The 50,629-nt window shown below is 46.1% G+C and overlaps 16 protein-coding genes across 16 annotated transcripts; 7 read left to right on the forward strand and 9 right to left on the reverse strand.

The window, feature by feature from the left end:
• Positions 1-12,359: 12,359 nt before the first annotated feature.
• N7458_000176 (uncharacterized protein) lies at positions 12,360-12,770 on the forward strand (the record flags this gene model as incomplete). Its single annotated transcript, XM_056903570.1, has 1 exon — positions 12,360-12,770. The coding sequence occupies one exon, from the start codon at positions 12,360-12,362 to the stop codon at positions 12,768-12,770; it is 411 nt and encodes a 136-aa protein (XP_056771337.1).
• A 603-nt stretch (positions 12,771-13,373) lies between these two features.
• Positions 13,374-14,359, forward strand: N7458_000177 (uncharacterized protein; the record flags this gene model as incomplete). Its single annotated transcript, XM_056903571.1, has 3 exons — positions 13,374-13,390; positions 13,700-14,102; positions 14,147-14,359. 3 exons carry the CDS (start codon positions 13,374-13,376, stop codon positions 14,357-14,359), a joined length of 633 nt encoding a protein of 210 aa, XP_056771338.1.
• Positions 14,360-15,395: 1,036 nt separating this feature from the next.
• On the reverse strand, positions 15,396-16,319 carry N7458_000178 (phytanoyl-CoA dioxygenase family protein; the record flags this gene model as incomplete). Its single annotated transcript, XM_056903572.1, has 2 exons — positions 15,396-15,621; positions 15,670-16,319. The coding sequence occupies 2 exons, from the start codon at positions 16,317-16,319 to the stop codon at positions 15,396-15,398; spliced, it is 876 nt and encodes a 291-aa protein (XP_056771339.1).
• A 2,312-nt stretch (positions 16,320-18,631) lies between these two features.
• N7458_000179 (uncharacterized protein) lies at positions 18,632-20,626 on the reverse strand (the record flags this gene model as incomplete). The annotated part of the gene is made up of 7 exons (XM_056903573.1): positions 18,632-19,123; positions 19,190-19,519; positions 19,579-20,059; positions 20,128-20,217; positions 20,271-20,294; positions 20,361-20,431; positions 20,501-20,626. 7 exons carry the CDS (start codon positions 20,624-20,626, stop codon positions 18,632-18,634), a joined length of 1,614 nt encoding a protein of 537 aa, XP_056771340.1.
• A 1,495-nt stretch (positions 20,627-22,121) lies between these two features.
• On the forward strand, positions 22,122-23,372 carry N7458_000180 (uncharacterized protein; the record flags this gene model as incomplete). Its single annotated transcript, XM_056903574.1, has 5 exons — positions 22,122-22,283; positions 22,348-22,452; positions 22,515-22,739; positions 22,799-22,941; positions 23,012-23,372. The coding sequence occupies 5 exons, from the start codon at positions 22,122-22,124 to the stop codon at positions 23,370-23,372; spliced, it is 996 nt and encodes a 331-aa protein (XP_056771341.1).
• Positions 23,373-23,609: 237 nt separating this feature from the next.
• N7458_000181 (uncharacterized protein) lies at positions 23,610-23,998 on the reverse strand (the record flags this gene model as incomplete). Its single annotated transcript, XM_056903575.1, has 2 exons — positions 23,610-23,668; positions 23,863-23,998. Coding segments are annotated over 2 exons (195 nt in total), but the record flags the coding sequence as incomplete, so codon positions are not given.
• An 859-nt stretch (positions 23,999-24,857) lies between these two features.
• N7458_000182 (uncharacterized protein) lies at positions 24,858-25,590 on the forward strand. Its single transcript, XM_056903576.1, has 2 exons — positions 24,858-25,304; positions 25,366-25,590. The coding sequence occupies exons 1-2, from the start codon at positions 24,908-24,910 to the stop codon at positions 25,581-25,583; spliced, it is 615 nt and encodes a 204-aa protein (XP_056771343.1). The 5' UTR covers positions 24,858-24,907; the 3' UTR covers positions 25,584-25,590.
• A 4,006-nt stretch (positions 25,591-29,596) lies between these two features.
• N7458_000183 (fungal specific transcription factor domain-containing protein) lies at positions 29,597-30,869 on the forward strand (the record flags this gene model as incomplete). Its single annotated transcript, XM_056903577.1, has 2 exons — positions 29,597-30,043; positions 30,204-30,869. The coding sequence occupies 2 exons, from the start codon at positions 29,597-29,599 to the stop codon at positions 30,867-30,869; spliced, it is 1,113 nt and encodes a 370-aa protein (XP_056771344.1).
• A 381-nt stretch (positions 30,870-31,250) lies between these two features.
• Positions 31,251-33,062, forward strand: N7458_000184 (uncharacterized protein; the record flags this gene model as incomplete). Its single annotated transcript, XM_056903578.1, has 2 exons — positions 31,251-31,499; positions 31,587-33,062. The coding sequence occupies 2 exons, from the start codon at positions 31,251-31,253 to the stop codon at positions 33,060-33,062; spliced, it is 1,725 nt and encodes a 574-aa protein (XP_056771345.1).
• A 408-nt stretch (positions 33,063-33,470) lies between these two features.
• Positions 33,471-34,711, reverse strand: N7458_000185 (uncharacterized protein; the record flags this gene model as incomplete). The annotated part of the gene is made up of 4 exons (XM_056903579.1): positions 33,471-33,885; positions 33,983-34,057; positions 34,166-34,399; positions 34,500-34,711. The coding sequence occupies 4 exons, from the start codon at positions 34,709-34,711 to the stop codon at positions 33,471-33,473; spliced, it is 936 nt and encodes a 311-aa protein (XP_056771346.1).
• Positions 34,712-35,264: 553 nt separating this feature from the next.
• On the reverse strand, positions 35,265-35,837 carry N7458_000186 (copper transporter family protein; the record flags this gene model as incomplete). The annotated part of the gene is made up of 2 exons (XM_056903580.1): positions 35,265-35,382; positions 35,455-35,837. 2 exons carry the CDS (start codon positions 35,835-35,837, stop codon positions 35,265-35,267), a joined length of 501 nt encoding a protein of 166 aa, XP_056771347.1.
• Positions 35,838-37,138: 1,301 nt separating this feature from the next.
• Positions 37,139-39,239, forward strand: N7458_000187 (uncharacterized protein; the record flags this gene model as incomplete). Its single annotated transcript, XM_056903581.1, has 5 exons — positions 37,139-37,511; positions 37,581-37,701; positions 37,769-38,020; positions 38,091-39,118; positions 39,196-39,239. The coding sequence occupies 5 exons, from the start codon at positions 37,139-37,141 to the stop codon at positions 39,237-39,239; spliced, it is 1,818 nt and encodes a 605-aa protein (XP_056771348.1).
• Positions 39,240-40,536: 1,297 nt separating this feature from the next.
• On the reverse strand, positions 40,537-41,748 carry N7458_000188 (uncharacterized protein; the record flags this gene model as incomplete). Its single annotated transcript, XM_056903582.1, has 3 exons — positions 40,537-40,713; positions 41,115-41,456; positions 41,515-41,748. 3 exons carry the CDS (start codon positions 41,746-41,748, stop codon positions 40,537-40,539), a joined length of 753 nt encoding a protein of 250 aa, XP_056771349.1.
• A 1,207-nt stretch (positions 41,749-42,955) lies between these two features.
• Positions 42,956-43,376, reverse strand: N7458_000189 (uncharacterized protein; the record flags this gene model as incomplete). Its single annotated transcript, XM_056903583.1, has 3 exons — positions 42,956-43,119; positions 43,223-43,288; positions 43,343-43,376. The coding sequence occupies 3 exons, from the start codon at positions 43,374-43,376 to the stop codon at positions 42,956-42,958; spliced, it is 264 nt and encodes an 87-aa protein (XP_056771350.1).
• A 1,721-nt stretch (positions 43,377-45,097) lies between these two features.
• N7458_000190 (GNAT family N-acetyltransferase) lies at positions 45,098-45,643 on the reverse strand (the record flags this gene model as incomplete). The annotated part of the gene is made up of 1 exon (XM_056903584.1): positions 45,098-45,643. One exon carries the CDS (start codon positions 45,641-45,643, stop codon positions 45,098-45,100), a length of 546 nt encoding a protein of 181 aa, XP_056771351.1.
• Positions 45,644-48,596: 2,953 nt separating this feature from the next.
• Positions 48,597-50,303, reverse strand: N7458_000191 (uncharacterized protein; the record flags this gene model as incomplete). Its single annotated transcript, XM_056903585.1, has 2 exons — positions 48,597-50,158; positions 50,219-50,303. 2 exons carry the CDS (start codon positions 50,301-50,303, stop codon positions 48,597-48,599), a joined length of 1,647 nt encoding a protein of 548 aa, XP_056771352.1.
• Positions 50,304-50,629: the final 326 nt, after the last annotated feature.

The raw sequence follows: 50,629 nt of genomic DNA on the forward strand, positions 1-50,629 counted from the left end.
CTAGCGTACGAGCTTATAATATAGGGTAGGCCGCGAACAAAGCAATAGTCACAAGGAGACGAAGTTAGAGAACCGGATTGCTCAATCCTAGAAGCCAAACGTTTATTATCAGCGTATTTATCGCGCTTGGGTTTTGAGACAGCGCTACGAGGCATATTAGGCTATAAGGAAAGACGGAGGAGGAAATCAGACACTATACTTACCTAAGGGGGGGTGTGAGATATAGGGCAAGATGCCTAAAGGGCAAGATGCCTAAACCGTTGATGGATTTTAAATAGTGATCATAAAATCCGATTGCACACAAAAGGATATGTGTGTCATAAGCAGGTGAAGAAAGACTATCATGAGAGAAATAGAGGTCGGCTAATTAGACCAAAAGAAGAGTATGATCAGGTATGCTAAAGAAATCTACTCATGAATCAAAAGAGATGTCAAACTTGTTCTATTTAGATAGGAAAACAGGCAGAATTTATAACATGAGGTACATAGTAAATATCACGTGAAGGAATCAAGAATATCCGAGGTTATCTTGGAGTGTTGAGCAGTCTCCGGCCAATATAGGCAGTTCAATGCGAGATCGTTGAGGATCAATATAAATCAATGTGGTGGATATGGAGGTGTTTCTTCCGGGGAAAAGATGGCGGCGGCTTAGTCATCTGCGGGAAGATCCCACATAAGTTGACAACCGTCATGCAGCATATCAAGCCAGATTCATAAGGCCTATACAAGATGGCTGAATCTCTATAAGCTTTATGCTATACCATCATCACTACGGTTTATGACATCAAGTAAGACGTATACAACAGTATACGATCTACATCATCACTACGGTCAATGACATCGTACAATCAAGCAAGACGCATACAATAGTATACGATCTACATCATCACTACGGTCAATGACATCGTACAATCAAGCAACCACCGATCAATCAGCTACTGCATGAGATCACTATGCATCTAGATCTATCTGCATGAGATCATCATGCATCATCTAGAACGATCACATGCAAGAGACAAGTTGATTATAAATATGCCCTGCTTTCTCTACCAAGATAATAATGTTTAAAAAAAAAAAAGCAAGATTCAATACAATCAACCAAGCTTCAGTCCTACCTTACTTTTCTATTACCTTTATAATCCTAAGCCGAATTGAACTTATCCTTCCTATTCAATCAAGAGGAAGAAAGATCAATCGATCTTATTTAATGTGAGATATAGGGCAAGATGCCTAAACCGTCATGCAGTATATCAAGCCAGATTCATAAGGCCTATACAAGATGGCTGAATCTCTATAAGCTTTATGCTATACCATCATCACTACGGTCAATGACATCAAGTAAGACGTATACAACAGTATACGATCTACATCATCACTACGGTCAATGACACGATCTACATCATCACTACAGTCAATGACATCGTATAATCAAGCAACCACCGATCAAACAGCTACTGCATGAGATCACTATGCATCTAGATCTATCTGCATGAGATCATCATGCATCATCTAGAATGATTATATATAAGAGACAAGTTGATTATAAATATGCCCTGCTTTCTCTACCAAGATAATAATAATGTTTAATACATACAAGCAATATTCAATACAATCAACCAAGCTTCAGTCCTACTTTACTTTTCTCTTATCTTATAATTCTAAGCCGAATTGATTTTATCCTTCCTATTCAATTAAAGGAAGAAGATCAATTAATCTTACTTCCTCTTTACTAACCTGCATAGTATCGCTTGCTCATAGGTTATGAGCCCGAATTGATCCTACTTTAATTCGGCTTATACCACTTCTTTAATCTTCTATCTTTAACGAAGAATCCCTTACTTTTAAGAGAAACTTCTCTCTCTTAAAGAGAAACAAAAAGCTCCTCCGACTTCTTGTTTTCAAAAATTTATACTCGATTTTTACCGGTCGCGTCTACTTCTCTATACGAAACACTAAGAAATCTCGACTTTCTTGACAAAAACAATCATTTTTCAAATATTCAATCAAGTTTTTTGAACTTAAAATGATTAACAAACACAATATCGATCCTCTCAAAGGAGAAGGAAATTATGTTGCCTGGTCTATCCGAATCAAGGCAATTCTTGATTAAGAGAGACTAATCGATGCGATTCTATATAATTATACAAAGCTACCTACTATCTAACAAGATCAGATTCCTAATTAATACTGGTCTTATGAAAAGGCGATCGCCCTACTACCGAATCAACGATTACCTGATTATAGAAATACTGTAATTTGGTTAGAAAGAATAAGATCTCGTAGACCTGTAAGATCTACTAGCCCTACTATCTCTAAGATAGGTCAAAATGAGCTAGTTATCCTATCTGATAAATTTAAAACTATTAATCAGATCAATCGAGACGCTTTATCATCAATCAAACTATTATGCAAGGATAGCCTACTCTTTTGGCTAGGAGATACCATATCGGCCTACTAAGCATAGGTTACCTTGGCTACCTAATATCGACCTAAAGGCTTCACCACCGAATTCCTTGTGTTGAAAAGCCTATTCAATAGTCAATTAGGCGATTTCGATAGCATATATGATTATCTCACTAAGATAAGACGCCTGCTAATCGAACTGGCAAGCCTAGGAATCGATTTCCTAAAGCAAATCGTATTCGTATAGGTTCTCAACAATCTCGACTAATCGTACGCACCGATTGTTTAAAATATTATCTAATCTCTTCGTAGAGATTCTGATTCTTATTCAATTGAATCGCTATTCGCCAATCTAATTGACGAATCGCGCGGTTATATTCAATCGAGCGAGCAAATCTTTATAGCTACTAGCCAAAGCAATCGTCAAAGCAATCGTTAAAGCAATCGTCAAAGCAATCGTCAAAACAATCGTCAAAGCAATTACCAGGCTAATCATAAGCCTAACTATCAGGTAAATCACCAATCAAATCGTCAGGCTAATCAAAATCGTCGAATTAGCAAAAAACCATGGAGAAAACTGTCAAATTCTAGCAAATACTGTACGTATTATAATATGCGAAGCTATATAGTAGCTGATTGCTGGTATCTGTATCCTTCTAGCAGACCAGCTAATTAGATACCTAGGGCAAATTGGCCTAGATCCAATCAAATCGATCATCAAAAGATTGATAAACAGAAGAAGATGATCACTACAATGCTTAATGAGCAATCTAACGAGGAAGAAATCCACGTCACTAGTTATGTGACAGATTACCCCGTAGAAGCTGAACATCAAGAAATTTCGGCTAGCAACCTACTGCCTACTAGCCTATTGGCTAATAATCTAATTGATCTTGATAGTGATATTTGCTATACACTAATCAGTCCAATTGACTATCAATTAGATTATCAGATAAGATCTGATACACCTATGACAGAGGCACAGCTAATCAGGCATAGCCTACCAGTTTATGATCAAAACCTGATAAGAGACTACTCAAATCTAAGTAATAAATCTATAGTGAATACACCAAGAAGTCTCTCACTCTGCGATGAGTTCTCGCATGAAACCGATCAGGTAATTTATCTACCTATTAAAACAAACCAAGAAACCAATTCTGATATCACTATAGAAAGTGCATATAATCTAATAAATTCAGATCTTTCTACTACAAAAGTGATTTTTATTATTGATATAGCTGCCACTATTTATGTAGTATCTAAATTGGATTTGTTTAATAGTGTATATAAAACTAATAAAACTGTTATGTGGGGAAATGCACAAAGATTATCTATCGATCTTGCTGGAGATATTATCTTCTAGACAAATACTAATCTAGTCTATAAATTGACTAATGTGCTCTATATCCCACAATTAGGAATTAATATATTAAGCATATATGTACTGAAAAATTCAGTATCTCTATTTAATAGAGAAAAGGCTACTATTTTCGATTAATATCGAAATATTATGCTGATTAGGTATAAGCAAGATAATCTATATCGAACTACCCTATATATGATGCATACAAAGCTATATAAGGAAGATTCTGGCCAATCAAAATCAAAAGATCTATCTAATATGATTTATCAAGATTAATCTATCTAAAGTACTAGTAATATTACTAGTTTAAAACTTTGGCATGATAGATTAGGCCATATAGGCCTAATGCCACTTTAAAGGCTATTAAGCTAGGCAAATATATCTCTATCTAATTCAGAGATAAGAGATTATATGCAAAATATATACGAAATATATATATAGTCAAAATATAACAGGAAGATCAATAAATCTTCTACTTCTGCTGCCGAATACGGTATTAGCGAAAGAATACATAGCGATATTAGAGGGCCTATTAGCCCTAAGACCTATAATAGCTATCGCTACTACATCACGTTTCTTGATAAAGCATCAAGATATCTATATATATCTCTACTTCGATCGAAAGACGAAGCTATTAAGAAATTTACCTTATATAAGTAATTAGTTGAAAACCAGCTTAATAAGAAGATCAAAGAGATATTTACCGATAACGGTACTAAATACGTGAATGATAACTTCTATATATTATTAGGAAGATACGGTATTATACACCGAACTACGCCTATCTATATAAAAGAGCTAAATAGCCTAATTAAGCGCATAAACCTGACACTTCTGAATAAGGTTAGATGTTTATTAATCCAATTAGGATTAAAAGATGATATATAGGGAGAAGCCTTATTAGCTGCTACCTATCTATATAATATAACCCTATATAGTGCTCTAGGGTTCAAATCACCCTACGAGATATATCACAAGCGCCTACCTGCTATTAGGTATATAAAGACCTAGGGATCTATTGCCTACTATTATACAAACAAAAACCTGCCTAGCAAGCTATCGCCAAGAAAATCTATAGCTATTATTATTAGCTATAGTGAATAGAAGCACTATAAGCTATATAACCTGAAGTAGAAGAAGATAGTTTGGTCAAGAGACCCTACTATCTTAGAAGGTAGATTCCTGATGAATCAATCTGATCTAGCTAATCAGGAACCAGGAACTAAGAAAAGATCTACTAAATAAGCAGTAAACCCTATTAAAAAGAAGATTACTAGTAAATCTACTAGTAAATCTACTAGCCTATCTACTAGCAAATCAGCTAGTAAAGAAACTAGCGAATCAGCTAGTAAAGAAACTAGCGAATCAGCTAGTAAAGAAACTAGCAAATTAGCTAGTAAGCCTACTAAGCGAAAAGCTAGTAAGGAAGCTGCTATTACAGCGGATCCGTCTCATAAGATAGAGATCCAAATCCCATCATTAAAATCTACTAAAGATAGCGAAGATATATATACTATATCAGATACGCTACTAAGAGATTTTATAAAGACTATTATCAACAATCAGCCTACCGATTATATATTATCGGCAGTAACTGATAAAGAACCCTCTACCTTTAACCAAGCTATGCAATTAGCTAAAAGGAATAAGTAGTATAGGGCCTGTCAGGACGAAAATCAAAGCCTGATAGATCAGGCAACCTATAAAATCGTTGATATACCCCCTAGTGTAACACCTATTAGGGGTAGATAGGTGTTCAAAAAGAAGCCTATAAAAAATACCACAGGCATCCAGGCTAATTATATTACAAATACGAACAAAACGATTCGCTATAAGGCTAGATAGGTTATACAAGGATTTAATCAACGATTAGGTGTTGATTTCCTAGAAACCTTCTCTACTACTGCCAGAACAGAAACCTGGCATATATTACTAATAATCGCGATAAACAAAAAATGGTATATCAGGCAATACGACGTTAAAAACGCATTCGTACACGCCGATATTAATAGTGATATATATACTATCTTGCTAACTAGCCTATATAGGCTAAAAGACCCTGCCTATCAAAATAAGTGCTGCTATCTAAAGAAGGCCCTATATGGCCTAAAGCAAGCACTAAGGCTTTAGTCTGAATTCTTTACAAAGGCTATCGCGAACCTCGGATTCGATAGAGTTCCTATCGACGAGGGAATATACATAAATAGCAAAACCCAGGCTATTATCATCACACATATTGATGATATAATTATTATACACAAAGATCTAGCTTATATAAATAAGCTAGCTACTACGGCTAGGTAGTATATCTAATTAGAAGAGATAGGCGAACTAGTCACCTTCCTAGGTAATAATATCAGCCTAAACTATCAAGATTAATCGATAACTATCGATCAAAATGATTATATATTAAAGATCTTATTAAATTTCGCTACTACTAGTAGCAAACGGCCAAAGAAAACGCCGGGTGAAGCAGGGATCTACCTAAGAAAAAATCAATCAAAAGCTTTAGAGCAAACTATTAATCTCTATCAAAAAGAGATTAGCTTATTACTATATACCAGCCTAAAGACTAGGCCTGATATAGCCTATCTAGTTGCCTATTACTTAAGATATATAAGCAATCCTGACTAATCACATATCTCTGAATTGAAGAAGATATAGCAATATCTATAATATCAGCTAAATCTAGGCCTATACTACGATTGTATAGGGAAAGACCTATATATAAAAGGCTACTCTAATACTAATTAGTCAGGTGATATCGATAGTAGAAAATCCACTACTAGCTATATATTTAGCCTATCTAGAGATCTAGCCACTAATAATATAGTGAGCTGGAATTCGATGCTACAAAAATCAGTAGCCCTATCTACCTACGAGGTAGAATATATAGCTATAAAAGAAGCTATACGGGAAGCTATCTATTTAGCTAACCTGTTTAACTATCTAAACGATAGATTAGGCCTAGGCTATACGCCTAGTAAGCCTACTATATTAGTGGATAATAAGGCAGCTATTAAGCTAGCCGAAAACCCTGAATTTCACAAAAGGACGAAGCATATTGATATACAATATCACTATATTAGAGATCAGGTCAAACAAGAAAGGGTCGATGTTCAATACGTCCCTACTAAACTGCAATTAGCAGATTTCCTGACAAAAAACGTTAGAAGAGAAATATTTGAAGACCTGAAGAATCTAGCTAATCTCTATGAGATCTAGCTATATATATATCCAATTTGATATATAATATCATAGATACCTTCGGGTATAGTTTTCACCTAAATAGGTTTTTCCATACTCTATACGCGAATACGGAAGGAACCACTTAACCCTGTGAGATTGAGATTTAGGAAGATATATATCTAGCTATTTGATAGCAGTATATATATATATCGATCCTATCTACTCTATACTAATCTCTATACTCTACTACTATTTGCACTATAGTATAAAGATTACGGGGGGGTATGAGATATAGGGCAGGATGTTATCAAGCCAGACCGCTATACAGCATATCAAGCCAGATTCATAAGGCCTATACAAGATGGCTGAATCTCTATAAGCTTTATGCTATACCATCATCACTACGGTTAATGACATCAAGTAAGACGTATACAACAGTATACGATCTACATTATCACTACAGTCAATGATATCGTACAATCAAGCAACCACCGATCAAACAGCTACTGCATGAGATCACTATGCATCTAGATCTATCTGTATGAGATCATCATGCATTATCTAGAATGATCATATACAAGAGACAAGTTGATTATAAATATGCCCTGCTTTCTCTACCAAGATAATAATAATGTTTAATACATACAAGCAATATTCAATACAATCAACCAAGCTTCAGTCCTACTTTACTTTTCTCTCATCTTATGATTCTATGCCGAATTGATTTTATCCTTCCTATTCAATTAAAGGAAGAAGATCAATTAATCTTACTTCCTCTTTACCAACCTGCGCAGCATCGCTTGCTCACATTTAATCATCTTTAATTTATCTTCCTCTTTACCAACCTGCGCAGCATCGCTTGCTCACAGGGGGACATAGTTATAAGGAAATCCTTTAAGGATAAAGGACTAGAGGAGGGGGGATAATATTACGAACCTCGAGGCGCGGGAGGGCCGTAGCTAGTTGAGGGACAACCGAGACCCAATCGATCCCCGGACGCTTTGCATTAGCGCCGTCACGTACAACTCCTAATACCCAGGCACGCCCCCGGAGGCTATAGGTAAAACAGTTAGGCAGGGAGCCATAACTAGCCTGTACCTAACCGTGCTATCATATACCCGCTTATACGATTAGACGGTTAGCACGACTCAGGAACAGGCTGCTACCGAACACGTAATACCAGGGTATACAGTTAGGTATACCGCTAGGACTATAGGAACAGGTAGTCCAGTATACTACACCCCACACCTAACTATAGACCACACCACGAAGGACTAGATATATAAGGACACTTATTTAGTATCATATATTTAGTTCTTCGCGATCAATCACACATTGTTACTTGGTTACTACCTTTAGTACTTTGCACTTCATAGTTTACCTTTAAAGACAACCCAACCTATAAGTAGGGGAGCTCACTTAGTAGCACTACTTAGTGACTGACTTACTTAGCGCGCACTTCTAGCACGTTCTACAAGATACTCAACAGGACCCGAGCCCGTGTAAGGCTTAGCATAGCAACGGTACGGTTGCGAGATACTCTTAGAATGCGCAGTAGGATTAGGCAAGTATACCCTTTAAAGTTCTACTCACAGTGACCAGTCGGCTACGCGTAACACTTTCCTGTCTGAGATGTCGCCGCTTTTACGAGGGCGCTCAGAGTCAGACTCTCTGAGTAAATCTCAGACCGGACTCAGACTCAGAGAGCTAATCAGAGTGTTCACGTGACTGCTCAGAGCGCGCTCAGTGAGTGTGATCAGTCAGCTCACTGATTACTCAGAGACCGATCAGAGGTAACTATCTATTAAGCACCCAGTCCGCCGCGCTCAGGCTAACTCCGAAGCATAGCGCCCTATAATATCGTTTATTTCGTAATCACTTTTGTGTAGCCCTCTTTTTCTGTTATAAAGCTATTTCTTGAGTTATTGTATCCTTTTAAGGAAAAAAAGGGGGGGCCATTGTTGGCACCCCCTGAGAATTTGGCCCGCACCCCCTGAGGCCTGATTTCGGCCTGAATTCTGCCAAGGCTTTCAGAACGGTTAATATATCTTATTCGCACGTACAATCTATTTACCTTAGTAATTAGGTTAAATCTTTAGATAATTTAATCGGGTTTTTTGAATATATTATAGAAACTATCTAATCTATCTTCCTATTAAATTAGATTCTAAGATATCTAGATAGAAGGGTACTAGGCTAGAGGGCCTAGATTCGCTAAATTATTATTTTTGATGGGGGACGCCAAGGATAGGCCCGCGGGTAGTCTATACCCTTTTCGGAGGCCCTCTTAGCTAGGAATTGCTACGGACACAGCAGCTTTTGCTAGCCGCACAGCAATTATGTAATATCCTCCATCACATAATCAATTTTGCCAAGAATCCTTACCATACATTACCGTAGCAACTACATTACTTACGACTATAGCAACTACATTCAATTAACTACTACTATAAGAAGCCCTCTCTCTTTCAATTTATCTTCCTTCATTTCATATTATTTATATACACTATTATACCCTGCAGGAACGGATTGTTTGGCCAATTTCTCCGCAATTGGAGCACTTCGAGGGCGCTTTCTTCTTGGTGATCTTTTGGTCTGATGATTTGTTGTTATCTTTGTTTGATTTCCTTGGTGGCGGCGGTGGTAATGGCATATCCATGAGCAAGCGCATGCTGTTGGATAGAAGCAAGAAGCTGCTCCTTACTTTCAAAGACCTGCTCAGCTGGTGGGTTCATGATTAGATGAAGGAAGATCAATTGAAAGAGAGAGGGCTTCTTATAGTAGTAGTTAATAGAATGTAGTTGCTATAGTTAGTCGTAAGTAATGTAGTTGCTGCGGTAATGTATGGTAAGGATTCTTGGCAAAATTGATTATGTGATGGAGGATACTACATAATTGCTGTGCGGCTAGCAAAAGCTGCTGTGTCCGTAGCAATTCCCTCTTAGCTAGGGTTCCTTAGGTAAAGAGGGCCTCCGAAAAGGGTATAGACTACCCGCGGGCCTATCCTTGGCGTCCCCCATCAAAAAATTAATTCTGTGAATCTAAAAAACCTAGGTTACTACCTTTCTACCTAGATATCCTAGATTCTAACTTTATAGAAAGGTGAATTAGATATATTCTATAATATATTCAAAAAACCTGATTAAATTATCTGTCGGAATTATACGGTGCGCATAAATCCTAGTGTGTGCACGAATCGTTCGTGCACGGTTGGGTCAGGGTCGTACGATCTAATCATAGATCTACGATTATGGAAGAGAGACTATCCACGATAGAGCGAAGAGCGGCAGTCTTAGACAGAGAGGTTGAACAGTGGCAGGTCAACGCAGTATGGTCAGGTAGGCCTAGATGCTCTAGTCATGAATATGAAAGATGTCAAACTTGTTCTATTTTACTAGGAAATTAGGCAATATTTATAACATGAGGTACACGATAAAAGATCACAAGAGAAGTCGAAGAATACCCGAAATAATAGAAGGAAAATACGAGAGTGTTGGGGATTCTCGTTGCTTTTTTATCTGATGTTGATATTGATGATCGACATCAATAATCGATCTGCAGGCTTATGCATGCGCGCCACATTGTTGATCCGAGGGCTTATGCACACACACACATGTTGACATGTTGACAGTATTCTTAGTAGAAAAGCTACGATTAGCCACTTATACGGACCCTTTACCCGGTTAGATTACTGATCTTCCACCGCCAGTTATAGTTAACGAAGAACAGGAATAGGAGGTAGAAGAAGTCATCGCGGCGAGATTACACTATCGGAAGCTTCAGTACCGCATGAAATAGACTAGATAGGACGACGAGGTCGACGATACGTGGTACCTAGCTCGGAACCTCAAGAATGCGCCCGAAAAGCTATTGCGATTTTACTAAATACACCTAGATCAACCAGGACCACCTAAACGTTTGAATATCTGGGCAGAAGCAGCCCTGACGGACCGGTTTAAGCTAGATCACCCAGACGATGACCGAGCACTCTGATTGGCTAGATCAAATTTCGAGATTTGATACAACAGACCTAGTGGGCCAGGTCCTTTTAAAGAAAGGGGTAATGTAACGAACTGGCAAGTACGATGTTTGCTTTGGAAGGCCTTCCGAAAGGGGAAGTTCCCTAGGAGGGTATGAAGGCCTACTTCCCACCACGCATCTCCTTCTCCTTTCCTTCCCCCTTCTCTAGACTTGATTCTTTCGCAGATAGTACCGAATTGAGACTTCCGTCATCATCTCGCTTGACTTGTAACAGTGTTGATATTTCTGGCAGATGCCCGATGCACTAGGCATCAACCAAACATATGCATCTCACATGCATCACACATGTGAATCGTCACATTCTCTGTATAGTCTGCAAGGGATAAATAATAAAGTGTAAGTTGTGTAACTAAATTACAAAATAGGGCAAGTAAGCACTGAAAAGCTATTGATGGAGAGGGTAGAATGATTGATCTTCATTTTCTTATCTTCTTCCAGTAGGACGCACCATCTCCACCTCAGCTGAAGGGGAACGCGTAGTTACTAGACAAGCTTAGTGCACTCCACCTACGTGATTAGCATAGGTACCTAAATTGGGTTTGACAGTGTCGCGGCCGAAGAAAACACTACCGCTTATTTAGGACGTCTTCACAAATCACTATGTTAATAGTTAACAATCTCTCTGAGTTCGGGTGATCTTCAGTCCATCCGCACTTCCGCTCGCTTTGTAGAATATTGACGATCGTGTGGACTAGAGGACGAATATAGGGGTTAAGCGCTACGGACTGTGATGGTGTCATTCGAGTACCCGTGTCATATGCATCTGATGGGAGGCAGTCTGTAATGCACCTACTGTTAGGTCATTTCCAACACACTCTTGCAGACGCAAAAACTCAAAAATGAGATTATTCCTCCCTCTCGTCCAAGAAGATGTCATTGTTCATAGATAATGTGATTATCCCTACTTGTACCATAGCATACGCTCGGCTACACTGCCATCTCTTTATCCTCGTGGCTAGCAGGAGCCATAATAACAACGCTATACATAATACCCTGGAAATTGCTAGTGCATGACTGCATGCAGGATCCCCATCGTGGACCCAAGAATAACTAATAGTTCCTGCAAGGCAAAACTGACCGGATCTCCCTGTTGCTAAACCAAACTACTTAAACAAACTCATGGCGTAGGTGATACCGCAGTTACATAGCTTTAAATTCTTTCCAGTTCTTCTCCTCATACTACCGATTTTTAGTTCCAGAATCGCCTATTTGCTCATTTCCTGTGCTTCCTTTACAGCAACGCGCACGCGGGTGAAGTCCTACCAAATGAAGATGTTGCTTCACAAGTTATTTTTGCTCCCTTTTGTCGCCCTTTTCGCCAGTGCTGCGCCCACTGCCGCGGACTCCGGTGTTCATTTACCAAATGATTCTGCTACTGCTGCCACTTCGAGTTGTAGCAGGTGGTATGAATTCTATGGTCGAGCAAGGTGGACATACACACAAGTGCAATGGTGCTTTGCGCAACAGAGCTCTTCAACAGTTATTACTCAGGAGCAAAGAAATCCACAGTATTACTGGGGGGGGTGCTTGGTATAATGGCAATAGACGCAAGTTGAGCTGGAGAGCCAAGGGTACGATAGTTGGCCAGCCCGACTTCGACTCAGGCGAAAATTCGAACGACGGTCCCGCCAAGAAGGAGATCTACACATATCAGACCAAACTCTCGGCTGGAACTTACGATGTCCGCTTGAACTACTATCAGGAAGGCCCCTACTGGGACGCTGATGCTGCCATTGATCAAAATGTGCAATTCCAAATACCTCTGGGAGAGTAAAGAGTATTCACTGAAGACATTGCTCGTGGTAGCGGGTCGAGATCCGCTAAACGAAGCGTAAGTTATATATCCAGAATTCCAGATTAGCCATAGATAGCTAATATTGCTTGCTAGGCTCTTGATGTTGTTTCCGAGATTCGGTATTGGGACGTGTACATGATTGGCCTCGGTATGGGTTTTTCCCTTCTTGGTTTTCCCGCACTGTGATGCAAATGCAGAGGCTGTAAGTAGTATATCATTACTTTTTTAACAAAACCGGCCACTCTACTGTACCTTTCTAGCAGTGTTGGTAACTAGCCGTGTACAGTAAGGGATTCGTGCAGAGTCGATTAATGCCCGCCCCTTCTTTTTCTAGATCTAGACAACAGCACTGACCCGAGTTGCATACAGTTGAATCACATTTCATCAAGTCACCATTGTAGCGCGAAATTGTTTGCTGACGACATATATTCTCTTTAGTATCTAGCTGGGCAGCTCCATCATTGAGTATCGTCTGTGATAGAAGATTTACTTGTCTTCTCCCCTTGCCGTCTACCGGATGGAGAAGTGTAGCCCCCAACGTAGTTGAAACAGATTCTCAGCTTGAGCCTCGCCTCGACAGAAATGACTCGACCACACCCGTAGGTGTTTCTAGACAGCAGTCCAAAAAATATCTGTCTTATTGAAGCGTTTAGTCAGATCCCGCTGGGAAATATGACAATCGCCGTGTCATCGGCGCTGAACCATGACTGGAGAGGACTGCAGAGGGACTGACTTCATTCCATCCGTAGCGCGAGGCCAGGGCCAGTGGGGCAGCGCAAGGGCGGACGCGATCTGAGCTAGGAACCCAGCCACCTATGCCAATTATCTAAAACCTTTGTGCCTGCTCGTTCCGACTCTTGGAGATATATATCTGAGCGCAATCACATCGTCTATCTTCATGCGCGTAGTCAAGAGCGCGTAGAAGATGCTAAGGCAAAATGCCCTGGAGCTGCCGGCGTCCTGGTTGCAGACTTGACAAGCGTGACAGAGACTCGCAAACTGGCCGAGCAAGCAAACGAAATTGGTACGTTCGACGCCGTCATTCTGAGTGCCGGATTGCTTTACGGCCCATTCCGCAAGACACCAGATACTGGAGTGCCAGCCATGGTCTTCGTCAACGTTATCACACCCTATATTCTCTCTTGTCTCCTTAAAAAGCCTAAGCGCCTTATCTTTATCGCTTCTGTTCTACACCGAGAAGCCAACACCAACGTGAAGGATATTTTCTGGCTTGAGCGCGGGGAAAAGGAATTCCAGGATTTCTCGGCATACTGCGATTCAAAGTTCCACATTATGCTTCTTACTAATGCGGTGACAAGGCGTTATGAAAACATTTCAGTCAAGTTGCTACCAAGCTTGGAGGTCAAGGTGGCACCGACAAGCTGGAGGATGGTGTCGAGACATACGTCATGCTGGCCGAAGGTGATTACGATCAAAGTCTCACTGGTTTATATTTTGAACCCAAAAGGAAGATCGGTGAACCTCTTGCAGCGACAGCGGACGAAAATTTGCAGGAGATTGTCGTTAAAGCTTGCGAGGATATCATCGGTCTTAAGCTAGTAGCTTAAGTTTCGCATGTCGGCACCCATTCATCATCAGCGTGTACCTTCTAGAACACATATTGGATTTTGTAAAACTTCTTGAGATTTTAAGAACCTAGGTCCGGACTCTCAATTCATGAAATCGCGGTGTCCTTCATAACAAATAGTTGATATCACATTTACAGAGTTATATCATAAGACTATTTTCCGGGTAAATACATATGCCCACTATAGAGGGTTACACTATCTCGTGTTCTCTCCCTATTTCGCGTTTACCCCTACTTCCTATTTAGAAAGAAGACTGTACATAAATTAAGCTATAAGGGGGAGGTTCCGAACTCCCTAAGAAACAGTCTTTGAACAATCTGACTTAGTACCTTCTCTCTTACCTGATTAATAGGCCTCTACCCTGGCTAGTAGAGTATCTCTTTACATAATAATACTGCTATATACTACTTTCGCGGCTTCTATATTAGAGATATTAGCCGCTATAGCTTTAGCTATTATAACTAAAAGTATAGATCAGGGTTAGTTGATGCTTCTCAAAAGATCTAAGGGAGAACATAGTGTAGTACCTAAGTATATTTTCTGACTTAGACGGATTTCTGATCAGAGAAGTAGGGATGATTTATAATATTTTAAGGGTGGGAGACCTTAAATTTATATCATGTTTACCGCGATATCACCAGTTTTTGGCACGCCTCGGGGGCAGTAAAATAGTTTGAGTTACCAGGAGCCTAGGTGATTATGAGCAAATAAGTGAAAGACAGCTTACACCGTAGCAGAATAGGGTAGGGCCCAGTAGATTCCCAGGAGCAATGTCCTTGGGTCGAACTGCTTAGCCCAAAAGAGATAATCTCTCGCTCTCTGGAATATATCAACGTTTGATTAGACGAGGCAGCTTCTCTGGCGATTTTTAGTGGCTCGGTCGGGGCTCAAAAAGAGTCTACAGACAGCGTTAAACTAGCTGCATGAGCCCACAGCTAGATCGCCGCCCCTACATTTATCTCAGAGACTACCGAACAGTTTAGGCTATATATTTCTCTGACAATAGTGCACTTAGTTATAGGTTAACTGTCAACTCATCGTTGACATCAAAGAATAGCTGCATTGGATCCTTGTAATCAACGAAGCCACAGAACGGTGGGCTGATACCGTATCCAAGTAGTCGTTGTGCCTCAGATGATAGTCGCTTGGCTTTCTCTGGAGGAACCATAAAGTACTGATTCTCAACCTGTCGAAACATGCCTTTGCAGAGGAATATTCCCACTGTTTCTCGCGCTTGATCACTTCGAAGTTGTGAGCGACGTTCATTATGGGTCAAAATGCGTACTCACGTCGTAGTGTTCGCACCTCCAGCGTGATATGTGCGGCCAAGAAAGAATAAGGAGTCGCCAGGCTCAAGTTCAGCAGCAACAGCCTCGTGATCATAAGGACAGCGCTTTGAGGGCCACTTGTGGCTTCCAGGAATCACAACGGTGGCTCCGTTTTCCTTAGTGGTCTTCACAATCGCCGTTACAGCTCCAAGCATCATCGGCCGATCACCATCCTCCACGTGATAATCAATATCGTCTCGATGCAAGCCTTGCTGCTTACTTCCCGGGTTCACTTGAAACCCGACCGTACTCGAGATCTGAGGCCTAGAAACAGCTGTCTGTCTCTCCTGGCCTACCCAGTGGTGGAACACAGACGTCAGCATACGTGCCGCCACACCTTGTAGAAGTGGATGCAGTGCAAGGGTGACGCAGCTGTCAGACTTCCCAAGAAGACCAACAGCTCGGCGAGTGGTTTTGGGGAAAAATCCGGATGCATCGCCTTCATCAGCATCAAAATGCGGCTTTAAATCTTCTCGAATGCGAGCCGTTGCCTCTTTAGAGATCAATTCCTCGACAATGAGGCCTCCATCTCGTTCAAGTACAGATTGAAGATACTCCGCAGTGACACCAGGGTCATTGGCATTGACACGCACTAGGGTTGGGCCAGACATTGCATACAGTAATTCCAAAGAAATTGTCAGTAAATTAATTCTACTAGATTATCTCTGACCTGCGATGAAAGCAAAATATATATACCATAGTTTAGTAGTATGGTGCGGGGGTAACACGAGTGCCAAGAGACGCTGACAGCCGGATTGAAGGTCCCGTTCGGGAAGTTCAACAGAGTTGGTATTGGTATACTAGCGTCCCCCATCACGCAGAGTGCCAAGTCTCTTATTGGTTTGTTGAGAACCTCGGCCGAAATTATTCCATTTGTTACCGTGCGACACCGCTCTACGTACGTTATCTCCCATAACCTTGAGCTGAAAGCCTTAGTTTGCTCCGAAAGATGAACTACACCCCCGACCGTCCGGATTTTTTTGGCTATTTGAGTACCATCCTATACCTTGGTAACAAACGCACCCGGCCCCGGGTCGCTTTTCTCCCTAGATGTGCTCAGATCTACTCAGTGAGCAAAAGCGGCGAGGGGTTGAGCACCAAAACGGAAAAGGAAAGCCAAGTCGTGGCATAGGAAATCCGGTACGTAGGCAATATTGACGAGATCGTTGAAGATCAATCGGATAGATCAGAGAGGGGTAAACAAGATGGTGTTTTTCAGCAGCAAAGATACTTAGTAAGCAGGCAGGATTCAAAATGGCAATTTGGGCCCACTGCCCAGATATGCCGACAGTTATTATGGTAGTGAATCTATTGTCTGTAATCATCTCCGAAGGTCAGTTTAGGCTACCAAGAAAAAGCAAAAATAGGGCACAAGAGCAGGAAGGAGGGTAGGAAAGAGGGAGAGTTTAGCCGAGGGACTCCGCCTTGCTTTAGGGGGCCTTCGGGGTATTCGAGTGAAGAATAGAAGGGCTTTAGAGAGTTTAGGTAAAGAGGCGTAAAGGGACTGAAGAGTAAAGCGGCAAGGGCTTTCGTTCTAACGAGTCTTGAAAAAATAAACCAAAATAAAAACATACAACAGCCAAAAGTATGGCCGACTTCACCTAGCGCCCATCGTTCGGTGCTGAGCGGCTCGCCGCTTTATCTAGGCGGGCTTCAGGCAGCTTCAGGCAGCTTCAGGCGGCAGTTCACCCACCTGAATATTCTTCACCCGAAGACCACCTAGGGTGCAGGGCTGGCCGTCAAAAGGCGTATTTGTATATCTTGGCACAGGGAAAGATTTCGCGAACCGCTGGCATAGACAGCGACGATAGATGAATTATAAGTACGCGCTAGGAGCGTCTAGCAGCGGTCTCCTACTATTCAGCCTCCCCTCTTACCTCGTCCCGCTAGCCTAACAATCACTATTCACACCCACAATAACCAAGAGCAAGGATCAAGCCGCTAATTTTACCTTCGTCGTGGATTTCGATCACCATAACAACTCAGAAATCTTACGTGCCGTTCTCCTAAGAACCAAGGGAGACTACCGGCGTGCACTTTGCATCTTTGACAAGTTAGTGCCTCTCAACAATACTTCACCTTCGGGCGGCCACCTCTCCAGGTCTCTAATTGCTTCCGTCAGATTCCTCTCACTACACCCGAAGGCGGTAAATCCGCCCGATATTCAAACCTTCAAGGCGATTATAGAGTTTACGGCACGGAAGGATCCTTCCCCCTTAGTTAGCTCCCCGTCTCCTTTGCTTTCGCCACCTAGCCTTCTATAGCAGTAACAGCGTCAAAGGGTAAGTTCTTCCGCTCCAGTAGGAATGAGAAAACCTCAGCTAGACTGAAAACTTGATCTTGCACCTTTGAAGCAAAATCCTTGGCAAGCCCCTCAATCGTCTCATCACCAATTTGTTCCTTGGGTTACTTGAGGTTGGGCATCTACTTGAAGGCAGTGTGGAAAAGTTAAGCAGAAATCTTCTTATCGGCGAGCTTCAAATGCACTTTCTTATGTGTGCGCCCTTGTTTCCTTCCTGGGCGTCTCGTGGGTTTAAAGATCGAATCTTGTCGGATCTAATCATTCTCCGAGCTGGGGGTCCCATTAGGTACCTATTTCAATTTTCGAACGTCGAGGACTGAGCCGCACTTGAATCATAGCGGGCGTTGCTTTCCGAGCATTGGTAAAACTATGTGAACGACTTCCTGGCAATCGTCGCCTGTCACGTTATGTGTCGTGAAAGCTTAGTATTCCTGTAATGTCCGTGGGAGGAAACATTAGAAGAGATGGGAGGGCGTCAGCGTCTAACCTCTGAAGAACGGGCGGTCCCGAGAGGTGTATTAGAATTAAAATGGCAAAGGAGCGTGAGGAGAATCCCTAGGGCTATTTAGAGATCTATGTACTCAGACTTTTAAATTCAGCCTCCAATACCACCTGGGAAGCTTACATCGACATGTCCGAAGTCTCCACGATAGGACCAGTGTAAATCTTGCGGGCGCGCACAAAGTAATACAGCGTGGCAAGGATGGTGCAGCCGCCGATACCGACAACGCTATAGTTCATACCATCCACACCGGGATTCATTTTCGAGGGCCAGAAGCTGAAGAAAATGATTATAGTGATGTAGATGACGGCAAAGAGATTCACCAAAGTACCAAAGACACCAGGGCAACGGAATGTTCCCCAGACCAGCTTCGAACCAGGCACGTTGATAATGTCGTCCTCGTTGTCGTTATAGAGGCTAATGTCTCCCCGGACGCGGCGGAAGAGAAGCAGGACAGAAATCGTGAGGTACGACAGGTACAGGCCAGACACGGCCATAGAAAGGATATCCCCTAGAGCCACACTGGAGCCAATGTTGATAAGGGCCAGGAGAGTAGAGATGGCGACGGAAAGTATGACAGAATAGATCGGTAACTGATTAGACGGAGAGACCTAGAGACGATGACGATGAGTTAAGTGAACGACTTATGCAGACAGGATCATTGTTTATTTACTTACGTTGCTCCACCACCTCCATCCAGGGACACCCCTGTCTCGGGCAAAGGACCAGAGCTGACGGGACGCAGCGGCTAGCAGTCCCATGATCGCGCAACAGTAAATAACCAGGACAATCGAAATCATGGCTAAAGTCCCTGGCAGCGAATTAGTTGCTTGGAAGAAGATCGCCATGAACGGGTATCCCGTGGGTGACTCTAGCGCGGATTTCAGGTCGCTAGCGCAGAAGAGCATCGCAATCAACATGCCAAACCCTAGGCAGCCGTTGATACCGACACTCAGTAGGAGAGCCTGAGGGATGACGCGCGCCGCATTTACGATCTCCTCAGCCATCTAATTCAAAGATAGTTAGCTACAACCATCGAATAGCTTCCAAGCAACTCAACACTTACGTGGACAGCGGCATCGCCGCCAGCGAACGCAAATCCTAGGCTCGTCATCCCAACAAACCAGGACAGCCCCTGGGTGGCAAATTCACCATCGTTCTGGAAAGACAGAAAAACATCATGGGTCGCCGCGTGGTCAGACATATACACTAAGGGAATCATGATGCCGAAGAATCCAAGGACGTGCACAACTAGGACAACGGCCTCAAGTCGGGGCAGAAGCTTTCCACCAGCCAAGTTCACCAACAATGCGACCAGCAAAGCCAGCCAAACAATCAACGTTCCCTGCCACGGCAGGGCATCATACTTAGAGTGGGCCAGGACCGCCGTGCCTTGGATCATGGTTCCGGTAAGAAAGGCACTGGCGGCAAACCCGCACTGCCAGCCGATTATGGTAAACCAACCCGTGATGTAACTGAGGAATTTCTGGAATTTGATCGGGGCAAGCATGGCAGCCCAGTGATATTGGCCACCCGCAGTGGGAGCCCTAGTTGGAGGGTTAGCTCTGCCGGTCTCAACAGAATGAGAAGACCTTAAGACGGTGAGCAAGCTTACATCGATGCCAATTCCGACAAGACCACAAAAATGCAGACAGTCCCAACCCATGCGAAGATGAAGCCGTACACCGCGCCCCCTGGGCCGCCACTGGGGTTCTGTTAGCGATATGTAACGGAAGAGTCGTGGTGATATTCACCCACTTTGTAACAGGGCTCAGGAAGGTCCTTGGCAAGCCGTTAGCAATCCCCCTCACCATGTCATGACAAGATCTTCGTCAGGCTCGGACTCACCCAAGCATACCCTCCCAGGTACCGAGGACAGTACAACTGAAGCCCAGGATCGAGAGAATGCCGAAGTTACGCTAACCAGATAGAAAAGTTAGTGATTTGGACTCCATTGCGTCGTGAACAGGGAACATTTCCGCGCATACCTTAAGAACAGGCTTTTTTCCCATACGCCGGAGATGGGCATTATCGCGGTCTTGAATGGACATGCCACTCCGGGTTTCGCCCCCACTGATCACAGAGGCCTGGTTTTTCAGCTCATACGCCACCATGATGGATTATTGAACTTTTGTGGGCAACGTTGGATGGACAGAGGAGAGAGCCCAAGGGAGGAAATGAACGACAGAGGAATAGGACCGATTCAAAAACACGAAAGGAAAAATATCAACATAAGGAATGGAATACGCGGACGACGGTTTCAGATTGAGGAAGGCGCAGTCTTACATAAACTATTCTCCTAAAAAGATTTGGCAGCGATCAATATTCCGTACATGAGTTTCCTGTGCAATTCCCAAGTCGACAGAGAACGTGATGTAACCTCGACGGCAATACACCTGACCGTGCCAGGGATCTCGGATCGGCGTAATCGGGCTGAGAGGCTAATATCGAGAATGATAGTTCATAGGCCGCTGACCACCGTAAAGTTCAAGCTACTGCAAGTTGCCGGGTGAGGCCCCCAATTACTCCGTACGGGCCAATCAATTACAGGAGAGTTCGGAAGGATGCGATGCTCCATATCGCTTGGTAATGATCGACGTTCCCAGGTCGTAGGAGGCACTTGAAGCTGTTTGGTTGATGCATATGCATCCTGGGTACTGTAGTAATGCAATATCCAATCGAGAAGTTGTCTGTTAAAAGCTCATAATCTACCCCTGGGTCTACTCCCCGTAAGTTCCGCTAGCTGTATTCAGCAATCCCTGTTTAATCTGGTAATCTCACCGTCTGTACTAGGACTATCGCTGGCCGAGTTATAGGCTGTCAAATTAATACGAAACTGATGATGATGTCAAATTCTCGGGCTTTTCGCGGCCTTTGGTTCGTATGCAGCATCTCACTAGTATGGACTGCGCCGTTGAATATCTACACACTATCGGTTGATCAAATCTGCGTTGAAGCCAACTCCAGCAGCAAAGCCTGGGTTTATCTCTACTGACGAAGAGACTGGAGTCGTCTCACGAATGTGAACTACGCGCCAGCCCCATGTTTTTCCGTCGTGTTCTTGTTGGATTGGTGGTAGGTGTAGAAGCCAGCACTCCTGGTACTGGTACAGTAGCAATAACTGATCCCCATGTCGAGCACCGGAACGCCGCAACCACCACAAGGGGCGGGAGAGGAGCGTACGATAGTTTTGGACACCAGCAGCTTCGAATCCCTGGCATGAGACAATCGGGAAAAACCGACTTCCTATTGGATACGTCGCTAACCTGTAGCTGACTAAGTCGGGGGCCAAAATCCAAATTGGTGGGAGGACACGGCAGAGGTCAACTCGTGAGGTGATGTACATCCTTGCCTCACGTTGGCGCTAACCTGTGCAAAATCTTGGAGAAGTTGAAAAAATACAGGAGAGAAAAAAGGAAATGGATTTCGTGCTAGGCCCGACGATCGCATCTCACACAAACGCCCGTCCAAGATAATAAAAATGCAGCCACGAGCACGCGGGTTACAGACACTGCCTACAAGCTTGACTTTTAGAATCTCCGTGCTGTAGCTCTTTCTGTCAAGATTGTTACTTCCATCCCTCCATCCGTTTCTTGACATCCAGCGTTGATGGGTACACGATTCAAGGGCGACACCAAAGACCCGGCAGTCAATGTCACAACATGGGTCCTCCTGGTCACGATCATCCTCAGTGTCTCAGTCCGACTTGGGACGAAGTGGCGGCTATTTCATAAATTGACCGCCGACGATGTCCTGATCGTGACATCCATGGTAGGGTTCGCCCGAGGCGATCTATGGGGGGCGATGATCCAATATACTAACGAGGGGACCACAGGCATTCGGCATCGCTCAGAGTATTATGGTCAACCTTGCTGTCGGATCCGGCTATGGGAAACCTTTCAAAGAAGTCTCCAGCGATCAATTTGAGGATGTGATGAAGGTTGGTCGATCGTCCTGGAGTATTTCTCTTACCAAGGCTGACTAGCAATGCGATGGACGTAGTACCTGTACGCGGCGAGTCTTCTGTACATCGTGAGCCTGGCTCTGTCCAAACTCTCTCTGGCAGTGTTCATCCGGAGTCTCACTCCGTCCACCCGAGACAAATTCGTCGCCCATGTGGTCAAAGGAATCATCTATGTCTGGGCGGTGGTTGTGTTCTTTGGCTCTGCTTTCCAATGTGAGGTGCCGCGCACCTGGGATTTCTGGAATGGCCGATGCTTGGATATTGTAAGAGCAATTTGCTGCGTTAAATGATGAACAACACTGACGAATCTGATACAATCTAGCTGGCATGGCGCTACTTCCTCTGCGGCTCTGTTATTGTCACTGACCTGTTGATCTTCGCGCAGGCGATGGTCCTGATCTTGAGCATTCAAACATCGCTGCAGAGGCGCCTAATCTTCGCGGGTATCTTTTTGCCTCGACTCCTGTGAGTGTCCTGTCCTTGAACTATCGCAGACGTTCCCCAGGAAACTAACCACCCGTGGCCCTCTCTTTAGAGTGGTGGTCGCCACGATCACCGAGCTCACCTACCTCAAAAAGGACACCACTAACCCGACCTATACCCTGTGCGAGATCACCATCTTTGAAGTGATCATCCAATGCCTGAGCATTGTGACCGCCTGCTGGGGACAACTCAACCCCTTCCTTTCGTGGATGCGCTCCAACGGATTCAAGATCCAAGGCGTGGGGGACACGACTACGTATAACTATAAGATGAGTTCGCTTCGCCGCGACCAGATCCTCGTTACGCAGGACTGGGAAGTGAACAGTCAATCGAGCCGGGCGCAGATCATCTTGGAGGAGACGTGGCCCGAAAATACCAGTCAGCGATCACCTGATGAACTCAGTAGATCATGAAACCGACTATTTTGACTCTTTTGATTCCTTATTGATTCCCTTTTTCCTTATTTTCCCTTTCCTTTTCAGATGCAACATGCTAAAGTGATTCCTACTGACATCTAATAATCTCTTTCTTTGTCCTCTTTCCTATTCAAAACATGGACTGTCATAGATACGTATTGGTTTTAGCTATGTGAACAAGTCGAGACTCTCAGCCTCGAGGTACAGTTGCGTTGATGATGCATTTCGTCTGACCTACGTGTAGCCGAGGCGACTGACACACGCAAGGGGGTCGTGGCGCCACGCAATTTGGGCTGTTTCCACCAGTATTTGCTTGGTCTCATCGTTGTTCTTCATATGAATCAGATTAGGCCGAAGCCTATAGATCTCTGCCTAGAGAAGCGGCCACAGATTCTCAATTGGATTAAGATCGGGCGAATGAGGTGGCCAGACCATCACTTCGATCTGCATATCCTCAAGGGCTCCGAGTACAACAATAGCGGTATACGTTGGTGCGTGATCATGCATAAAAATCCCATCTTCAGCTGATAGTAAGGTCGGGAGTACTCGACGAGAGACTCCTCAATAACAAATCGATTCACGCCACCACGCTCGGAGTTAGGATCCCCGAATAGGGGGATTAGACCTGTACGGCGATCCGCAGAAAATGCAGGCCAAAATATCTGCTTAACCTGCTTACCGCGATGCGGTAATCCCTAACATTGACCTTAGCTACGCTATGCTATTTCTAATACTGAAAAACGCTATAAGTTACTATTAAAACCCAACTAAACCAACTTCTCGTTGTTGATAGTGCGATCTAAGAAATTGCATTTGGTATGATATTTTAGGGTTTCCAGGACGGCTGGGTGTCCAGGTCGGCTGGGAATTAATTTAACTAACGTACGGAGTAATTAGACACGGCCCCGATGCTATTGAGCACTCTTGCGGAGATCGCTTTGCAAGATGAAACGTCTGTCCAAAACAGCGGGTGAAAAATCGTATTTTCGCTGTGGAACACGCCCAGCCTGATACAACTACAGATTTTTCACACTAATGAGAACGGCGGCAGCTAAGTAAATTGCCCACCATACCGTGCTGGAAGCCACAGAAAGGTGGCAAATCAAGCATTACTCCTGCCTCCACTTTATACAGCCTCGAACGGGTAGCTAGATTCTTCCCGCAGTCTCACAGCCAACCCCCACCCTCACATAGTTTACTAACTTTTAATTGGTCGCTAACTCGCTGACCAATGTAGAGGCTCCAAAAATAGCTGAATATCTTAAATGTAACGACGGAGTAGCTGATAAACAGCCCCCATTTGTGGCGTCAGGGATGCCGAATCTATCGCAATAAAAGGTTTTTATGCTGGCGAAAGCTTGTAAGAATCCTTATTCGCATAATATCACGTGTCAAAAATAGTCGTCATTCGGTGTTTATCGGAGGTAACTACAGGAGACGGAACATTATTAAACTAGCATGCCTCACGCTAACTTCCTCGCTAATACCCCTCCGCCAAACTCCTACAAAACCACATTCAGGCCAATTCCCATATGGAATCAACAGTCAATTCTCTCGTGCTGGAGCCGGCTACCCCGGAAGACGTCCCTGCGATCACAGAACTATGGTTCGCTGCGTTCACACAGCCAGTGATTGGGCATCTATTTCCCAACACCCCCGGTATGCAAAAATGGCACCAGGACTGGCACCTTGGCGACTTTCAGACCAAGCCGTACCAAAAGTACCTGCGCGTGGTTGACACCAACTCGAAGGATGAGCAATGCCGACCGCGGCTAGTTGCCTTTGGCAAATGGGACCTGTCCATGCCCGAAGAGCGAGGTCGTCGCTTTCCGCCATGGCATGCGGACTCGCCTTATCAGGAATGTGAGGACTTGATTACAGCGCTGGAGAAGGAAAGGAAGCGCGTTATGGGCGATGAGAAGCATTACTGTATGGATGATATATCTCACAATTAACATAGGAAAGGATTATTACTGACTTGGAAACAAAGACCTGGATACCCTCGGCACTCATCCCGATTATCAACGGCGTGGGGCTGGCTCTATGATTGTCAAATGGGGCTGCGATTTGGCTGATAAGGACGGCGTTGCAGCTTATGTGGATGCTAGCAAGGAAGGCGCACCGCTATACCAGAAACACGGCTTTGTAGATTTTAGTCCTCCCGGCTCTGAAGTGGCCTCGATGGCTCGCGGCAAGAAAACTGCATAAGTGATACTCATTACTTTTACTATAGTATCAATAGGGGTCGGTCGAAGGCCGAAGACGGGTAGTTGGCCTGTCATAGACCGACATCCCAGGGGCGGATATTTTGAGATTTTGACCGCAGCCTCAGCATCCTCTATAAATCAAGATACAAAACGCTTAAGTTCACTCTTTTGAACCTTGTTTTGATTGTTTCTTACCTCTAGTGTGAATGTGTGGGACGACAACTCCCATCGCCCCACCGTCTAGTACTCGTTGGACAAAGCCGTATCCGCATTGGTAAGGTACTCGAACGAATGGCGTGATTTGGTTTTGCAATCCTGCGGCGCATATAGCACTCGCATCCTGAAGTGATAGTGTTGAATGCTCCAAGTCGACAAATAGAGCATCAAATCCACCATTCTTGGCAAGTTGCACAACCGCGGGATTGGTTACTAAGCGGATACCAAAGGCCTGGAGAAGTTAGCATTCTTTGTGATATTCACGTTATGAGTGATGATATAATTCTGATCTCACTGACCTTGCATAAGGCTCCTTTGGAGACTTGGGTGTATAGATTGTTGAACAAAGACATGACTGAGAGACTGGAGAAGGAACGGCGTAAAGAGGGCCTCGGATCGTATATTTCTCTCACTTTAATAGAATTCATGTCTAACGAGTCAATGGATCTGGTTAAAGTAATACATAGCATAACATACTATACTCTGCCCAACTGATATGGCCACGATGAGTCTCGGGCCGGTAGCCCGAGAGTCGAACCAAAGATGCCCCGAGCTAAGAAAAAAAAATCCAGATATGGCTGGGCTCGAAAGACTAGGTTTTAATGCTCTTTTATTGGGAAATATGTACAAGTAAACGTATTGTTCATTATTGATTCCACCTGACTACTTGAAATCATGCAATATCCGGGAAGCCACACTACAAACACAGGATCCAATCTCGTACTGTCGTTCAAGTGCGCTATATGGATGACTACCCACTGGAGCCCGCTGGTTTCGGTGTTGCTGGTGCAACCTGTGGGAGTTCAAACAGGTGTGCTTTTAGGAACAGCTAATGGAGTTTATATCCTCCCAAATCATCATGAGCGTCCCCATCTCTTTATGCTGCGGATGATACGGGAATGTGGTCAAGTGCGGAGTAGACCCGGACTCATCACCAGATGGTTCCGGCCTTCCGCTGAGGGCGTATGCGGCAAGCTGTCCCTAATGCTCTTAATTATTTTATCATAATGCTGGACTTGCTTTCCTGGCCCGTCGCAATACTCCTCTTGCTCAATTTTTACAAACCCGATATCTTCACCTCAATGAGCCAACACAGTCTTGATTGGCTGCGAGAGAAGGCCATTGGTTGGAACCACACACCTCCGGTTGACAAGATCGATACCCACCATCATTGGGTGCCGCCGTTCTATGCTAAGGGTAAAATCTTGATCAGTGACAAGCACTTGGTTCCCCCACAACTAACATTATACTAGCCGGTGAAGAGCGAGGAGGCGATCCAAGTGGTTGGCCAACTAGTGGCCACGGTGAATCTATTTTCCGTGATCAGCTCCGATCAGGATCAGTTCAGGCCACCAAGAAAAAGCAAAGAGGGGCCCGGGACGCGAGCGTGAAGGAGGGTGGGAAAGAGGGAAAGTTTAGCCGAGGGGGCACTTCAGCGCTTCAGGGCTGTTCAGGGCGTTCGGGTGAAGAATAGAGGGCCTTCAGGTGAAGGGGCCTGACGGGGCAGAAGAGTAAAGTGGCAAGGGCTTTGTTCCAACCAACGAGTCTCAAAAAAATAAACAAAAATAAAAACATACAACAGCCAGGATTCGCATGTGGTCACCCACCATACTACTAACTGGCCGGCGTGTGGCTTACGTACGGCTGAGCGGACGGGAAGCCCTGTTCTCCACACCCTATGGTCGTATGTATGAATTTCCACCGAGAATTAGCCTATACAGCGATCGCATACTCCAGACATCTTCAAAATACTTGCAGAGAGGGGTGAAGATGGATCAACATAGACGGGGGTATAACGTACTGGAATCCAATCATGGCCTGACTCAAATGCTAAGAACTAATAATTGTCTTAGGCATCATAGGCAGGCCGATCACGGTCCTGACCAAGACTAATTACAGGGCAGTGTTAGGATGACTTTAAGCCATTTTATGCGTCTTCCTGTGGAAATGTGCGAGTTGACAAAACTCCGCTTTAAAGCTCATGCTAATGCTCCCCGGCTTGATCGGCTAGCATCTTAATGACCGATAGCCCTGTGGATAACTCAAAGCAATCTCTGCCCGTGGGAGCTCCATAATTGTTTAATCTGATAAGAACTGGCATCTTTATCGATATGTATGTGCAGTGACCCTTCTATGTGGTGTTCGGCGAAAGATCGGCTCCCCGACCGAGGGAGCCACACGCATATTGTAATGACAAGACCATTGTCATATAAAGGGAGACTCAGGATTGCCAAGATAACATTCACCTTTTCATATCAATGTACACATGTATCGCAAGTTCAGGGCATATCCTTGTGCTGATACTCAATGTACTGTATTGAGTCGGCTACTTGGTTTCTTCGCTTGGGCAAGTTGCCCACAATTCACTTGCGATTAGCTCGTCCACCCAGCCTGATACCGCATAAGCATAAACGTGTACTGAATTGAGAATGCAGAGAGTTTTACTTTTAGAGTGCAAAAATAAGTGAATCCCAATTCCAAAATAACCTATGGGCCTAGTAGACAATGTCGTAGCCAAGCAACCGAACGCGGAATTGCCACTCGGCACAATCAAACTTTGCCGACGCAACCACCAAATTCGCCGTTTCATCCAGCCTACGCACAATTTCACCGATAATCATCTCTAATACGTGCATCTCGTGCATTCTCCTACTGATATCGGCGAACTAGTATCAATCCCAGCCAAGATGCCGACTAATGGAGTCCTCAAGCGGCAGAAGAAGAAGTCAATTGCGTCAGTAGAGCCTTGAGTGCCGTCTCACCTACTCCCTCCAGCCACCCTTGCTAATATCTGTACCCTAGATGCCGGCGATGTCATACCCACAAGATTAAATGTTCTGGCGAACAGCCGTGTACCAAGTGTCGGCAAGCCGGCTGTCCTGCCGAATGTGCCTATGTGAATCGAGATCGTCAGATCAAGGTGCATGAAAGGTATGTGGGTCAGTCATTATCTGAGTTGACAAGTGCTAAACTGTTTGTTTCAGTTACCTGGATCAGCTTGCTGCTGAAAATGAACGTCTCCGTGAACAACTGTCTCGTTCACCAGGTTTTGGCTCTCCGGATGGAAATGTCCGCTCCGAAGGTCATCCTTTCCAAGACAATCGTGGTCACCTACCATACTGATTTGATCCTCAGATGCTCCCAACCCCGAACCAGACACTCATGTGCGGAACCCTATGCTTGGTGAACGAGCATGGTTCCAACCATATGATCCCTCAACGCCGCCAGTACACATCGGCGAAGCAGCCTGCACAGCCTTTGCCACACGACTCCGCCAAGTCCTCTCCAAAAGCAAGACGACATCTCACATGCCACGCACACAATACACACCCGAGTCGACATTAATGAAACTTCGAACCCCAGCCACTCAATGGCCGAGTCTTGCGCAGGCTCGTCTACTCATTCAAATTGTGTTTAACCAAGTTAGCCGGGTATATCATTTGGTTCTGCGCAAATCGACGATTGATGAACTCGAAGAGGCTTATCGAAAAGCCGACTTTGATAACGCCGTGTTAAAGTGCAAGTTCTTTGCTTTGTTTGCTCTTGGAGAGGTATACTCGACCCGGTCGAATGTATCGCTTGAATGTGGTGTGCCCGGGGTGGCATATTATGTTCAGGCCATGACGCTGATTCCCATCTTGCCGGAGCGGCCGAGCTTGACGCACATTGAGTCGCTTTTGTTATTGGTAAGGGAGTTTATTGCGAATAATTGACCCATCGACTTACCACTCGGTCTAGTCACTCTATTCATATTTCCTTAATCGCCGCCATTCTGCCTTTCTCCTGGTCGGCAGCGCCATGCGTCTTGGTCTGACTCTGGGACTGAATTATGACATCCCCGAATGTCAATGCCCCGATCCTGTAGACCGGCAACATCGAATCCGCCTGTGGTGGGCAATTTATGTCTTTGACCGGATGTATGGGTCCAAGGTGGGCTGGCCTATTCAGATTGCCGATGACGATATCCACGTTGAGATGCCCTCTACTGTTCCGGGCGATGTCCATGACGAGCAATTCTCCGATACTCCGTTCTTGGTCGCTTCAATTGATCTGGCCCGTATCACAGGACAGGTGATTGAGAAAGTGTACAGTCGCAAGAAACAACCCGATTCCTTTTTGCAGCGAGAGCAAAAGCTGCTTATCTCACTTAAGCAATGGGCGCAGGCGCTCCCCCCGCATGTTCGGTTAAATCGTGATGGGGCTGGTCCCAAGAATGTAGTCTCGCTGCATTTACAATTCAATCAGGTAAGTCGTCCTAGTCAAGAATAAGCCTGGCAACGGGATATAGTTCTGCTTGGTTTCAAACTGACTGGACCAGTGTATTATCCTCGCCACTCGACCGATCCTTCTCTACACGCTCATCCAATCTCGCGATGCAGACCACGCTGACCAAACCACCACGCAGACGCACGTCCAGACTCTCAAAACGCTGAGCGACGCATGCATCCACGCTGCAAGACACAACCACTCGCTGATCGTGGGGGAATGGACCAACGGCTCTCTCCCAATCATGGGGTATTTCTACGCACATTACCTCTTCTCCGCGGCCCTAATCATGGTCCTCTCCAGCCAAATCCAACCCGAGACGCACAACGACTACGCATTATTCGAAACGGCATTCGAAATTCTCCGCGCCATGCGCGACCACGGCAACCTCGCCGCGACCGAATTCTACGATAACCTGCAATGTGTCCAACAATGTCTCGACCAGCATCAGCCCTGTAACCCACATCCGAGCGCCAAACGGGGCTCAACCGCACGACACTCGCTCGCGGGCGAGTCACATCGCGTGCCGGATCAGCACCCAACCGATACGCTGCCTGTGCTCCCTGAGGCTGCCCGACGAGCGAGTGAAGTGGGTCTCTCTGGAGGAGGATCGGCGCTGGCTGACACGAGCGGTAGTAGTGCGCTGGGAGGGTTTGGTAATGAGATGGTGTTTTTGGATGAGAGTATGGAAGAGTTCCTGGCGCAGCCGGACGTTGATTTTGGGCCGTTGGATCCGTCGGGAGTGCCGATCAGCGTGGCGGATGCGATGTACTCGTGGCCGAATTTCTCACTGTGGACGGCATGACCTGCGGGTGGGATGATTCTGAAATAGACATCTGCCTGTTATGATGGAGATGTACCTATAGTGCCTATAGTGTGGCTGACTATGATAATAAGGGCTGGTATGATGACACTGCCAGCCGTTCTAGCGAGTGACTGGCGTTGGTTGGGTTGTCCGATGGGCCGTTGTCCGATGGCCTGACGGATTTGGTGATGACCACACAAATGACTGAGTCACGCTCGTCATGTGAAATAGTTACCTTCCAATCTTCTCTTCCTGCAACGGTCTGTCCACCGAGTCAGCAGTTATTTCGCAAACTATCATAGACAGATACCAAACTCTGTTTTCCCTACTGGTCGTTCCATCGTTGATTGTCCCGTGGAGGCTTCTCCCCGCAGTGGGTCCATGTGTGCTGTGCCTGACCGCCCCTCGCTGCCTGGAGATGAGCCTCGATCGCTGGTTCTTTACTCTCCTGCAGACCATCCCGATGCTCCTCCTCAGATCTCATCCTCCTCTTTTGGCCCTTCACCCGATCGTGCCAGCCCCCGTCCTGCCATGGCCTCTGCGACCAGCCACTGGGGGACCCTGATCAACCCGGACAAGAGCCCGGCCCCGCTGTTGGAGCAACTATGTATCGGGATTGCACAGTTAATGGTGAGTCATGCAACACAGGTCGACAAAAGGCCCAGTCCTTGAGTTTCGAAACGACTAGAATGTACATATACTGACTGCCAGAAACAGCCCTCGTTCGACTCCAACCCTACCACCGATCTCACTCCAGACCGCCTCGCCGCGTTCTATCGCAAGGTCGGCGGGAACTACGATCCACTCTTTCTCGAGACCAAATCTCAAGCTCTCTCCTTCATATACCAGTCCCTCGGGTGTTTCCACAGTCTGCAGCCCTCAAAAAGTCCCTACGAACCACCCGCGGTTCCCTCGCTCTGCCCAAATGGCTTCGTACGCTGGCAGACCATCCAGCTGCTCATGGACCCGGATGAGCACTGGCGATTCCTCAATAACACGGTGGGCATGTGGGATATTGTCGACGCCAAGGGCGAACCCTTTCCCAAGAATATTCCACGTGATGCCTTCCCCTCAGAACCGGACCCGGAAATGCTGCAGTGGCATGAAGGTGTCGCCAAGAGACTGGAATACGACTATGTGAAGAGGAACGTTCATCGGACGTCTCCTCCCAATTTCGGTGCTTATCATTATCATTTCAGTGGGAAGGATCCGTTGCCAGATGAGGAAGATTATTTTTCACATCTTCCGCATCGATCAGGGTCGCGTCGACACAAGACCCATTATGACTCGGATCGGCCGAGTCGACGGAAAAGTCACCGGCGGCGGTTGAGCTCTGATGACCATCACGGTTCTAGTAGTCGCAGGCCGGAATCGGGATTCTTTGCCAGGCCAGATGGCGGTCGCTCGGGGGTCTCATCTCCTCGAGTACAGTCTCCAGGTGCCCCGCCCTACACGGATCGTCCTCTGCGGTCCAGAGGTCGGGATCATCCAGCGTGGTATACCAATCCTCTTAGCCCGGGGATGGACGACGCACCACCACACCCTCATTTTCACTCACACTCCCATGAGGCCGATGCATCGGATCAATCCCCTCGCAAGGATGTCCCCGATTCAGCCCCGAAACACCGCTCTCGCCGTCAGAATCTTTCCCCGCCACCTGATTCCCGCGGACGCCGCCATTCCCATGATGCATACACGCGGAAACCCTACCGCGAAATCTCACCGATGGGTACCCGGCGCTCCCATGGCAGCGGCAGCCACGAGCTCCGATCTTCAAGATCCAGCAAGTCCCGGCGTGAAGGACGATCACGCTCCAGACCTCCCCCTCCACCAGACATTCAATTCCGCGACCCGATCTTCGACGGTCCCGTGCCGGCACCTGCACCCGAGCCCCCGCAGTATAGCGCGATGCCTCCGCCGCGGGCTGTGCCTCGTCACCGGTTTAACCTCGAGCCAGAGGATACCCGGCGAGGTAGCTACAGCGGCGGGAGCACGGGTGGCAGTCGGCCTGGTAGTGGTGGGAGTGGCTCAGAACGGCCGCGCTCGTTTAGCAGTGCCGGACTCCACCCACGGACTTCTCGGTGGACGAGTCCTGTTCGAAGTTCTGCGGCGAAGCGGTATGTCCCGACTACGTTGGCGGAAGATGCTGCATATAATCCCTCGTTGCCGCGACGAGCGCCTCTATACGACTGATGATTTATGACTTGATGGTTTCTTTTCTTTCTATGATGCCTTTGTTTTTCCGTCCTCCACTCTGCATATCCATATCATCTCTTTTCGATTTCAATTCAGCGTCAGCAAGCAGCATTTGTCAGTCACGAGTCACGACATATATCGGTGCTTACTGGGCGGTGGGTTTATTTGATCTTTGGAGCGTTGTTTCTTGATTCAGTTCCCTGGTTTCTTGTCGTTTATTTTTCTCAATGTCATCCAACTCTTCTCTACATACTCCATTGTGGCATCTCGCATCGATAGCGACCTTATGATAGTCACGAGCATACACGAAGCTACAAGCTACAATGAATTCACATCTCATCAAACAAACCACAATCACCAATCCATTCATTCCTAGAAATAATAATAACCCTATCCCTACAATCCTCAATAAAAGGTCTTATCCAACAACTCCAAAATCTCCCGCGGCAACTCCCTATACAGCCCCAACTTCCCCCTCACAATCAAATCCTCCAAACTCCTCTTCTCCACCTCCCTATCTCCATCCCAAACGTCACCCCCCAACGCATCAACACAGTCACCTGCCCCCCACCGCCGTCGACAATACCACCCCAACCCCAACGGCTTTCCCAATCGCACACACTCATCAATCTGGCTGTCAACCTCAGCCAGACTATGCTGGAAAATCTGGGGCGCGACACCGTGCTTTTTCTGCAGGGCGGTGGCGATTTCGGTGCCTGTGCTGCGGAACTCGGAGAGGCCGATTGTGCGATTGTGGAGGATGCGGATTGGGGTGGTTGGGAATATGGTGGCGTAGGCTGTTGCGACGTAGGGTCGGGTACTGGCATGGTGGGTTAGTATAAGTTTTGATTGAGATATGGTTATTTAGCAAGATTGAGGATTGAGAAAGAAATAGGATTGATGTAGAGTTAACTTACCAAATATTCAACACCTGATTCCTCGAGTCCCCTGTGAATGCAATCCTGTTGCCCACGACGTCCACGCCCAGCAATCTATAACAATATCAGCTTCAGCTTCGGCGTCCAGCTTCCAACTTCCATCTCAATCTATGTTCAAGAACAGCAACAACAATAATAATAATCTGGAAACAAGACACATACCCAGTATTTAACCCAGACTCCGCAAAAACACCCGGCAAAATCACACAAGTCGCAACACCCGCTTCCCTCGCCGCACGCTCCACACCATCTTTCTCCTTATTAACGGAGATCCGCAGACCCTGCTCATCGCAGCGGAATGCCAGATCCGAAGGAACAAAGAGCTGTACGTCCGTGTGCGGGATGGCCTGGATAAAAGCGTGTTGGAGGCGGATATCTTCTCTTCCAACGAGTGATCTATAAAGATAAACCAACATTAGCATTAGTATTCGTATTACTTTTATCCTGAACGAGTGGAATGGTAAAAATCGTATTGTTTGAAGTAGGGGCCAGCTACATCAAAATATCAACATCCTCCAGCGCTGCACGAAGAGCATCCTGGTCTTGGACGTCTACTTTGATCTCGTCAAATCTCCCCTTTAACCCGTTTGCATTTGAGCCTGGTCTGTAGAGGAGTTTTGCTGGGGCGCCAGAGGTGAGGAGGGCTTGCGCGATAGCTGAACTGGCCCAGCCGCGGTGGCCATATATTGCGATGCGGTTGTAGAGCATTTTATGTGTTTATAGCGTAGTAGGAGTTGGGAGTAGAATTTAATGAGGAATTGAGTGATTCAAATAACAAGGGGGATGGGAATAGTACGTAAATTGATAGCTTTGGAATGTACTGATCGTGATGGTCTAGGAGCTGTTGGGTATACCGTCGTCTTTATAGGTAATTGCAATGATTCAGGTTGAAATATCATGATGTTGACAATGATGGTTGTGTTTGCACCACACTTGATAGTCTTTCCCATCTCCGAGTCGGAATGGCAGATACTCCAATAAAAAGCCGCGTCGCGTATCCCTCGCGTCAAAGGAGATGTTTGGTGTGTTTGGACTGTTTGAGGTACTACGTGGGGGCCAGCCTTCAGCCCTTTTCGCGCCAATGAGAAGTGCAGAAATTAGTATGTTGCTTTTTGCTGGACCAGGCTGTGCGTTGCCTGTTTGACTCGGATTTGGAGATGTTTGTCTTGAATGGATTCGCAAGATGTCTTCCCTTTTCATGAGCTTGTGAAATGATTTTTTTGAGTGGAGACTTCAATATATGTATTACAGGGAAGTAATATTAACAGTGCAGCATGGAGCTCTCCGACGCAACTCCACCCATAATGAAAGTCCCCAGCCAAATCCCACCCAGCACAGACATGAAATAGCCCACATTCATCGTCATAACTCCCAGCATGCTATACTGGCATTAAAAATTTCATCCGAGACAGCAAATCTGAGAATATAAGTATAGAACGACAAGAACTCACAGTAAATAAGCCATGCCCGCAACAACCAACTCATACGTCGCGCGACCCGCCGCCGGATTCACACGCCAGCGCGACCAGCGACGCCCAAGCTCCTGCATGCTCAACCGTACTCTAGAAATACGCTTCGTCCGAGCCTCGTCAGGAATATTCTCATCCAACATGCTGTGCCGTACGCTATCGGTCCACGCACGTCCCTCGAGGATCGGCCGGAGAGCAAGGAGGACGCGGAGTATGACGGCGAGCACGATCAGGAAAATGCAGGTCCCGGCGTATTGGCCTTGAGTGGAAGGCGTCCAGGCGGTTGAGTAGAGGGGAGTTTTGAATGAGGTGAAGAAGGTCATGGCCATGTCGGACATGTACATCATGGACGAGGACATGTCCATTGAGCTGGATGTTGAGGTTGTGGTGGACATGGACATGGACATGGTGGACGTTGCCGTTGTCATATCGGACATGTCCATCATTTTGGGTTCTTTTCGACGGAGCGGTGATTAATTAAAAAGGAGCCAGCGGGTGTAGCTGTTATATGGTATGATGTTCGAATTAGCAGGCCTTGCTAGGTGCTCAAAAGCAAAAGTCGCTCTATCTCAATAATTTCTGCTCAGCAGCCGAAAGGTATTATAAATAACTAACGAGAAAGTCCAAAATCGAATATCAGACAATAAGTCTATGCAGCGGCTGATTTTATTGATTGATTTTCCCATTTGTGCTCCCCCTTACTCGACCCGACAAGACCCACGCCCAGCATCGTTCTGTTCGAGTTGTGGAACTCCATGCGACTCGCACCACGCGAGATTCCCCAATAACGGAACACAACATTCTCCGAGCTCTGTACAGACAATCCATCGCACTCCAAACAACCAGTCAAATCCCAGCCCTAGCGGGCCCCGACCGCGTGCCTCAGCCAGATCAATCTTGGATGTGCACCATCAAAAAGGGCATGATTGGCTTGCGGGAATCGGGCGGAGCTAAGCAGCGGGAAGATCCACTTGGTGCGATGGAAACGCCCGCAAATATGCTCATCTTTAGACCGAAGAAGGGAACTTGCGAAGCGAATATGCAATGGGATTATGAGAAGGTATGTCCAGTATCGTTGTTCAGGATGTTTGATAGATTGATGTGGTCCTGGTTGGTCCACTTGGATAGCTGTGAATCCGCTCTGAACGGAGAAATGGAGTCCATGCCAGAGACTATTTCCAAAAGGAGAAACCGCATACGCGAGATATGAGAATATTTGCTGGCTTTTGAGCAGGATAGTTAAAGTATCTGTGTTAGTCAAGCATACTGACCGTGCGCGCAATCGCATGACATGCCGTTCGTCCAGTGTACAGCGAGAGCTCTTATGAGCACATTCCAAGCCTGCAAAAGCGAAGATTGAAGTCCTGGGCCGAGCACGATTTGAGTCGAGGGGCCGGCTTTGGAAGTGGAGTCGCGCGATCGAAGGAGAAAAGTCGGGTTTCCCAAACACTGGAAACTCAATGATACGTGTCTATCTGAAGGGTTCTGTGCTTGAACGTATTAATAATGCTGGCCTGCTCGAGAGGATCGTACTCGTCTATATTTCTTCAGCATATCCCACAATATACACCGTGAAACTAACCAAATCACAATACACAATACACCCTTAACAAATATTCCCCCTCAGGCACCGAGCGTCAAAACAGGTTCCTACCACATCGCAGCCATGGATATGGCCATGAGCATGCTTCCCTGGCTGGACCAGCCAGTCCTCCTGCACTCCAGTCGCGATGCCGGCAATTGCACAATGACCGCAGAGCAATGTGCATTCAAATCCTCTTATTGGCTGTTTTGGTACCAGGCAGACCACCGCTACGCCTTACCAACGGTAGCCTTCTTCCTGGTCGCAATTGGGCTGTTCACCATTGGACGTGTCGTTTCGGGGATATCGTCCCAGCGTATTAAGCAGCACTCCTTACTATCTCGGATCTTTGCAGGATTCCGTTTCTTGTCGTATAAGGGGTGGAGGATACGTAGCTGGAATTCGCAGTCGATTGGAATGTTCCTGTTGGGTACGGTTGGGCTGGTTTTCTTCTTGGGTATGTTCAGCGATGTCGGGTGTTGGATATGAGATGTGAGCTCCTCATTGCTAACCACCTTCCATATAGCGATGACCCTGGGGCCACGTCCATACTACTGGCCCAATACGAAGGAAATCTCCTACGGCAATTCCCCGCCCATTGCTACCCGGACTGGCTTCATGGCTTTGGCTTGTATGCCCTTCTTGATGTACGAACGCTGCATCCCTTCAATCAGTGCTTCGACTTTCTTATTATCAGCTCTAACTAGGAAACAGTATCCTCAGCGCAAAAGCCAATCCAATCACCGCTCTCACTGGCATATCCCATGAGAAACTCAACATCTGGCACAATTGGGTGGCTTGGGCCATGTTCGTGCTAGCCCTCATCCACACATTCCCGTTTATCGTCTTTCACATCTGGAAAGGCGACCTTGTCGAGCAATGGAGTAGCGGTGGAGTCTGGGTCACTGGTGTAGTTGCTATCATCGCTCAAGCATGGTTGACCTTCATGTCGATCCCGTGGATCCGGTATGCCCCTTTCCCTGATATGAATCTATACCCCAGGCCAGCGTAGTACTTACACGATCTTTTCACTCAGAAACCGGTACTATGAATTTTTCAAGGCAACTCACTTCTTCATGGCTATGGTCTTTGTGATCTTCTTTTTCTTCCACTGTGATTTCCGCATGTCCTCCTGGGATTATTTCATCGCCACGGCAGTCCTCTACAGCCTGTCCTGGCTCTACTCACAATGCAAGACATACTTCGAGCACGGCCTCCGTCACAAGGCGCGACTCGTACCCGAGTCCGAGTACACGCTCCGCATCATGATTGACACACAAATGGAATGGGGACCGGGCCAGCACGTTTTCCTTCGCTTCATCACTTGTGGCATGCACGCACTCACTGCACATCCGTTCACGGTCTGCTCAGTGCCCCAGAGAGACTGCCAGAATCAACTCGTCTTCTATGTCAAGGCAAGAGGCGGGTTAACGGGTCGGCTGATGGCGCTGGCTCGGAAGAACCCTGACGTCCAAATTCCTGTCCTTATCGACGGTCCGTACGGCGGTATTCCTGCCGGTCGGGTTGATGATTTTGATCGAAACCTTATCATCGGCGGCGGTGCCGGGGCAGGAATTACACTCGCTCTGATCGAAGACTTTATCCGGTTTGAGGTTAATCAAACGCCAAGAGAGATGAAGGTGATCGTTGCAACTCGCGATCCAGGGATGCGGGCTTGGTACATTCAAGCATTGGAGGATATTGCGGTGAGGCATCTGCAGCAAAAGCCCGTGACTGGTTTGTCCATTCACATTCACGAGACTTTTTCAGAAAATGAGGTGCAGCAGGTCGAGACAAATATCAAAGCAGCGAGCAAGGCAGAGAGCATTCGCTCAAAAGAGTCCAGTAAATCAACAAGGGAACTGTTTAACATCCAATTCTTCACTGGGCGACCGGATCTCGCGGCTGCAATTCAACGGATGGCTGATCAGGAAACTGTCTCAGTTGGTGTGGTCGTGTGTGGACCCTCTTCGATGATTCACGACGTTCGTGAAGCAGCCGCCGTTGCGCAGAAGGATATTCTTTCTGGAAAGCCTGGTTATGCGAGAGAAGTATGGCTGCATAGTGAGAAATTCTCGTGAGTATCTGTACTCCATTGACGGTCGAATGTTTTCGAAGAACATACTAACATGAGATTGCAGATACTGAGCATCTTGCCAGTGTGGAGGAAAGAGACGAAGCATGAGTTATTGTTGTGTTGCAATTTTTCCAACGGCCACATATACCCTTTGAATATTACACTGCTCAACTTTCCATTCAACTACTTCTCCAGCAGTTCTGTGAGGAACTGGATTCCTGCCCACCTGGTGTATGTCTCAGCTATCCTAGTGGAGCTCAATTCGGATTTGTTATTGTAGTCCCAGAGCTACCTATGGCCTTATACGCTTGCTGCCACCACTCCAAATTCGCTTATTCAGCATGAGCTACTGGGCTCGTCGGTCGTCCCCGAGGAACCCAAGCATTAGCCGGTATAAGAATCCACGAGATGATGGCGAAGATTGCCACGATAGTCAAAATGATCGGTGCATCTAAAAGTGTCCAATCAGCAAATTCCTACGCAGCAGAGACCAAAATTTACAGTTCAAAGTTCAAAGTAGAAGCATCCACAGGAAATGTATAAGGCGAAACCAGAACTGCCCCAACCCAACCATTCCAGATCACAGAAACTACCTGAAAAGTCTTGCTCAGTTGGCCGAGTGACCACTTTACCTTAAGTGGTTCGTTGGGAGTTAACACAAGTTGACCAAGACTAATCAGCCGGTACGCAGCGGCGGAGGGAACTCCTGCTGCCTAGACCAGAGAGATGAAGGCAACTCCAGATGGGAGGATGTGGCAGTGATTACGATAGCAGTATTCTACCCTGCTCTTAGAATCTCTTTCGAGGCAATGATGAAAGTGCGGAACGGAGCAGCCAAAGTGCTACCATCATTTCGCAACACTAATCAGCATACAGTACTATAGCCAATCCTCATTCCTATAGAGATCGTCATCAAAATATTCGGGGAGCTCCCTCTTTCGGACGCGCTTCACCTCGCCGCAACTTGCAGTCGACTCCGCCAGGTACTGCATGAAAATACGCTTGCTACTACAGACTCCTCCGCAGACAAATCCTTTGTAAAAGATATGTGAGGGCTGTACTAGAAGATCAGGGGGGTCTGCCGTCAAATTCCCTTCGCTGACTATACAGGTGTTGAGCAAGCTGGCTCAGGCCCTGTCTTATAGAGACTCAAAAGATGGAAAAGAAGAGGAATTAATAGATTCTAACTATCTTAGCTATCTTAGAAGAGTAAAGAGATAAGTTTAGTTATCGCCGAGGACGGGGCTAGCTATCGATCGGGAAGCGGCAGTGCAATGCAGCGGGTCTTCGGGCGTCTCATTTCAACACTTTGTCATCTGATTTAGCTCTTATCAAATTGTCTCGTCGCTGGTGTTCTTCCGAGTCCCTCGGGAATCAAGGTAAAATCTCAACGCCGGGGATACCTTCACAAAGGGGGACGTCCACCAGCCATGACATCCGCCATCATCCTCTGATACGCCGGCTTCCTATCGAATGGAATGTCGTCGGGCTCAGTCAAGCGCCTAAAATCATACTCCCCGCCTTTCCCAGCCGCTTCAAGGGCCAGATAACCAGGCGCATAGAATTCAATATCCTTTTCAAACTGTTCACGGTCGGAATATATCGTGTGTGGAGCGAGCGGGCCGCTTGGTTCAGCCACTGATAGTAGGATATCCACGATAGGTAGATCCATATCAATTCTGTTTGCACCACTCCGTTAGTATATAATAGAAACATATAGTGAGGTTCAAGAGGGGACAGCTCAAGGCGAAACGAACGGCTGGTTCTGATGTCCGTGACCACCTGGTCTCTCACGTATCGCTTGTACATCTGCTCTCCCAAATAAAAAGAGATCATTCACGAAAAGATACATATTGAAAGGGCGCAGGGAACTGAGTTCTTCATAGTCCCATCACTTTTAAAATCGACGACCGCAAAACGACCGGTTCTCGACCCCTCCTCATCAACTATCATAAAGTATCGTTCATAAGGACAATAGAGTACCGTTCCAGGACGTGTCATCTGGATAGTTGGAAACTCGGCATTCTCAAGACAATACCAGGGAAGAAAATCTTCAACAGAACAGGTACTTGTAGTTTCTGGGTTCAGAACCGCCGCCGTGGGGATGACGTTATCGAAAGGGAGACAGTGCCCCGATTCAATATCGTAACGGTAAAATAGAATCGCGAGCTTAACCCATCGCGCCCGGTTCACGGGATACGTCGCATCAATTGGTGCAATGCAAACAACATGTCTCGTTTCACAGGGCTGCTGAGTATTGGACACGTGTTCCAACGCCTCAAGGGGGTAGTTAAGCTCATTGCCTAAGGCGCGGTTATGGAACGACTATCATAGCGTCAATTTCGGTTCAATGAATGCTTGAAAATAATGGTGTTGGCCTAACATCACGAAACTCTTGCGACTCGGAAGCCCATTTTTGAACTAGGGCTCGACACTGGCGTAGTTCGTACTCCTTGTCGTCGTCGCTGACATTGGCCCGGTCGCGTGGAACCCAGCTTTCTTGGACGAAGAGTAGCCAGCCTTTGACTTCTTCCCTGAGCTCTTCTTGAGATAGATCTGTTTTGGGATAATGCTTGATCCCGCGGGGAATGCCACCGGGCCAGTGGGTTGTTGCCATAAAGCTGATTGACTGTTGGGTCTTCGATTTCGTGGAAAAAGCAGCTTGGAGAAAATAGGAGTGTTGAACGTAATCCACAGCCATTGCCAAGGACGGAGCACCCCAAAACACCATACAGAATGTAGTATTTCACGACTTCATCTTTCAACACTCAAGGACAAGTATATAATGTTATGGTATCTTAGTATTTAGTACATCGTACTACCTGGTATTGCCCTTGGGTCATGAAATATTTTGGAGTGTGACAATGTAGACCTATATATCTACATCACTGCGTATTTTTGGTATCGCAGGTAAGCAATTGTTTCAGTTTGCTATACTATTTCTGATGCTGAGAAGTCATGGCGTAAAAATCAGCCAAAAGCAACTTCTTGTTGTTGATATACTATGACCTGAAAAATCGTCTTTTGTATGGTGTTTTGGGGTGTTCCGAATGGCTGTGGATTACGTTACAGGTTTGGCTCCAGGAACGCTAAGTTTAGTTCCTCCAGGGCGGCACTTGGATCCGTGACGTCGGTGGAGTGCTGACTAAACACCCTACTGAGCGGCCCGGACCTGGAGGGCCTTCCTGACCCGGAATCTAGGCGTTCAAGTGAAGGGGGCCTAAAGGGGCTGAAGTGTAAAGTGGTAAGAGCACTCACTATCTTGGAAAGTAAAAAAATCCAAACCCAAAAAACATACAACAGTCAGGATTCGCATGTGGTCACCCACCATACTACTAACTGACCGGCGTGTGGCTTAAGTACGGCTGAGCGGACGGGAAGCCCTGTTCTCCACACCCTATGGTCGTATGTGATCAAACCAAGTCTTTTACAAAACATAACGCTGACATTGTCATTCTGCTGTTTCTTCATGTTTCGCGAGGGGATCTACGGTCAAATATTTGTTTGAGTTTGCAGGGAGGTCAAGAAGAGTTATAAGGCACCATTCGCAGCTTATCCATTACTCTTCGTCTGACACTGTGGTTGACTAAGAGATTGAGCCACTGGCTTAAATAAACGTACTGGAAGTTTTTTTAAGGGCTACAAATTTGGAGCAATGCTTAAGCTTCAGTAGACAATTTCTCCCGGGCACCTATAGTATTCAAATAAATTGAACACAAAGGAAGTAAGAAGAAATGCCCAATTTCCCGGTCAGTCAGGATGTATGATGAAGTAGGATGGCAATGCTACCTAACGGCTAAAGAGCCTCTGGGTCATTCCATGTTTTAGTCAACCACAGTGTCAGACGAAGAGTCGAAGTTAATGCTTGAGACTGTAATTCTGTCGGTGTTGCAGGTGATACCACCATCGGTGGACTTGAATGTAGAGTCCGTAACACTACCGAGGCTCATGACATTAGCAAAGCTGGTGTCGGCCTCACTCAGCGTAACTGTCAGGTTGGTGATATCTGAAGCAAAGTTAGTATGTACTGACAAGCAGCTAGATCTATCAAGACGTAGAATGACATGACATACTGTAACCAGCGAGCATACCAGAGCCGCCCGAGCCAGTATAGCATTCGTTGCTGGAATAGAGATATTGGAGAGCAGCATCGAGAACTAAATTTCGAGTCAGCCATGAGCGAATATCTTGAGGGTAAAATTACTACTCACTATCGCTCTGTTTTGAGATGACCTTGTCTTCCATGGTAACAGTCTGGACGACCTGACCATTCACGTCGGCGACTAAGATTATTTGTTAGTGACTTGTTCGGTATTTCGACTTGTAAGGTCTTCTGAATCTCATAGTCAACAGTGGTGTTTTGAGGCACTGTCACATATGCTTGTCCAACTTGGCCATCTGAGTACAAAAAGGGTTTAGCATCGGCGAAGCCATCTTCATCTCTGACCGCACAGGAGGTAGCGTTCCATACCTGGAGGATAGGTGCTTGCGGCGACGCACCACTCGTCCACAGAGGCAGAGCAACCTCTATAAAATATCCCGGTTAGTATGCGCCAGTGTGATGGTGTTCATGTTAACAAATTTCACGTACTGTGACTCTTGATCTGGGGACCAGTTGAATAACGGGTGGTACAAGTTGGCATTGTCGTCTCCCGCAGTTGATGAGGCCCCAACCCACACAGAGACCCAAATTTCATCATTGTTGTTGGACACAGTTGAACCTGATGGAACCAAAGGAGGCACAATGGAATAGGTGGCCTTTGTAATGCGAGCATTTCCCGAAGGAGATCCGAGATAAAAAAGACTGTTCCCAAAAGCTCACGAATCGGAGGGTTGTGTGGCGGCCGCACCAATAGCGGCGACCGCAGGAAGGAAGGTATAAGCAGTGCGCATTTTGGGTTCAAGAATCTCAGGCCTGTCCAAACTAAAAGTAATATAGTAGAAATCCTGATCCTTGTTGAGAGTTGGATACCCACGTTCTGCTTCAGAGAGCGAGCTGGAGGATAAATAGAAGAAGAGAGAAGAGAAACAGAAAAGCAACCGCTAGTGTACATATATACGGTTGGTTCAAGGGGCATGAAGGACCTCTGATATATTTCAGCCTTATTAGCTTAACTCAAGCGTGGGTCCGTGAGGTTTCATGCTTATGATGGTTAGAGTCCCATTACTGTGTTCGGCAATAGACTGAAACGTCGAAGTTTCGGATATGCCCTGAAGACTAATTGGAAGAACCTCCCTTGAAGAAGTCCCTGCCCGGGCCTTGACATTGAGGTACACTTTTGATTGCCAAACTCCTTCCCATGTGTCTAAATCTTGACCTGCTATTCTGAATTCCCAATTTATCATGTGCTCGTAAAGTCTAGGGATTCTTAAGCTGGGGGGAATATCAGATTGCTCGCAGACAATTGCATTTCATTTTTATCCAGACCCACTAATTCAAAACAAGCATCCTTCCGACTTATCATCTTTGGATTAACTCATTCGGATATGATCCGCTTATGTCTAGTGCGACTGAAGAACTCCATTTATATTATGGAAAAGCAATCCAAGGAAATCGATAATAATTCCGGACCTAAATCATCCGTCTGAACACTAAGCTACCCCTCCTCGACGTGATACTTGATATATCACTGCTAGATAGATGAAACAAAGTCGGAGAAATGCTGGAGTCTTTCTTCCCAAGTTTCATCGGCGGCAATAGACATCGCCTAAGCCCATTGATTCGCACAGTAGATGACAAGCAGCATACAACAGCAATCAATACAGTGAAGGCGATTTTACCTCCCAGGGGTTGGTCGAAAGCGATCCGGCGTCCTGTACACGCAGGCTCTGAGCGATCTCGCACATGTACATCATTTACACATCGGTGTAGGGCTTGAATCTTCACAGGTCCCCGGGAGATTTATCGCAAACGCGACATAGGTCATGCACTCGCTCTTCGTGTGGGCCGTAAAGCTTCATTCCCGTCAGGAAGCCGGAGTCAAGGTCTTCACAAACTCGACAAAGTGTAGGTCATCAGGCAAATCCAGGTCTTTGAACTCCTCGCGGGGAAATGGGCTGGTCTCCCCCGTCTTTCGGAATCCACGGCGCATGTACCACGATATAAGAGCCTCGCGGGACGAAAGAGCGTTCAGTCCCAGGACTTTGGGGCACCATACGCGTTGGCAGTAGTCTTCGGCGTGAGTAAGGATTTGTTTTCCAATTCCACCCCGATGGCATTGGGGGTCTACCGCGAGCATGAAAAGACGAGCGCTGTCGGGGTCATGCTTCGAAACTCCTACAGTTCCCAGTAGTGTGCCATTTGTGTCGCTAGCCATAAGGAATGTACTGTCGGGGTTGGCGATAACGTTCGCAACATTCTCTGCTTCGATGGAGAATCGTGAGGCGAGATCCGCGTTCCCGACCCATCCCCGTCTGCTGTCTTCGGCGCGAAAGGCTGATTCTATCAGCTGCTTGAGAGCCATTGTGTCATCCTGAGACGCAATGCGGAAACGAATATTTTCATTGGCCATTTCTCCTCTCTGCGCAGCCTGTATTGTGTATAACCATGGTATTTTCCAGTTTTTTTACGGAATTCTCGATATTTATAATTTGGAGTTGCAAGGTATCTAGCGCGCCCTATCATTGACACGCTACGCGCTCTAGTCCTATTTGGGCCGAATTCTAGGCATCTGTCATTTGGGCTTGTTCTGTCAGGTTAACAGCAAAATAAGCACTCCAGGAATGTCTGTCAACCCGAGAACCCAGTGAATCATTCATTGCCTTAGATAGTTATCTAGAGACAGGTATCGTGACATCACGAACAAAATCAGACCCAGTCCTTCTGGATTCTGCGTGACTTGGATGGGAATCATAGAGTTTCTCCCTGTGTTCAGTTGGTCAAAGGTCGGGCCTCATAAGGGCAGGGTGGGTTCGTGGACACAGCAAAGAGGAAGGAACAATGGGCTTTTTGATGATTATCTTTCATAAAAACCAAAAAAGCTTCTGCAGTAGATACCCAAAAGTATAATGGGGGCAAAAAGAAACTCTCCCTCGGGGAATCGAACCCCGGTCTCCCGCGCTTATCGGAGTTAATGACAAGCGGAAATCATGACCACTAGACCAAGGAAGAAGTGGATGGTCGAGTTACCGCTCGGCCACTTGGTGCTGGTTGATGTAACGAGTCAAGTTTTGAGTCTATGAAGTAGAGAGGTGCCATCGCGAAACTTCCTACATAGAGACAAAAGGTGGTTTTAGGTACGGGCTCTTGCGACTTTAAACATTTCCGATATTTCCTGATGATATTCAAAACACACAAAGTTTAAACTTGATCTATAATAAAGATAATATGTTCACCGTCGCAACCTAATGTTACAAGCAGCATTGAACCGAAGTCCGGGGGTCTGTGACACAGGAATATATATCTGGCAAGCGACCAGTTGGTACCTGTGTAGAGCTCCACGGGCCGAGCACGACTCCGGCTGGCAGAGGTAGCCAACCTTGGAAGAGCTTCAACTGCATCAATTTCTTATCCTTGCTAGACCAGGGACACCATAACATTCAAAAATATGGTAAAACTGAAAGTACAACTATAGTCAGTTGACATCATGTAAAGGGGCCATCCTTGGAAGGGTTCAAACATTCTTGTTAATGTCACTGTACACTGGTCCCGAAATAAACAGGGCTGCTGAGTTGACAAATGCATATGATCTAATGCAATTTACAGTATGCGGCAGAAATTCACGGCGTACGAACATATGTTAGCTGCTTCTTGAGGCACCTTTAGCTCACAGGAATGACCTTAGATAGCAATCAGTGTATTCTATATCACGATGACCTCTCGAGCCCCAAATAATTGAGAAAGCAGCAGATATTGAATCTTAAGGACGAATGCTATTAGTATGTACTCGCAGTGTGACCCAATCGCGATACAAGTCTATAACCTTAAATTCCAGCTTAGCGGTGAAACTGCAAGGTAACGAGCCACAGCAGTAACCATGGCCAGCGCCGCATAAAGCGCCCTCAAAGTCGATGTTATGACATCCATCGCTAGTTAGTCATAATTGAGCGTCAAATCCGGGGTAGTATCCAGTAGTGGTTTCGACGAAACTGGATCACCTCAGATTCAGTGTTGTTTCTCAAGGCGAGTCATAAGAGCTAAACTTACCCGACATGGCATTTCTCTGTCGTACAATCACCAAAGCCATTATAGAGAGAGCAAGAGTAGGTCAAACCGGTGACATAATAAGTGATGTAGATTTTTTGGGTAAAATGGCTCGCGGAATATTCCTTGTCACCGGCGGCCATCTGGCCCCATAAGGCACTGGCATGGCCGAAAAGGGCGACGGCACTTAGGAGAGCAGGAATCTTCCCCTTGTGGGTTGTATGTGTGCCAAAGGTTGCACTAGTCAGGATGGAATTGAATTTTGATAGTTGATTGCGACCATGGAGACTAATTAATCGAGGGATCCAGGGCCGGCTTTAAGGGTATATATAATCTCGAGGCTCAGAGATTATTAGCTATTCGCGTAAGTCGAGCTAATTAGGATCGGTCATGGTCATGCTTGCAGATGATAGTAATGCTTATTCATGCATTATACAGTAGTTGCATCATCTAGCTCGAGAGAACGACGGAAGCGCTTCTCCATAACCTGTAGATGCAGGAGAAAATTTGAGGATTAGTCGGAGACTTCGGGCGGCCCTGATGTGATTGGTGTTGATATATTATAGGCTATCCACCAGATAAACGGAGCCTTCTTGTTTAAGTATAGACCAAAACAACCAGTCCATGTCATTGGCTCTATCGTATTTTGTGATGTACACACTGAACATGACCGCGGGATTGAAAGGGATGGTCATGATCTGAATTTGTACTATGAGTACTGTCACAGGATTTTACCCATAGAACGTTGACGGAAGATTCACAAGAGAAGGGTGTTGTCATTGATTTTAATACGAGGTCAAACGACTGCTGCTTTGTGTTCCAAGCAGGAGCCGATCCCAGACCCATAGCTGACCCGCGGAAGCTGCCAAGGCGCCTCTCGTTGGTCGGTCAGAGACGAGGGGACTAAGTACTATCAGACCCTGAGTGTCCTCGCGATTCAGGAACAACCAAACAGTTAACGAACTTCGTGTGGCGCAACTGATCAGGCAGTTTAACTGCCAAATCGTTCTAATTTTTGTTCTGAAAATCATTCTGACAACAATATCTGACCGAAATGTAATGTTTCGTTGGAGCGATCGCTACTTCTCTCACATCTGCCTAGTCCAGCACCAAATGAAACATCTATATTTGGTATTGATCTACTTATTCTACTCTTTATACATAACCGAGTAAGATCATGGCTCTCTAGTTATTTAATTTATTCTGTATTCTCGCTTAAGACTACCTCAAGGGACACTTTGTTTCATTGGTATACCAAAATCCAAGGTCCCTGCAAAATTGCAGAATTAGGGTGTACTTGAACTTGTCGATCGGTGGGGAGTTCAACCTTGCTGCTTCATCTTCTCTTCAAGCCAAGACTGAGCGATACTAGAAAATGTGTGAAACTGCACCGAATCCCCCCATCCACGAAGCCAGCCAATGAAGCGGTCCACCATGCCAGTAACATGAGCCATTCCACTAGTGTCAGGGTGCATGAGGAGGGGGAAAACAAAGCTCCCATCTTCCAGGTCTGGATTCTCCCAAAGCCAGAGAAAAATGTCTTTCCAGCGCTGCTCAACAACGCGAGCATCCACATGTCCGTGGCTATTGTGAAGATGTGGGAAGTACTGGAGTGCCATCATGTCTTCATTGTTCCAACCAGTGGGAATCTCAACAAGAGGTCTACCAGCCGTCGGACTTTCCATATCAGACAATCGTGTAGGGCGCAGCCAGCTACTGGCAGGTTTCGAGAAATCAATTCGTTGGACAGGTGGTGCGCATGGAACTAAGTATGGCTGGGAGTCATGATGGCTGAGTGAAGAGTCATAAAGAAACCCGAACTCTTTGAGGAGCTCAATCGTGGTCTCTCGAAGCTGATACATGGGAGCCCGATATCCTTGGACTTTCTTCCCAGTCAAGCGCTGTGCTACCTCCATGCATTTGACCAAAACATCACGCTCTTGCGCCTCAGTCATCTGGTATGCCCCTTCATGAGCATAACCGTGCAACCCAATTTCAGCTCCACATTGAACAATCTCCTTCACGGTATCCTCAAAGGTTTCCATGGTGTGCCCGGGAATGAACCAAGTGACCTGATCGGCTATTCCATGCTTTTTCAGCACCCGAAGTAATCTGCGACCTCCAACTTGACCGGCAAAAATACCTGTACTGTAATCGGCCAAGTTGTTCTCTGGATGATCTCCCGTCCCAAGGAAGGCAGAGAGAGCATCAAAATCAAAGGAGAGGGCAATTTTGACGGATCTCTTCTTTATGTTTAAGGATCTGCATAAGGTCAAGTCGGATGCAGGGTATTCCGCCTGTGGGTTGTCCTGGTTGATCGAGTCTTCTTTGAGGGGAGTTACATCCTCATGAACAAGATTCAAAATCTCACTGATAGACACAAGTTTGCGGTCACTTCTCGATGAAAGAAGTATTTTAACAGCTGCAGAAACGGGTTCACTCTGTACATTCTCTCCAGAGCGCGCAAAGTCGATAAAATGAACGGTTGAATCCTTATTTAAGCGCGAAATATCTCTTTGGAGCTTTGTCAAGAGTATTTCGCAACCTGCACCAAAATCATGGCGATTTCCCAAGATAACCACCGCAAATCTTGGGGTGGACTCAAACTTCTGGATCAGAAGCTGAAGAAATGATTTTGCCCGAAGAAGCGTTGACTTCTGGCTGTTTTTAGTGGGGTGCTCTCGACACCACTCACTAAGCGGTACATCCCAGAGTGCATCTTCACCAGCAGGTGGAGGGCTTCTGGCATCAATGAGGAAAGTGTCCGCAAATCCTCTGAGCTCATTTAACCCAGCAATAATCGCGTCTCTCACGCTCGAATCACCGTCCGGACCTGAGACCGTGATAGTTTCGACCTGGATACTGGCTTCCCCACCAATGTTTCCTTGAGCACGCACTTGTTAAAACTTGAAGATTTTCGTAGGTGCTTAATTGTTCTACCTACTAATAATTTCATCTCTCAAAGCCGTCGCTCGAGTTACCGACTCTCCAGATATAAGGATACGTTGGGCGAACAAAAGAGGTGACATAATAGAAAATTTCAAATAATATCCCGGCTATCTGTTGGAAAATCAGAGTGTGTCAGTATTAAAAGCAGATAACACTGCGTTTGGTCACTCTTTAAGCAATATGCCCTGCTATACTGCACAACAGCAGATGGTCTCTCCCACTTCCCACTCCGAAACTCTAATTTAAAGAAAGGAAACCGCCAGCGAGGGTGGAACATTTGCACGATGTACGAGTACTACAGTCGGTGGCTTGATATAAAGACAAAGACCAAGCTTGACAGACATATTATTCTCATAGAATAGCTTAACTAGGAGTTACTACGCGTTGTACAAAGAAGCCTTTGCGG

This window comes from Penicillium daleae (assembly GCF_028827525.1).
Source record: "Penicillium daleae strain IBT 16125 chromosome Unknown utg000001l_segment0_segment0, whole genome shotgun sequence".
Taxonomy (NCBI): Eukaryota; Fungi; Ascomycota; class Eurotiomycetes; order Eurotiales; family Aspergillaceae; genus Penicillium; species Penicillium daleae.

Excerpts from the sequence above, each read along its gene's own strand:
- N7458_000182 (XM_056903576.1), top strand. The coding sequence starts at position 24,908 with ATGGAATCAACAGTCAATTCTCTCGTGCTGGAGCCGGCTACCCCGGAA. Across the intron at positions 25,305-25,365 it reads GGGCGATGAGAAGCATTACT|ACCTGGATACCCTCGGCACT; the intron begins GTATGGATGATA and ends TTGGAAACAAAG.